Genomic DNA, 72,089 nt, shown 5'->3' with positions numbered 1-72,089 from the left:
ATTGAGGGAATTCAGTTTCCCTCAGATTAAAATTAAAAATCAAATTGTTACCAGAACATCCCACTGTTGTATTGAAAACCATGTCCTCTGGTACACAGGGTATAATATTTATGTGTATTTACTGTAAGAATTAGGAGTAATAGGCTTGAAAAATCTCAGATATTAAATTCCATAAAATGGTTAAATCAAAGTGTTACCAGACCACTCCACTTGCAGTCTTGAAGAGCATGTTCTCAGATACTCAGGGTATAATTTCCATACATTTTTACTGTAAGAATTTGGAGTAATATCATTTCAAACTCAACAATATGATGTTTAATATGAAGAACGTGTTCTAGAGTACCAGAGTAGAGTAGATGGCAAAATATGAACACAACTTCCATACCGTGGAAAAACTACACGTTTAGCTTTCTTCCGTGGATCTTCCGGATGTGTGCTCTGAATTTTTTGTAACTCGTATTTTGGTATGTGAATTTCGTCTACTGAATTTGAGCAACTTAGAAATATATTGTTTGAATTTTTTTCAGCTTGAATTTTTTTTATCTGAATATATTAACAATGAATAATGACAATTGAATAAGAACAATGAAAATGTGTTCTTGAAAATTCATGAGTTCTATTCAAGAGCAATTATATTCAGATGCATAATTCTAGTGCAAAAAAATCAGTTGCATAATTTCAGTGCAAAAAAAAAAAAAAATCAGTGCTACAAATTCAAAGGTAATATTTCAGTCTGATGAGACAGATTTGCTTCCATTCAGGACAAAATCCGCATTGTTCCTCCAAAATCCTAGGTTCGACTATCGGATGGGTTCACCTTTCCAGCACCTTGGCATAGACGTTCTTAGGGAGGCTGAGAAGTGTGATGCCATGATAATTGGCACACTTTCTTCCGTCCACTTTTTGCAAAATGGGAACCACCATCCCCGTTTGCCAATCCAAAGGCACAGTTCCTGAAGTCCACTGCAAGGCCACTGCAAAGCTTTTTCACCACCTAAGTGACTTCAGCTTAGGAAATGAAAATGACACTCCAGACACTTCTGGCCGTACCCCCTGTCTAGGAGGCATGTCTCTTGGGTTTTGAAGTTCCTCAAAGTGCTATGTCCAACACCCAACAATACGCTCAGTCGAGTTCAGAGTTTCACCTTCCTTACTGAGCACAGCTTGGACAGTGTCCCTGCTCCTTCTTCTGAAGTGTTGGAGTGTTTTCCAGAACCTCTTTGTGGCTGCCTGGAAGTCATTTTCATGGCCTCTCCAAACTCTTCCCATGCTCTGGATTTTGCTTCTGCAACTGCCACAGCTGTAGCCTTTTTCGCCTGCCAGTATCCATTTGTTGAATCGGCAGTTCCCTGAGCCAGCCAAGCTTGACGAGCTTCCATCTTCTGCTTGACAGCTTCCCTCACCCCTGGTGTCCGCCAACAGGTTCTTGGGTTGCCACCATAAAAGGCACTGTCACGTTTTTGACCACAGCTACATGCAGCCACTTCTACAATGGAAGTCTGGAACAGGGTCCTCCGGAACATGTGAGAAGTTCTCTCTGAGGTGAGAGTTAAATTGCATCTGGACAGAGACCTCTGCCAGCTTTTTCCAGCACACCCTCACTATACATTTGGGCCTACCAGGTCTGTCTTGCAGCTTTCCCCGCCATCGGACCCAACTCACCACCAGATGGTGATCAGTTGACAGCTCAGCCCGTCTTTACCCAAGTGTCCAAAACATATGGCCTCAGATCAAAGGAAACGACCACAAGGTCGATCATTGACCTTTGGTCCATGGTGCTCTGGTACCAAGTACACTTATGAGACACCTTGTGTTCAAACGTGATGTTCTTTATGGACAAACCATGGCTAGAACAGAAGTCCAATATCACCACACCACTCTGGTTCAGATCAGGCAGGCCGTTCCTCCCAATCACTCTTCTCAAGGTTTCCCGGTCATTGCCAAAGTGAGTATTGAAGTCCCCCATAAAACAATAGAGTCAGTGCATGGAATCCCCTCTAGAACTCCCCTGACTACCTCCAAGAAGGCTGAATATTCTGCACAGCCAGCCAAGGACTTGTAAGTATTCCGACACACGCACGGTGCCTCTCACCATGTACAACTCCTGAGTAGGAGAGAGACCAACCCCTATTGACTAGTTTGGTTCTGGAGCCCAAACTGTGTGTAGAGGTGAGCCCAGCTATATTTAGCTGGTATCTCTCAACCTCCCCAATCAGCTCTGGCTCCTTCCCCACCAATGAGGTTAGGTTCCATATGCCAAAAAACAGATTTTGCTGCCAAGCTCTATGACGCCAGGGGCCCCTTTGCCCAATGGGCATTGCACCACACCCCTACTTTGGATCTTGTGGATGGTGAGCCCACATGATCCTCCAATGTTGCCTATACAGGCTGAGCCCGGCCAAGTCACATGGGCTACCCAGCCACTAGGTGGTTGCTGTCTGACACCACCCCCAGGCTTGGCTCCAGGTTTAGGTCCTGGTATACCTTTCATGGGCAGGGTATGTTACGTTTTAAATGTTCTACTTATAGGTATGCGATTTGGATTTGTCAAGATTGTCATCCAGACCCTACTGGGATCTAACAGCTCCTGAAGACATAGCCCTGGAAGTCATTAGACCACACAAGCCCTTCGGCCATGACAAGGCCCTGATTCAGGAAAGGAATTTATGGAATTGTGTTGTTAATTTTATGAAGTTTGTGAAGCTTTTACACTGCATTCTTACAGTACTCTGTACTGACGTTATCGATTGGTCACCACTTAATTAACTTATTAAGATGGAATTTGGATGTCCATTGACATTTAAAATATGTCCTTGACGGACAGACTACTTTTAGACCTATTTTGAACGTCCAGGGACGTTCCTTGTTTACTGGGTTTGATTTAACCATGTTATGGAATTTAATATCTGAGTTTTTTCAGATATTACTATTACTCCTAATTCTTACAATAACATCTTACAGTTACAATACACATAAATATTATACCCTGTGTACCTGAGGACATGTTTTTCAATACAACAGTGGGATTTTATGGTAACTATTTGATTTTTAATTTTAATATCAGGGAAAATGAATTTCCTCAATTTTATGGAACTTTCTGGACTTTTTAAGGGTTGCAAACTGTTCTTTTAGCCAATTAGGTCTGTTTTTAATATTAACTGTAGTGAATTATGTGGAATTATGTTTTAAATTCCATTTCTTATGAATTTTCAATATCTGCATGTCCCCCCTCTCGCTCCCACACGTTCTACCGTAAATGTAGACGTGCACAGAAAATCCTAGTGCAGATGGCGTGACCACGATCAATCCCGGTACAGAATAAATGTTTTTTATTGTATTTGTATTTAAAATAAAGCACTATTCTATATTGTTTAAACATTCCTAAAACGTATTCATGTATTTATCATGTTTTTTTGGAGCAAGTATTCAGATCTTGTAGATTTTTGTCCCAGAGCAATTTCCCAAATAATGATGATAGTATCAGAATATGGTTGTGGGCTATTTGTCATTTGGTGAGTTTGTGTGTTTGATGTTTCACGCTGCAAATATCACATGAGCCAGCAGAATTGGTCTTTGTTCAGTTAATTAAAACCACCATCTTGCATAGATTAGAAATCAGGCTGTTTGGACATTCATTTACATTTGATTGTGCTGAATTGATACAGGGGGAAAAAGAAGATAATTTACATTTGCAAAGCCTTACTACAGGTGCTAAAAAGTGCTATTACAAACACTCGATACAACAGGAACAAAAGAATATGCTTATTTTTTATTATTGCATTGTTGCACATAGTTTAATAGTTGGCTGAACCACAGCTTTGACCGTTTTGGTGAATCAAGAAATTATATTTCTGTCAACTGAAAGTAAATAATCTATGGGTGTTACACTCTGAGAAAAAAAAGTTGACGGTAGGGGTACATAACTGGTCACTAAAGGTACAAACAGTGTAAATGTATATTTATAGGTACCACTAAATCCAGTGCTGTTCCTTAAGGGTACATTACATTCTCTTCTCCATAAGGAGAGGTGAACATTTGTAATATTTCATTATAGGAGGGTGTAAAGTTAAATAACATAATATAAGTCCTGGTGATAAAACTGAACATATCAACACAATTTTAAAATCTGCAATTATAATAGAATAGAGAATAAAGAACACTTTTTCTGACAGCATCCAGTGCTGATTTTAGGTGTTTTATAGAAAAAGCTGATATACAGGTTAGTTTTAGGCTAGTCAACATGGTTCTGGTATATTTAGAACAGTTTAAGTGATCTGTGATGCTTTTATTACGTAACTGTTACTGCCCCAGACAGAGTCAATAGAGATCAGTACTTACTCTGACAAATACAAGTTCATTAGTGACAAATGCCCCTTCAGTAATGCTGAAACACTACACTGCTTTTGGAAATTTAAATTTTAAGTCTGACTGTACATAATTGTATTTTAACAAAGAAGCATAAAAATATTCAAAATATATCATAAAATTATATATTAAATAAAAAAAATGTAATGGTGTGCAAATTATTTAAATCTTACATCTAATTAAAAACAGTACACATATGTTATTTCATATGTTGAGTGGGGAAGTTTTATAATTTTTAGTTTGTTTCTGTTTTTTTTTTTTTTTTTTTTTTTTGCATTACAATACCCAGCTACAATGTTAGCATATCATTTAATTAAAAACTTCACATCATAATGGTATTTGTAATAATTTCATATGATTACTTTGTATATAATAGGTTTTAGAGGCATTAAACTTTGTAAGGTGTTGTTACTAAACCTATAATTTGTTAAAGTTTTTCCAGAAACATTTTTGGCAATTCTGGCTTGAAAGAAATCATCAGCTGCTCAACAATCTATGGTTGCTGTTGTCTTTTTCATATCCTTCTCCAAAAGTTACATAGTGCAGTTTCTGCAGTTCTGAACTCAGAGTACCAAAAACAGAACTAATATCTCTATTATAAGTCATTTGCGCATCACAACAGGTAAAATACTACCTAGTCTTCCTTTAAAAACTAATTTAACAGAACCTCGTATAAAAAATCAGAGTAATATAAAGCAGAATATATATATGTTCTAGCCAAAACCTTTACTGTAGGTCGCAATGCAAAAGGCCACTTGACATATATATATAGAGAGAGTGACTTATGTATGAAGACCTACAATTCATCATCTGTGTGCATTTATGAAAACATAATTTTCTGTGCAGTGTGGAAATCAGGCCTGAACACATGCAGAGAGCTGCTTTAGTGCATTCATATTGTTCCCAGCCTTTTGAGGCTCTCAAGCCCGTGAGAGACACACATCTCTTATGTGTGTGTGTGTGTGTGTGTGTGTGTGTGTGTGTGTGTGTGTGTGTGTGTGCATGCCCTGTGAGATTAACCTGGTGCACTGGTGATGTGGTGAGCACATGCAGAATGAGTTCACTCACAGAGATGCTGCATAGAAGCTGAATATTTTCTCACTTTCAGGTAAGAATATTGCAGTTATTTATATACTGTAAATACATTTTCTTTCTTTTACTGCATTACCCAGGACATTACAGTTTTCTTTCAGCCATGTTCCACTTTTTTTCATTATTGCATAAATGTAGTTGGAAATTCAATCTAAATATCCCAACTGAAGTACATTCTGTAATATTGTAATATATAATATTCTTTACTGATATAGCTGTGTAGATAATATTCTATTTAAATATCTCATTCCCATTTCATTTTTTTCCTTCATAATTTTAAAACACCAGTACAATATTTGAAATGTAGGTGAAATTAAATGTTCCATTTTGACCAAAAATATTTTACACATCCACATGTTGTGAAGTTTTTCACAGTAATAATATGCTACTGCTTTTTAAAGTAAATAATTTTCAATGGCCAGTTTGGTCATGATGGTAGCCTAATACGAACATGTACATGTCTAATGTCTAATACCAACTGTAAGCAACAATGGGTAAGGAATTATTTTTGAAACTGCACGTAGCTCGTTATTAAGCAGTGTTATATATGCCTTAAAACTGATGTAGCTGAAATGAGGTTAAGGCCCTCAGCTCATATGGACTGTAGTGCACTGATATTGTTCAGGTTTATTGTGTGTTAAAGTGTCTTCCTTTAAAAATGGATAACTTGTCACACTGAAAATGCCTGACTATTGAGGTTTCAATGTGCATTTGGCTGTTTGTGATTATGCACATACAATGCAGTGCTCTACTACAAAGCAACATGCTCATATTACCATTTACAATTAGCCCAATGCTATAAATAGGACCCTATTAAGGGTTTCCATGAATATGATAAGTCTGTCACTATGAAATATTAACCTACAGCAGAGTTGTATTAATGGGGCTACAGCTAGTAGTAATTATATTCAGAATCAAATTACTTTATGTTACTGATCATTTTTGAAAACAAGCTAACAGAGCTAACAATTTAAATTTTACTTTAATAGCAGGGAATTCAATGAAGCATTTTCAGTGCCAATCTAGAAAGAAAGAAATATTTTGATACATAAAGGTATGCTTCCATCTCATTCTCAGTCTCATTCAATTGTGTACAAAGATAATACTGATCTTTCAAGATTGCATGCAGTAGAAATCTTTTTAAAGTAGCTGCATGACTATTAAGCAAAATGCACTGTACAAAATGTCACTGGTATTTTTCTGTGGTTGATATTGTTTGCAATAATTAGAAGTTTTTTGCATTTCTGCAACATCTATCAGGACTTGGTTAAGGTGCTGTTTTAGCTCTAGTTGTCAGACTAGCAAACTTGTAAACAGTGAAATGGTGAACACTTAAAAACCAAATCCCTGTAGTGACGTTAACATTGAAATTAAAACATCCGGGAACTGTCAGTTCACTGAGTACACCATGAGGTATTGCCCAAATAGTGCTGCTTTCTAGGTATTTTGACACATTTGCGTAAAATCCATCATTAAAAATCTACACTTTAGATTATACTAATGTCAAAGGTCAGTGTTTGCAAGGAACACACTTCACCCTCCAAATTATTATAAATGTAGACTGGTCTACAAATTTGCCCCTTTAAAGTGTATCATGTTTGAATATATTGCTATAAAAACCCCATAAACAGGAATATGTATAAGCACCAGTCAATCCTGATTCTTGAATTCAGGGCAATGTTAAATTTGAACCTTGCAAATGTTACATAATGGTAAATACTGATTATACTTGGACTGTCATTGCAGTGATAAAGGACATTTTATTGTTTATTTTCCTAGATACCTCTGCTGTCACTGTAACAAGAATACAAACATCATTGAAGCCATGCATCATATCTTACTATGACTTTGTGTGACTAAGTGTGTGAGAAACAGTGCCCCTTTTGGTGCAATTCATTCATTCAACTGTGAGTGTGTAAGTGCATATATAAAATGTGTGCCATAAGCGACAGAGGGCAAATTCCTATTCATAAAATATTTAGCTGTGGATGCTGAAGGTTATTAAAAATCTTCACCAGTTGTAATATTCACAAGTGGCCTAAACATTGATTTTAAACCCTGTCAAAATGCTCAAAGCCTAGACAATAGCCCTAATGCTGACACAACCAAAATGGCTCATCTTCTCAGGAGGGTTACATTGTTTCCTAGAGAGAGAAATTAATTAATACCATCATGAATTGACAACAGCTTAGTCATTTAATGGGGTGTTGTGAAACCAAAGCAAACACACACCCCCGGCTCCTGGCATTAAGTCCCGTTAGCTCACCCACCCGCTGTCCCTGCCTCATGCCAGATGAGTCATGGCACTGAAGTACTCATTCATCGCTGTGCTGTCAACCATCATCGAGATTAGCACTCACCTGAGAGTGACTGATCAACTGCTAGAAATTCAGTACATTAAAGCTACAGTCTATGATTTTTAAATAACAAAGTGGAGAATAATGGCATTCACTTAGTACTTTTACACATCAGAGTATAACAATTCATTGTGAGTGAAGTCCATGGAAAATCAAATAATCAGGGCTCAGTTTCCCAAAATCCTTTGGGTGTGAATATCATCTTTACAGAGAGAGAGTGTTCAGTGTGATGCTCACACTACACTTAAGAATCTTCTTTGTGTAATGATGCTTTTGGGAAACTCAGCCAAGTTAAGTAGGTCATACACATAAAATATAAGAAAAATCAACATATCTGGCCTCCAAAATAGGTTCTGTGCATTGGTTGAATTCCTGATGATACTCTAGCCAAGACATAAGATTTTAATTGCCATTTTTCTGTCTGGGTGTATAAAGTGGCCCCCTGCAAACACTTGCTAAATCATCACCCTCATCTTCTATATTACCAACATCTTCAGAGATTAGCATATGTTGAAAACAATCTTTTCATTCTTTTGTGATTTATATATTTACATATATCTGTCACTTCAGAATACCAAGGTTCACAATGAAATTATAACGAATAGGTAGAGCTAGATGATAGAGCCAAAATTTATATCAAAACATTTTTACATAATTTCAGTCAATATGGTAATTACAATAGAGATATGAGCAATAAAAAAAAAGCCACAGAAAATCTGCCAAGAACTAAATACATCATGACATCACCATCAAACAACAACCTCTTGGCTTTGTCAATATTAACATTTTTAAACTGACTTTAAAATTGAGTGGAATGAACTGATGGCAGCGCCCTGTGATTAACATTTATTAGTGACAGATGCTGTAAATAATATATACTGAAATATTGAAAATGGGTATAAAAATCATATAATTGTTGTATAAATGAAATATTGTACATTCCGATATATATTGATATTGAATTACAGGTGCTGGACATAAAATTAGAATATCATGAAAAAGTATATCTATTTCAGTAATTCTGTTCAAAAAGTGAAACTTGTATATTACACTCATTCATTACACACACACTGATATATTTCAAGTGTTTATTTCTTTTTTAAATTTGATGATTATAATTACAAACAAATGATAACCCAAAATTCAGTATCTCAGAAAATTTGAATATTAATTAAGACCAATACAAAAAAATTGCGTTGACCTTGGACCTCAGAAAACACAGCAGACCAACACCAGCAGATGACATAGCACCCCAAACCATGACTGACTGTGGAAACTTTACACTGAACCTCAAGCAACATGGATTCTGTGCCTCTCCTCTCTTCCTTCAGACTCTGAGACCTTGATTTCCAAAGGAAATGCAAAATTTACTTTCATCAGAGAACATAACATTGGACCACTCAACAGCAGTACAGTTCTTTTCGTTTTTAGCCCAGGCTACCACATTTAAACCACATTTAAACGTATTAATTTTCAAGTATTGCTTTTAAATAAGTTATCATCATAATCATCCTCATCTTCATCTTCTTTGCCGTTAATCCATTTCAGGGTCACGATTAAAATAAGTTACTTGTTGTTTATTTACTGAAGGTAGTGATTCACATTGAATGTTACTTTGCTTCACATTTCACAGACTATTAATGGTAAAAAAAAAAAATACATAAAGCTATGATTGTTAACTAACTGACTTAAACACATCCTCAAAATTCATGTCCTTGCCAAAAAAAAAAAAGACACTGACTTACGCTGTCTCTTGTTCAAGAGAGGCTTGACACAAGGAATGCGACAGCTGAAACCCATGTCTGTAATATGTCTGTGCATGGTGGTTCTCGAAGCACTGACTCCAGCTGCAGTCCAGTCTTTGTGAATCTCCCCCACATTTTTGAATGGGTTTTGTTTCACAACCCTGTTGCTTGCATGCTTTTTTTTTTTTTTTTTTACCACAACTTTCACTTCCCTTCGCCTCTCTATTAATGTGCTTGGACACAGAGCTCTGTGAACAGCCAGCCTCTTTAGCAATTACCTTTTGTGTCTTTCCCTGATTGTGTAAGGTGTCAGTGGTCGTCTTTTGGACAACTGTCAAGTCAGCAGTCTTCCCCATGATTGTGTAGCCTACAGAACTAGACTGAGAGACAATTTAAAGGCCTTTGCGGGTGTTTTGAGTTAATTAGCAGATTAGAGTGTGGCACCAGGTGTCTTCAATATTGAACCATTTCAAAATATTCTAATTTTCTGAGATACTGGATTTGGGTTTTTCATTAGTTGTCAGTTATAATCATCAATTTAAAAGAAATAAACTGTCTGCGTGTAATGAATGAGGATAATATACAAGTTTCATTTTTTGAATAGAATTACTGAAATAAATCAACATTTTCATGATATTCTCATTTTATGACCAGCACCTGTATTGTCCAGCCCTAGGAGTAGGGATTTCAGGTGTTCACAAAAATCTTCAGTTATTCATTTTAATGCAATGAGTCAAGTCACAGTAAACTTGATTTTATGTTTGTACATCTAAGATAATGCTCTGCTTAATTGTCATATTACATTGCCTTTGAAACTTTGAGGGGAAGATCTTGTCACACTATAGTAGAAAATACATGCTAATGATTCAAAACCTGAAAACTGCAAAAACATCAAAGTATCACTTCTGTCATTTCTGTAATCGTGGCACAATTGTTCTTCTGGTAATAAATCAATTCAGTTTATATATTGTACCATGTTTTGTTCAGGTAATTACTCCTTTTGTCTAATCAGCATTTAAATTAATTTTGTTTGGCTTACATTCACACTTAACACATTTTGGATTAAATATGGTTAAATTCCCTTGTAACTATGAAGGAAGCTTAGAGGCTGCTTTTTGAAACTGAGAACTGAGAAACTGAGAAAATCATTGTATGGCACTTATTCTCAGATTTTACTTCTAGAATCACATGGCTCTTGTGAGGAGTGTTTCATCCTGAAATCTAAGGACACAGAAACAAAACCAGAATATTGTCATTGTTAAAATTAATTTGGATTGATTTTCTTACATAAAACCAGACAAATATTTTTAATTTCCTTGTGCTTAATCTTGTTGATTGAATCTGGGATGGATGACTATGTTGCTTTTTAATCCTCATTGTATATTTATTTTATTCACAGGAGGTCACAAGAAGGACTGCAAAGCATATTAGATATTAATGATAAGCAACAAGGCTTCTCTCATATTTGGTCACTTATTTCAGTAGAGACCTCTTGTACAGTCCAGCACTGGTCAAATTAGGTGTGCATTAAGTGTGTGACCACCTTACATGGACACAGAGCTATGAAAGCTTGTATGATCAGACAGCAAGCGTTTCTTAACAGGCTCGCTAACTGATCCTCTGGGTACAAAGCAGTCCTGTTCTTTTCATGTCACAATCAGCAAGTGGAGGGTGTGCTGCTGAGCGGCATAAAGTGGCCAGTCCATTGAAGCGACTAAAGAGGCTTGTAGTGTACAAAGCATGGGTTGTGATAATGGTGCCAGTAAAACACAACCAAAATAGGGATATGGAGCAAGGCAGAAAAGGAAAGATGAACTGCATATAATGGTTCCCTCTTTTTTTTTTTGGCAAGGACATGTATTTTGAGGATGTGTTTAAGTCAGTTAGTTAACAATCATAGCTTTATGTTTATTTTTGTTGTTTTTTTTTAGCTTTAATAGTCTGTGAAATGTGAAGCAAAGTAACATTCAATGTGACACACTACCTTCAGTAAATAAACAACAAGTAACTTATATTAATCGTGACCCTGAAATGGATTAACTGCAAAGAAGATGAAGATGAGGATGATTATGATGATAACTTACTTAAAAGCAATTCTTGAAAAATAATACATTTAAATGTGGTTTAAATTTTCAGACATTGGAAGGGTTAACACTTTATTTGAGCATACTTCATATAGACGTGGAATGCAATAGGAACTTTGGAGAAATTAATATTTAAAACATTTAAAAACAATATTATGTCTTAACATTCATTGTCTGTAAGTGCTTATCAAGTTTAGTGTCGTAGTGGGTCCGGAGCCTACCTGAAATCATTGGGCGCAAGGTAGGAACACACCCTGGAGGGGGCACCAGTCCTTCACAGGGCGATACACACACACACACACACACTCATGAGTTGCCAATTCACCTACCAATGTGAGTTTTTGGACCATGGGAGGAAACCAGAGCACCTGGAGGAAACCCACATGAACACAGGGAGAACACACCAAACTCCTCACAGACAGTCACCCGGAGTGGGACTTGAACCCACAACCTCCAGGTTCCTGGAGCTGTTTGACTGTGACACTACCTGCTGCACCACCGTGCTGCCAATTTATTAACATATTCTGTCAATATATTTTATTAAAATAAAGGACCAGCTATTCATTGCACTAATAACACTGTTAGGAAGGTTAATCTTGAAATAATAGTTATGAATAATGAATTTTACTTGGCAGAGGCCTAATTTCATCTTGCAAATAAAAATCCATAAATAAACAGGTATTTATTTGTATTATTCAATGTTTATATTTTATATGAAGCGTTTTGCATGTAGCATTCTAATGTTAGACATAAAAATACAGTACTTACTTGATCTAAATACATACATCATGTGAACATAATTTCCATGCCTTACTGTTTACTTAGTTAAAAAAATATTTCAGTTTAAATTATAATGCTTCTTAGTCAATATAGTGCATCATTTTTCATTGTATTACGCTTACCAATAAACCATGCTAATGTGATTGTTCTTTCAGGGATCAAATGTTGCTGGCCAGATGAGGAGCCATGCTATGGACCAGTGTATTCATGTGAAAGGCAGACACGAAGAGGGCTAGCATGGTGTCTCCTTGCTGGATTTCTGCCCAGATGCCCTGTCCAGTCTGGCTGCTCATTTTCTCCTATTCTATCAGGATTACATCCTCTCAATCTGAACTAGGTGTGTTTGATAGAATGAAAAAAAAATGCAGTTTACAAAATAGATGTACCACAGGCCAGCGTTGTTACCTGTTTATTTGTTGACAAAATCTAGAGGTATAATTATGTTTGTGACATTAGCAATATTCTAGTAATACCTCCATCTTATTGCAGATTCTACATAGTTTAATTCTGAAGTTTTCTCACATTATACATAGAAGCAAAGCAGCTTCTTATCTAAAGAACTTCGTCTGTACTGAGTGATAAATGAATGTGCCATATGCTAATGCCCCATTCACTTGCATAATTTGACAGGGGGCTTGCCAAAACATTGTGCTGCTCCACCTGTAACCTAGCAACAGTGGACTTCAAACTCCCTGTTTCCTCAAAGTGTGATGTCTGCCAAAACCCTCAGATTTCACTTTGAGGAAAAAATACAAACTAGAAAATTTTTAGATTTCTAACAGAAACTGTTGCAATTTAATTAATTTACATATTTTTTTTTTCTTATTTATACATGTATATAAATCTTTATGTCATGCAGAAAGTGTTGTTTTGTATGTTCCAACTGGCTGTGTTGTTTATTACTAAAATGTGAATTTATAATCATTTTTACCTAAAACTAAAAATGTACAAATAATTCAGCAGATTTAAATATGTAAAACATTTTATTGTACTATTATATAATGTGGGTGGCACGGTGGCGCAGCAGGTAGTGTCGCAGTCATACAGCTCCAGGGACACAGATCCAGTGGGTTTGATTCCTGCTCCGGGTGACTGTCTGTGAGGAGTGGGTGTGTTGTCCGCGTGGGTTTCCGCCGGGTGCTCCGGTTTCCACCCACAGTCCAAAAACACACGTTGGTAGGTGGATTGGTGACTCAAAAGTGTCCGTAGGTGTGAGTGAATGTGTGTGTGTGTGAGTGAATGTGTGTGTGTCTGTGTTGCCCCCTCCAGGGTGTATTCCTGCCTTGCGCCCAATGATTCCAGGTAGGCTCTGGACCCACCGCGACCCTGAACTACTTACATCTTACAGATAATGAATGAATGAATTATATAATGTAATCCTGTTAAATGATAAATATTACACATATACCACACTTCCCCTTCATTCTAAAATCAGACAATCATAAAAAAAAGGATTTTTGTACCTATTAGCATCATGCTAATAGTTTGCCTCAACTCTAGGTATACACGCAATTGTTTTGGAATAATATGAATATAATTATTTCCTCATGTATTTTCATTTCCCCTAGTGTTCTCTACTCTGCCCAAGGATGGTGTTGGTGTTCTGCAAAGTCCGCTGATGTTGCACTGTGCAGTTTATGACTCAAGCCCTCAGAAAGTCCTGCCAGTGAAGTGGGAGAAAGACAGTGGTAACCTGGGTGCTGGAGTTCATCAAATGGCCAATGGCACACTGTTCTTTCCCAAGCTGCAGGAGGAAGACCTCGGGGAATATGTTTGCAGTGCTAAGAAAGGAAGCAAACAGATCAGAACCATTGTTACTGTCAGCAAAGCATGTACATAACTTTTCATATGCATTGCATTCAAGTTTGTGATACTACAATTTAAAAAAGAAAGAAACTAAAATTTAGTTGTTTGAGGCTTGCATGAGAGGAAATCTCAGCTGTGATACATGATGGGATTTATTAACCTGACTTCAGCATTATGATCTCACTCTCTTTACTTACTGGACCTGAATTATTACTCTGTTCTTTTCCTTCCTGAGTAATGGCCACAAATTTATTTCCTTGTGCATTATTATTTATATACTATGAGTTAATTACCAAGGTTTTAATAAGCTGTGGCACATTATTCCTTTATAAAGAATATGTGTCCACTAGGGCTCCACTCAATGTTTTTTTTTTTTCCAGTTTCTTTGAAATTCACTTTCTCCAGTCATATTTCAGCATGTAAAGCAAGCTTTAAATTACAAACCATTGCCTGAACATGATGCACATTGAATGTTTTAGCAAATACAGCATTTAAGGGTGTTTTCTCTGTGTATTTGTGCAGATTTGGAGAATATCTTTTTTAGTCCTCAGTCTCAGAGTGTAAATGAGGGTCAGGATGTGTTTTTCCAGTGTGTGTCTGGGGATAGCTCTCCACCAGCACACATCTCATGGCTGAGGAATGGCAGAGCTTTCACCAAAGGAACTCAGATTCAGGTACAGTTTAGAATTTTTAGACACATACTAAATACATAAGTGTGACCGGAGCAGATATTTTTGTACATGTATTTATGTTTAAATACATAGCTTCACCATATGATTTTTGGAAAAAAAAAAAAAAAAAAAAAAAAAAAAAGAGCGCATGCGTTATTCTAACCCAATGTAGTAGATTCTAATATTTCAACACATTTTATTTGTGTGGGACTATTATTTAAGAATTTGTGTCCAAACTTGCAACATATTTGGTATCCACTAGATGTCACTCTTTGCCCTCTTTAAAATTAATTCCTGGCTTTTCGAATAGATGCATTATATCCATAAAAAAATCCAAACCTCTAGTACCCATTTTAGTCTTTAAACTAGTTATCTAGGATCGACCTTCTATGTTAGAAATGGGATGTTTGATAGGGAAGTAGACTCTCTGGCAGGAAATGAGCACAAGAAAAAATGTGTGTGTGTGAGTGTGTGTGTAAGAGAGAGAGTAAACTGAGGTACCCTGTTGAGAAAAAAGGTTTGTTCTGTTCTTTGTTATTTCCGCTACAGCTAAACTGAGGCACCAGTTTGTTTTTTTTAACAAAAGACAGAAGTACTGTAAAATTTTGTTTGTGTGTTTTTTTTGGCCAGGGTCAGTATGGAGGAGGCAGCCAAAAAAAGACCTCAGGCACTTTGCACCTGGCCAGCAGTACCAAAGCTGACCAAGGCCTTTATGTCTGTGTTACTCACAATCCTTTACTGAACGCAAGCAAAGTGAGCGGGGCGGCCAGGCTAACTGTCCGCGGTATGTAGATCAAGTCTGTAGTATGTAAATTCTAAGTGAAGACACCAAACTATTGCTTCTCCTTTTTTGATGGTTGAGGTTTCTCACTGAACGTTTCTGTTGAATTGCAGGCTTCCTTGAAGGTTTAGAAATCATTCAGAGCCCTCAGAACCTCACAGTTCCTGCAGAAACACATGCCACTTTGCACTGCATTGTACAAGGCTTCCCCCCTCCTGCTGTGCAGTGGTTCAAAGACGAACAAATCTTATCCAACAATTCTCGATGGGATCTACAAGACGATGGACAACTGCTTGTTTTTGGGTGAGAAAGTCAATGTTCAGAGTTAGGAGAGTAACTGTCTTTTTACAGGCTCTTCGGGCAATGTATGAAGACTATGCTTAAAAAGATCAATGCCCAGACTGAAATCACTGAAATTAAACAAATTTTTAACCACAAACATTTTTAAAACACTAAGGACCAACATGTGACTTTACTATCCAGGAATATATACTGTGTTAAACAGGACAAGGCCAACACAGGAGGAAGCATAACAAAAAGGGATGGGAAACACTGTGATGGTGACACCCCAAAACACAAATGCCAGAGTCCATATTTTCAAATGACTCAACAAACATCAATACACAACACTGAATAAAAAAAAAAAAAAAAAAAACAGCAGCATGTCTCTCACTGGGGGGCAATGGCATGCAGGAGCTGTCATTTAACCCAGATCCCTGTGCTCTCCACCTTCATGTAGCAGGTAGTGTTTCAGTCACACAGCTCCAGGGACCTGGAGGTTGTGGGTTCGATTCCCGCTCCGGGTGACTGTCTGTGAGGAGTTGGTGTGTTCTCCCTGTGTCCGCATGGGTTTCCTCCGGGTGCTCCGGTTTCCTCCCACAGTCCAAAAACACACGTTGGTATGTGGATTGGCGACTTAAAAGTGTCCGTAGGTGTGAGTGAGTGTGTGTTGCCCTGTGAAGGACTGGCGCCCCCTCCAGTGTGTATTCCCGCCCTGCGCCCAAAAGTCTAGCTTTTTATACAACTTTTAGTCCTTCATTTAATGTTCCAGCATGTACCTGGTACACCATTAAAATTTTATTTAAAAAAAAAGGCATCCTTAGCTTTGTGTTACATGCACTGTACTGAAAGCTTACTAACATTTAACGTTCCATGGTTTCTGAGTTTGCCGTTCCACCATAAATAAATGTGAATTTGTTGTCATTTATCTACACATATTCTTTATTGACTGCTAAAACGGTGCGGTTCTGTTCAACAGCTCTTAATGTAACATTCAGAACTGAGCTAGCACAAATATCAGTGTCTGATTCTAATAAGCCATGCAAAAGCTAAGTTAACCATCTAAACCTATTAAAATGATATAATTAAAAAACTATATTTATGATGATCACCTATGTCCCAAATGCTCTTTAGGAGAGTTTTGCCAGAAGATGAGGGTTTCTATCACTGTGAGGCAAGCAATGAAAAAGAGAGTCTGAGATCACAGTCAGCATACCTCCTTCCTGCAGGTACATTTGTGTACATTTTCCGAAATTAAAAACAAAAACAATTAAATGTGAATCAGTATTATTAGCAACATATTTTTATATGTTATAGTTTTGTCTGTCTCTTACTCATAGTGATGGACTGGACGTTTGCTCTCCAGCCTGTCAACAAGACTTTAAGGAAAGGGGAATCAATGATCTTGTCCTGCAGACCCCCACACAGTAGACCCCCTGCCCAGGTGTCTTGGTTTAAAAACAATCGACTACTCCGGCCCAAGCTTGACATCAGCATGAAGTCCAATGGAGATCTACTCTTCCACAGGTGTGTAAACATTTAATCTTGTTTTAAATTTTCCTTTCTTAGAGAACATTTTACACAGTAGACCTTATCTTTTGCAGTGTACAAGAGACAGACAGAGGATTTTATTTTTGCCGAGCATCTAATTCTTATCTACAAAGGGCTGTGACGTCTAGAAAAATATTCCTGGAAGTTCTAGGTACGTTATCTTTACATCAAATTATGGTTCAATAGTAGAGCTCTATAAAGTACATTGACATATTTGCTGACAGTTATTTGGTGAATCATGTACTGTGTATTTTGGACTTATTATTTAACCAGTCATCTTAAAATTTAAATAACTTTACAAAATTAGTACTCAAAGTAAAGCTGTACCATGATATCACTTTTGGCTCATTGTATCTGGTTCTGGTTTCTTGGATCTGACAGCTCCCCCATCTGTGACTATCTGGCCCGTGGAAGTGATGTCAACTGTGGGAGCAGAAGTGGTGATCCAGTGTCAGGTGTCAGGACACCCTGTTCCCTCCATAGAGTGGACAAAACAGGGTCGCTCACTCAGAACAGGAGGCAAAGTTTCCATAGGGTAATCATCCTATAGCTATAATATAAATCAGATGTAAACATATGGAGTAGGGATTGACAGCATGCCAATTTGAAATATTACTGTGGTTTTCATTTGCATTCAGGATATGCAAATGGCCCTTTACAGTATGCAAATGAGACCTCTTACAAAATAGTTGTTTATGACATGAACTGAGCATCCATGTCAGATGTTCCAGATGAACATCTGAGGTTGGTTGAATGAGTTATGGCTTTTATGTCATTCAAAAAAATCCATTACTTTGAATCCAAATAATGCAGACCCATCTTTAGCCACGTCAAGAATTTTACAAATTGCAAGGAATATCATGATTGCAATATAATTGCAATATATTGTTCCGGCTGCACATCCTTATACATGATGGTAACTCCTCTGTTCACAGGGTACAAAATGCAACTCTTTACATCTCCTCAGTAAGAACATATGATGAAGGATTTTATACATGTGCAGCCTCCAATTCTGTGGGACAGGACAAGAAAACCACTAGCCTGCGTATAGCTGGTAAAAGACTAGATACAGTGTCATGTAAATTTGGCATTTGTTTCAGGAAAAATTAGCAGAATTACTGAGTCTTTCTTTCTGACTACAGCAAAGCCAGTCATCGTATCATTTGTGGGGTCAGTGAATGTGTCAGAGGGAGCCACTGTCATACTGCCTTGCCGAGCTGTGGGAACCCCACCGTTGAAGACCACCTGGAGCAGAACTGCTTTTCATTCTCCTCTCACACTTACATCACGATTGTATATTGACGGTGAGTCTAAAATTAGACAAGGACCAAATGAGGATCGAATAAATGCCTGAAAAGGAGTCTTCAACCAAATATATTAATATCCTGATATTTGATATCACTCTGCTAAATTTCAGAATGCTTTTCATCTGTGAATCTGTTAGAACTGGCAGAAGTCAAGATTATTTGTAAAATTTCCTCACATAGGTAATGGAACACTACACATCTTCAATTCCCATCAGTCAGATGCAGGAGATTATTACTGCACTGCTGAAAATAACATGGGCCAAGTTAGCAGTAAAGCTTTCATAACAGTGCAGTCTGGTAAGTGAAATTTGTTATGGAACATCTTTTTGTTTGCTAAATCTAGATAGACAATCTACTGACCTTAATTTGTTGTAGTGAAATTTAATTTGAATTCATTATTTGAATCCTTTAACCTGAAGCTGATCCTGGAGAGGAAGCATTATCTGCAGTGAGTAGCACATGAATGTCAGTGTTGTACACCAGTCATAGTCGGTCATTGCTGCTTTTAAATTATTTCAGCTGCTGTTCTTCTTTGTAAACAATGTGCATATATCATCATGCATACTTAACATTTTTCAGATCAGCTTTCACTGGTTCTGTGTCATTGAGATAGTATTTAGTTTTTCATACAGTGCATAATGACCTGTTTTTTATTAATTAATTAATTGATTTATTTATTTATATTCACATATCTTCTAGGTCTCAGGAATAAAGCCAGAAGGACCTACAAGTTCTACCATGTACAATAATTCAGTGCTTTCTGAAGAGAAAGAGAATCCCATTCATCATTGGTCAAGCATTTCAGGTGCATATCCAGCATCTTCATGAAAACATTGAGTTACATGTGAAAACATAATACTGTCATACTATTGGGTTAATTCTTTCTATTCTTTTCTCTCTCACAGCTGTAAATATTTATGGGAAGGATTCACAAACACCTTCCATCAGTTCTCCTACTCCAAATATTGCATTTGCAGTTGTCACTGATCATGTTTTGAAAACAGAAAAAGAGAACCCCAAATATAGTCCGTACAAACCTATAAGGCCTTACTCCAAGCTCCTAGAAACAAATACACAACACAAACAGTTACGTAATACTCCTAATTATCCAGTGACACAGCATCCAGATCAGCCAATCTTGGAATCAAGCCTAAAAGCACAGCCACAGTCTGCCTACACCCATATTTCTGAGGCAATAAGTCAACTTCTAGAAGAACAACCTAATTCAAATCAGGGTAATTTATCTCTCAGCTCAGTGGCTCAGGCATTTAATGGTCTTATCCACACTCCTAAATTCCCAGGTCAAGATATAAAGAATATAACTAAAACAGTTTCTATGGGGGTACAGCAGAACTGGAGTTCAGCCACTGAACAATTCAGTGCCACTAAGGCATCTCAGACAAATAACACTGAATTAGTTGAAACATTTAAGAAAAATACATCTAAGGCTCCAATGAGGACCACTGACAACAATTCAAGGTAGTGTATTATGCATCATTATTTTTTCTTTTAATGTTTATTCATACTATGAATTGCAGTATTGTGAGTTTCTTAACACATGCCATTATGGAACGGTTTAGGAAGTTATAATAATAATTAGTAATGGTCCCCGTGACTTGCCTTTTATCTTGATGCTTAAAATTCTTAAAATTTTCAGGGAAAAGGAGAAATCGCAAAGTTGGTTGCCTGTGCTTGAAAAACATGATATCCCCATTGTGGTGGGAGTGGGAGTATCCTTGGCATTTATTTTCATTACAATGGCTTTCTATTCTTTGTTTCGGAAAAATGATCCAGGTGCCAAACCTACTGGGCGAGCAGGTGAGACTGATAAAATTCAAGAACTTGAACTTGTGTGTATTTTCTTCTGTGTGAGGAATTGCAGTTGTTGCTGCAAGATGTTGATAAACTCTGTTTTACAGCTCTAAGGAGCCTTGGTGGACCATGCAGGCATGGTGAACGTCTTGTAATTGACAGAACATATGACAACAAGTGGGTTCTGATGATGCTACATACAACATATAGAAACGTAATCCTTCGTAAATAGAATTATAAAGAATAACATTATATTCTAACATTGTTCATATCTTAAGGGCTTTTGAAGATGACAATATGGTTGCAGTAATTGAGCAAAGTCCAAACACCTCTGAGACAAGAGCCCATCCTCCAGCTTCCAGTCTATCGACCTTGTTAATGGAACCATCTTATGATGACGTTCAAGAGGACTTGCAGCCTATCCAGGACTTGCCAGTTATAGTGGAGACACACCCCGAGCCTTCTGAAGAGGAGCAGGTGAGAGAAGTTGTTTCATTTTCATTTGTTGTGTTATGTTTTGTTGTAACTGAATAGTTAATTGACAACTGGAAATGCTTCTAAATTATTTGGAACCTTTTTTTGATGTGCAGAGTTTATTTCCCTGTAGATTATATATAAAATCAACAAAACATGTCATTTGACCAGGAGTGTACTTTTTATACAGTCTTTATGCAGAGAAGTATACCAGTACTTGAATTTCAGATCTCCAGCATTCATTTATTTATTTCACTTTTATTGCATATTCACTCTAAGTTTTTATTGGAACAAATGCCATCATTTTGCCAAAGCTTCAAAAGTGTAATCTGTGCTTTTACCTCACTGTCTCAGTTGGAGACTTCATTTGAGGAATGCAAGGTCACCCCTTCCCCCCAGTCTGACATTCAGCTCCAATGCATGGAGGACTGGAAAAGCCGAGAGTTTGGACAATGCCAGGATGCCCCTTCTCCGCCCACACCTAACCCCCCAGCCCCTCAGGACGAGGGGCTTCGCTCTTCACTGACCCTGCAGACAAGTGAGCCCTCTGCAACACCAGTCCATCACAGCATCAGCATCTCCCATGCCTCCTCCCCTCTCCTTCTGTCCCACTGTGTGTCCCTGGGCATGACCTCTGTGGCTGTGGATGTCCACTTCTACCCCTCAGCATCCACCTCTGGGGGTCCCACCATCAGCTCTGTTTTTGGGCCTCCTGGGCCTCACACCAGTTCCAGGATTGAACATGACCAAATGGTTTCTTCTGCTCACCATGGGAAATGAAAGAAATTTTTGGGAGGCACGTTGATGGTGCATTAGAATGCTGTTTTAAAAGAAAATAGTTCATTTTTTAAATGTTTCAAAACATGCTAGCTCTGTGGAGTAGAGTTTTACAGCCTGAGAGGATGTGCTAAAATAAAGTCGTTTTTTAACCCACTGAAGCCATCTACGGACATTTTATGACTAATTCACCTGCAGAAATGGTCCAAATGATAAAATCTGGTAACAGTTGAAGTAATGTTTTTGGAAACATTTTACTAGTTTATAAGGCACATATATAAGCCCTGCTGAAACATGCCTTTATAGATGCCTACACTGTAAAAAAAAAAATCAGTATAATTTACAGTAAAATACTGGAAGCTGTGGTTACCAGAATTTCACTGTAAAATATATGGTAACATTTTTGGCAATCATACATTTTACAGTTAAGGACTGTTTTGTTTAAAGTACTTTTCTGTTAAAAAACAGATATAATTTATATATACAGATATACAGTTTTCCACCGTAAAATTCACAGACATTTTTTACAGTGTATATATGACTTTGTCAATTGTTGTGAAAGGCATATGTAGGTGTAATATAACCTTATAAATGATCACCTGTAGTAAAGTGTTACCATCCTCTCGTCTAATCAACAATTGTAAATGCTAAGTTTTGTTTGACAAAATCAGTACTTATTACTAGATAATTCGATTGGGATGGCTTGTGCTAATATTTTGTTTTCCTCCTAAGAACTGGTGCTGTGGCCCCATTAGAGTAACTAAAATATTTCCAGAAAATACAAAAATTTTAAGTGCTTCCCAAGTAGGGGGTTCAGAGGCATGTTTCAGCACTGCTAGAATTTGTGTCGGAGAGGAGGCTCAAAAAATATTCTTAGCTACAAAAGGGAACACTACAGAAATGTTTGGGAACCACTGTTTTATATATACTAGTCTATAATAATGTTCTCACTAACAATAACATGACTGTTATATTTACATTTACCAAAGGTTGTGCTATGTCACTGTTTTGAATCCTCTGATATCTTTTTTATCAACATTACACATCATTATATTTATACACTGTAATAAATGTCAGCACCAGACAGCTATTGTGTTTATCTGAAATACAGAAAAACAGGTAATAAATGTCGTGCTGACATTTTATTTATTTTTTTACTTCATTCCTGGAAGCATTTAATTTTAACCAGATATCACAAAATGATAGCGAATATTTTGCCTAGAAAATAGGCTGCACTGAAGCCTGAGGGTTATTTAAATGTGTTAACCTGTATTAAACAGACTGAAAAATATAGAGAATGTTTAAAAAAACTTTCTTTATTTTCTTCATGTTGATACATCTTTTTTGTTTAATAACTGTCCACAAAATTATTTCCTCTCGAATTACTGGAACTACTTAAGTATTTGAACTGGTAACTGTCAAGAAGATATTAATGTGAAGAAATAGCAACAGAAATATACTCAAATGTGCAAACAAATAAAAAAGAAATAAAACAGTCATCAAAAGATGATACAATCTAGAAATTTAATGTATAGAATCTATGTTCTCAGCTTAAATCCAGTTATCAAAAGTAGCACTTTGGCTTTGACAGGCAGTTGCAGACTACTTGTAAAGTAACATGAATTGTTCAGTGCATCATCTAAACATAGTGGCAGCTATCACATACTAAAAATCTACATTTAATATAACACATATTAATACTTTTAGATTCACTGAAGAGCAATGCTTAACTGGAAGGAATACTGTGACAACTAATAAAAATATTGCAATGGCAACTGCATCATAGTAGAAAACTACATGATTAAAAATGGACGTGGCTCCAAAAGCCTAACCTCATTAATAGATGTTTAACATTATCAGACATGGAAATGGCATCACTTTAAAAAAACAAGGAGTGCTTTCAATTTTTTCTTCCCTACATACCCTTTAAAACATTTTAAAGGGTAAAATATATGGACTAGTTTTGCAAAAGCTTTGAAGATTTGACCATAGCTGATACAGAAAACAAAGGACAGGCCCAGGCCAGATCTTAACATGACTTAATGAGTTTGGATTCTGATCTTTCTTGGATTGTGAGATGCAGAAAATGCATTCAACTTCTATGAACAGATTCAGGGGATGGAATAATTGCCCTTGAGAGTTCTTAGAAAAAAATAAGAAACGGAAAGAGGAACACTAAATACTGAAATTTGTAATTACATATACAGTCATGGCCAAAGGTTTGAGATACAAATTGTGGTTTTATGCTTGGTCTGTGTGGTTTGCTGCTTCTGTTTTTAAAATGGCGATTTGCATTAACTATTTTGTGAACAGTGATCACATGAACTCTTAATTAATTGCAAAGCTATTCCTTTCCTTGAAAATGTACAAAACCCAATTTCCACAGCATTTCAGCCCTGCCATATAATGACCTAGTAACATAGTTTCAGTGATCTATTTGTTAGCTCAGGAGAAAGTGTTTACCTTCACAGAATTCATGTTAGGTATCATATTGTTTCTCATGAAAATGGCTTCAGAGTCAAGGACATTGCTTCTCGTGAGGTTGCATCTAAATCAACTATTTACTGGATCATCAAGAACTTCAAGGAGAGAGGTTCCATTGATGTGAAGAAGGCTTCGGCACACAAAGGCAAACCAGTGCCAGGACCGACTACAAAAGAGATTCTGATATAGGATTGGGTCACCACCAGTGCAGCTTGCTCAGAATGGCAGCAGGCAGATGCAAATGCATCTGCAAGCCCAGTAAGGCAAAAGCATTAGGAGGATGGCCTGGTGCCTAGGACAGCAAAGAAGCCAATTCTCTCCAAGAAAAACATTAAGGACAGACTGACATGCAGGATGTACAGGGATTGGACTGCAGACGACTCGGGTAGTTATTTTCTCTGTAGTCTGAGCCACAGATGCTCTGCCCACAAGCTGATGGCGAGTCTGATTCTTTCAGTGAGTTAAGTTGGCATCACTGTAAGGGTTCTGCCAGTTTCATTCTGATTGGCTATCTGCCTCTTTCTACACGTCATGCCAAAATAGCATACTTGTGGTTGGTTTTTTTGAGTGTCAGTCAAATTTCTTTTGCTGAGGTAGTTGGCGGTTCTTGGCCACGTTAAGTGACGAAAAGTACTCTCTCTGTAGAGTCTCCCTAGAGAGTCTGGCAGTGCAAAACTATTTGATGAAGCTCCTTTTAGAATGTTTGGGACATCTGGAAAAAATTATTGTCTGGAAAAGAAAAGGTGAGCACTACCATGATTCCTGTGTCTTGCTAATAGTACAGCATCCTGAGACCCTTAATATTTGGGGAATCTTCACATCCAGAGGAGTGGGCTTACTCACAGTTTTAACTAACACTACCATGAATAAAGAATAGTATCAAAACATCCTCCAAGAGCAACTTTTTCCAACAATCCAGAAGCAATTTGGTGACACACAATGCTTTTTCCAGCATGATGGAGCAACATGTCATAAGGCAAAAGTGATAACTAAGTGGATCACTGAACAAAACACAGAAATTGTGGGTCCATGGCCAGGACACTCCCCAGATCTCAATCCCATTGAGAGCCTGTGGCTAATCCTCAATGGGTTGGTTAACAAAAACACAGAAATTGTGATAAATGGGTTGTCATCAGTCAGTATTTGGCCTAGAAGCTGAAATCTAGCATACTACAGTGAATTGCAGAAGTCTTGAAAAAGCAGGGTCAACACTATAAATATTGAGTCTTTGCATACACTTTATGTATTTTTTAATAAAACTTAAAATACTTATTCATTCCTATAGTTGTACTGCAGTATGCCATAAAAACATCTCACAAAAATATCTAAAAAAAAAAAAAAAAAGCAGCAAAAAGAAAACCAAAATTTGTCTTAGTCTCAAAACTTTTGGCCATTACTCTATATAGTTGTTGAGGTTTTGTAAATATATGTAAATGTTTTTTCTTTTCTGTTTTCCTGAGGCTGAATAATGACTACATTTTACTTGGTAACTGATGGTATTAAGTAAATAAAGGAATGTGGGTCTTTGACTCTTGAAATGTAATGGAAATAGGTATCAACATTAACTCTTATGTTCTTTGATGGCACTGCTATTTAAAGTTTCTTCCAATTAAGGCAATCACACTGCTATAGTGCATAGGGGACACTGGTCCCAAGACTGGCCAATTTTATTTACTCATTACATTCATCACTGTTTAATTTACACTCATTTACTACTTACTGGATATATCAGTAAACTTGCAGAATATGACTAAATTATTGCATCAGTGAATTCGGTCTGCAGACTGTGTAAACATTTGGTATTTGTCTCTACAGAGCATTTCCGACGGCATTTTTCTAACAACTCACAGTTCTTTTAATGAATCTTTCTTTTGGCTACAATTCAGAACGAGATTCAATTGTTTTCCCTTGTTGGTGAGAGTCTGACGGAGGAAGATAGAAGGCCACATAGGGACACCATTTAGTATTGAGGCAAACCAGTTTCTCCAGTGTAGCAGAGTTGACAATATCAAAGCCAATTTGACCCCCGAATGTACTGGGCTTCCAGTACTCCGGTGAACATATAGGATTTCCCAGAAGGCCTTTCAGAGAAAATGGTGCCCCCATTTCCACCATGCTCTCTCCAAATATGTTACCAGGTCGGGTTTTCTCCAGCAACAGCGCTGGATAGAACTCCAGAGCATCAATATCCCCATAGAGCTCCTCCAACTCACGTGCGATTTTTTTCTCACCTAAAAAAAAGAAAAGGGTAGAAGTATGTGTAGGAGCAAAATATGACAACAATTATTTTGTATTCTGGATACTTTCTGAAATATTCTGAAAGCATAGATCTGAATGTTTGGGAACTTTAAGACCACTGTAGTGGAAAAATTCAACTATAAACTTGTGAAATCATCTGAACTCTTTAAGGTTAACTGTTCTTCATTCCCGTTTATGGACCTTTTTTTAAGTTCTAGAAACCATAATATTATGAGACCTGTAGAGATCTGTAAAACTTATTAGATCTGTAAACCCTATTCTTACATTTGAATTAATGGTTATGGCTCTCTCACTCAGAGTGCTGCCATGCAGGAAGGGATCAGATTAGCACACGCTTTCTCTAATAAGTGTGAACTTAGCCAGCATATCTTTTCTAACTGAAAAACTGTCAGTAGAGAGAGGGTGAGGTCAGTTGTACCACTTTGGCTCCCGTACATGGAATGCTATGATATCAAACTCATAATCAGATGGAAAGACCAATTCTTACATGGAAGCCACTACTATTTTTTATTTTTATCTTTTACATTTTTTTATGTTTTTAATATAATATTTCATTTTAAACAAAAACTGTGATGTAATGCAGATTTTTTCTTTGTGAGATTAGTTCCACTAAGATAATTGTTTGTATCCAGTACCGTCCATTTGTATTAATTACTGTTATTCCTGCTGTTTGCAATCCTACATGTAATAACAAATGTACGTGTATATGAGTCATTCAGAAGCACTACTGTATATAAATATGGATTATCATGATATTTACCAGGCTTTCAGTAATAAAATAATTCTGTTTTTCATACTCTAGAACATTATTAATTATCAACTAATATAAGATACTATAGAACTATAGTGAAATCATATGACAACAGCTACAGCTTTATGAGGTAGTTACATTAGCTTATCATGTACAAGTCTTGACCATCTAATCTGATATATGATTATTTATGTAAATAAATACCTGTAAATTCAGAGAACGATGTATATGGTTTTAAGTTGAATCTCTTGCGATACTCATTGAATGGCCTTAGGCGAAGTTCTCTGGATTCTTTAATAACTCCTTCTGCTACTCTGGTCACTACCTGATGCATATTATGACCTCCTCCAACCTGTGAGGAAAAGAAAACAAAAACAGTATTATTTTGATGAACCAGTAACCAGGGGGAAGTGTGTGTGTGTGTGTGTGTGTGTGTGTGTGTGTGTGTGTGTGTGTATGTGTGTTTGCAGATGCAAACAAACTTGGAAATTAAGAATCACAAAAGGCAAAGACAGAATTTGGATCATTTTTACAGAAAACCTTTTTTTTCAGTGGCAGTGGGCATCAGGAGCTTAGTGTTGGTGCACTAAAAGAATGTTCTAAGCATGGGTGGACATTTTTTAAATTGCTGTTGAGTTCTTGGTGTAAATTGCCAGAGGAGTTTAGTATAAGCTGGCTTTGAGGTGGTTTTGCTTAGGTTTAGATTTAATCATATTCTTACTAACAGTCGTCAACGTACATTACCACAAACGCTACTCCTCTAATGAGAACTGCACTGCAGAGGTTAAATATTTCTCAGAGCACTACTCCACATTTCCAAACATGATACACAGTAAATTCACCACTATTAGTGTTAAATTAACACTGTTAGTGTAATAACCTAACACTCTCAGTGAACTCTCAGTGAACTTACTGTGTACAAGTTCCTGAGAAATTAATATCATACCTCTCCCACTGGAACCCACCTTAGGTCTCTGGTAAAGTCATTAGAATGTTTAAACAGTTTTAAGCGACCACTCCAATAATAGGAAAAGTTAATAATATTGGACACTGAGATAAAATTATTGATTCTTTAAGTTCAACATAAAACCATACTGACTTGTAACCACACTGAAACACTCAAGGGTTCTACAAAGAAATATTTTAAAATGTATATGATTCTTTGAGATTTTATTGCTCTATACAGTATAGAAATATCTTTACTAAAACCTATGAAGATTGTAAAAGATGTAAAAGGACCTCTACCTGTCCTGCTGCTTGGGTTGAGAAAGCTTGGACCAGTTTCTCTATACCATAGTGTGTAAGGAGGGATGTGTTGTATATGAACTGCGAATAAGGAATTTCATCTCCGTCAATAAAGAAGCTGTCAGGCATCAGAGGGTGCCAGTGGTACAGTTGGTTAAACTCCACAGCGATGCGATTCTGGTACTGAAACTGTGAGCGGAAGAGCAGGGTCGGGTCAAATTTCAACTTCAGATAGTAGCCACTCAGGTGCTGAACATATTCCTCTATCACAATCCGAATAGTTTCACCTGCAAAATATTCCAAATTAAGATTCAGAACATTAGAATATAAACCCACTGAAATTTCATATAACCTGTGTCATATAATAACTTTTTTAGCACATTTCTCTAGCACAACTTACATAAGTTCTTTGTCATCTGCTCAAAGAATGCATCCTAACCAGTACAAATAGGTGACTCCAAACACCATTGAAACAAATGCAGTCAGCTTCTAGGTAGTACTACAAGGTTAGGCTCCTAATAGCATTGAACTAAATGCAGCTCGCTACAGGGGTCTTTCATATTTATTTTTGAAAACAGTGAAAGACATAAATGTTTCTGTATAAGTTGTCCACCATGGCTCACAGTTTCAATGCTGGTGCACCCTTATCTTCCAACATTTTTATGTTTTCAAATAATTTACATAATTTTATACATTAGATAAACTACAACCAAGAAGGTACAAGCTACAAATGCTAAACAAGATACAAGTTATAGAGTGTATGGCTATATCCTATTACCTATAATAATCAGTCTGGTCGTCTGAAACAGCTGCTCATCTCCCCAGGTAGGATGCTCTTTTTTCAGAATATCACAAACACGGTTGTGTTCACGCAGCCACAAGGTGGCATACATGCTTAAGCCAGGCAGCAGGCCAAACACTTCCTGACCTATGGCCATCTGCCCTTCTGGAGGGACTGATTTAGGGTAACTCATGTTCACATTTGTCTCTGTCACTGTAGGTGGGTACATCTCTCCCTTTATGATCTGTGTAAGTAGAGAAAGGGTTAAGATAAAGTAGTGAAATCCACAAAGCAGATTCCCTTATCAGAAAAATGTTAAGAATTCTTACAAAAAAAAATTCATCCCATACCAGAAAGTGATTCAAGGAAATTACAGAAAAATCATGATGTCATTTTACAACACCTTCACAGGCTCTAGCTACACCTACATTATAGTTGATATGCATCATAAATATAAATACATATGCCCAGGCTTTTTTTATGGGAAATAAATTACTGTAGTCAAAAATGTAAAGAAAGAATTAATTTCATGTTGTGCACCAACAGTATGTATTAGTGCTGAGGTCATCTATACAAATTCTGAGGCATGATAAGCTTTACACTGTTGATGATTTTTAGAGCATATCAGGCATTTCACACTAGTTACCATACCTGATACTTCAGCTTCCCATCTCTGTGAAGTCTAAGATCCAGCTGTCGGTCTAAATTATCTCCATAGACATGACCAGCATCCACCTGTGCATTAAATCCATAAAACATCGGAATGTGTTAAAATGTATTAAACGTCTACTGCATGTGCCTCATTTCAATGAGTGTGGATATAAAATGTTCTCTATCAATGTCTCATTATTATACAGAGTCCACTCCCTGTGCAAACTAATCACAGAGCATGTAAAATACGATAGCTACACACATCCAGAAAAACCACAAAGTTAAGTGTTAAGTAAAATATTAAATGGCCTTGTTTTACTATCCGTATTACAATGGGATTACAATCCTTTCCCCATTAATATCTGGGCCAAGACACAAGTACAACACAAGTTCTAATGATCACATCTCTGATCTATTTCAAAGGTCTCCCCTGCTGTTTTCCAAACGTCTTATGAAGGAGCTTACCCCATGGCCCAGGGCTTTAGTGAAGCCCAGCCCCACCCGATTGTGTGTCTTGAAGAACTGGTGGGTGAAATGCTGAGCAAAAAATGCAAACATCAGATTTGTTCCCTGAGGATCCGGCCTGAATTTCCGCCTCAGCATGAACTTCTCCACCAGCAGCTTGGGGTCTGGAAGCTGTATTTTCCCTGCAGAGAAATGGAATCCAGTTAACAACAGCTGACCTGGCAATAAGACTGAGGCAGCTGAGACAGGATATTTTCATACCAAAAAATATTGCAAAGAAATTACAAAGAGCCTACCTTTGGTCCCCATAGGTGTCGGGCAGTCCAGTGGCACTGGGGGCAGAAGTCGGGTGTAGTAGGTGATATTAGAATAGGACTCCCAGTTTATATAGTCATACTTAGAGTTGTAGGTAGGGGGGCTTGGGATTAGGTTGGATCTCACTGTAATAGAACAGAGGTTTATAAACAAGGAATCACAATAATGTTTAGACATGACATTCACAGAAAAAAAATATTTGATGTTTTATGTAAATGTAAAGAATACCATTACAAAATAATTATGCAGAAGTTAAAAACCTACCCCATTAATTAATTACATTCTATATACCTCATGTCTACAGCCTGACCAATAAAATCGTAAGATAGGACAATGTTAAGGTCCAATGGATTTATAAGTCACAAAAGCACATCTACTGTGTCTGTAGTCTGGCTTGTAAGTCTTCTTAGTTTCCTTCTCATTTTTCCAGACAAACAAACACAGTATCTGCCCAATCCCTGGGTACACACTAATCCAGACGAGCAGGACACGGAGGTAAGCACTTATTCCCAAGGGCACATTAAAATGTAATACAATACTATTAGTTATGTGATTCCTTAAAATCTAGCCACTCAGTCACATGAATAAAAACAAATACACATACAATAGCAACAATATAATACACAAGAAAGATTTCATAATACATAACAACTACAGCTTTACATTTTTAGAGATCAAATACGATTTTCTATAACCTACTAGACAGTAACAACTGATATTTATCATATCATATGCATTTGCGTAAATCCAAAGGACTAACTTTGCTCTGTCTAATATTTTGACACGAATGGGTGCGGTAGCCTTGTGCTCAACGCATGTCCTGTGAAAGGGGTCTACCCTTGCTAAACAAATATATCACCTAAAAGCTCATTTCCTTTTGTCAGTCTAATAATTTACTGCTATAACATACAGAAGCACTGAATTTTCTCTGTCTATGTTAACCCTTTGGGCTTTCATTTCTGTACACAAGGATTTTTTGATTTTTCTTATTTCTTGGCCTCACTGAGTTGTAGGTCTTTTGTAAGGAGATAGTTTGTCAAATATTGCATATACAAAAATTGAGCAGGGCACTTACTATATGACTTCAGCAGCAAATTACACATTACAAAATGGCTAATATGTACAGCTTCTAAATGGGCTATTATGTCACTGTGCTAAGTTTACATCTTGTGCACGGTTCTGCAGGGTTAACCAGTGAGATAGCAGAAAGCCCTCCAGCACCACAAATCAATGGCAGCAGTAAAGAGATGTGAGGAATTTGAAGGCTTGCTGCAGAGTAAACGAAAACCCATTCCAAGGAGGGGCCCAACTGACACAAGAGAGAACGTAGCCCCATAAAAAAATAAAAAATATGACAAAGCAACTCATCCTTGATATGAAGACCAGTGGTGGACAAAGTAAACAGATCATGTACATCAGTAAAAGTACAAATACTCAAGGTAAAATATTACTCCAGTAAAAATAAATGTCCTCGGTTTAGATTCTCAAAATACAAAACTATTCATTTTATAAGAAGGCTCTTGATTAATCAACTAATTTTAGGTAAAAATACTTCAGAGTCATTCTTGTTTCACCAATATTTCAATACTCAAAATTAATGCTCATTAATTATTCTGACACTGATATCCATTAAAAGTATTATAAAGCATAAAACACTGAAGGCAAATTCTGTCCATTAGGTAGAACCCAGCTGCTGTGAAATTACATTTTGGTTTAAGAATTAGGGGCATCTTAGTTTCAAGTTTCGTGCTTAATAATAAAATAAAACTTCAGCATTTTAGGCTTTGGGGTGCCAGAGCTGCTGTAACAGGTTGAGGTTTTCCTCCATTCTTTTGGCATACAAACTTCTGCTGGCACTCAACGCTACTGCACTGACACTGGAGCTCTGTCCAGGCCAACCCACTTTAACAAATTACACGCTGTAACTTGATAAGTGAGATTACACACTTTTTCTTTTTTAAATTACATTTTTAAATGCAAGTATTTTCTCATAATGTAGTGGAGTAATACGTAAGATATTTGACTTTGTGTCAAATTAGTGAAGTTAAAGTAAAATCCTGCCCAAAATAAAAATAATCCTGTAAATTACAGATACAGAAAAAAACTTCTTAGGTACATTAACAAATTACATTTACTTTGTTACTATCCACTGTTGAACACAAACTAGGTCATAGTATGTGGGGCATTAATAATATGGAGAACTCTTACAAAAGGATTAAAGAGGAGGAAAGAGAACTCTTTTTCACAGAATTATGGGAGGAAGTGATAAAGTAATAAATCAACACTCACTCTGGGCCACAACCCAAGACAGAGTCTGGGTAAATATGGGCAGGATGTTTTGTTAGTGGAGGGTCTTACCGCCATTACAGGGTACAAGTAAACACTAATATCTATCTTAGTGGTAATGGCACACAGAACATAGGATAACTACTAACATAAAAGAGTCGATACTAGCTTCTTCATCTACGCTCTCAGACATATGTGCTGGTACCTTAAAGGGTACATGTTCTTTCACATTAGTTAGGGAACGTAATTGTACCATATTATATATAAAGTAAAGTTTTTAGGTTGATTTGATTTCATAGACTCAATTTCACCTCCAGGACATTTATTTTATTATTTTATTTTGCACAGTTCTCTAATAAAAGCTTACAAATATTCACCTCTCCCTCTAGGGAAAAAATGTAATGTACCTTTAGGAAACTAAACTGGATTTTAAAACCACTCTTGTACTTTTAAAGATACATATGCACTGTTTTCTATATTTAGTCAACAATAACATACCTTTCTCTGACATTGTATATTATGCCTGGGTCTAGAGGCACATTAGGTAAATGCTATGCTGTTTGGAATTAAAGTAAACCAAGAGAATGTTACAGATAATTAAAAGATATTTGTTTTTACTGCTATCAAATGACCTCCATAAATACAGATCAGTTCCAAACTGATAAGCAGCTTTCATTTCTTCAGTGCACATGTGGTTTTCTGTTTTGAATAAGATGATACATCCTCAGCAGGGACTGTTTAGATGAAGTTAAGATTAAGTTAGCTCTGAAAGTTAATAGTTAAAAGTTAAAGTTAACAGCCCTTTAATTAATAGTATTACAGATACTGTTATTTGGCAGCTTGGTAACATTAACATCAGGGCACGAGACACAAGCATGTCTTTCTCATAGCTTTATGGATCCCCTACGGCTTTAGAATTTCAGATTGTGTTAGATTGTGTACACAGAGCCATCTACAGCTGCATTTGAAAATGAGCCAACACACTACACTCGCATTAGATCACCATGTCTTCTGCCTCCACTTCTTTTCAAAGGAAACCACTGCTGATATGATTAGCTGTTAAACATTTCTATGTGTGTTTTTCAGTTCAAGCTAACTAAGCTAACTATCACTGTTGCAAAAGTCTGACCGAGCCCTAGAATGAGCTTTAAATTTAGTAACATGAGAAACATTATAGGGTTACCATCAAGCAGTTTAGCCCTGTAGCTAACCGTGTAACCATGGACCACAAAGCAAATTATACATGTCAGGCTGTCCAATATATTTTGAATTCATTAAAATAGCGAGTTGTTTACCTACTCTTGTCATGTCCAAAAAAAAAACATGCTCTATAAACATGCCACACTTCCCACTTGTGTACAACATTAACATATATATTTACATTAGATAATCTATTTATATCACAATAATTATATGTCTTGCCGACATGCCTCTGGCCAGATAAGTGTAAGATACACATATGGCAGTGTACACAACTGCAATTGCCTTCAAATGCAGAGTGAATAAGCAGGGGCTTAAGTTTAGTCAGGTCTGGAATTTAGATAATAAACAGTTTATTTTACTTATCAAACGACTTTTGTTATTACAACATTCTGATAAGCTTAAAAATGTGGTAAACCTCAAAGGCTTCAAAGAGTTCATAACTAGTGCGATGCAATGCTTCTTGACTCAGCTTTTATATCTCTTTCATCCACATCCTGGATATAGACCCCATCTAAATACATGGAGCATATCTTTTTGATTTACACAAAGTGTTTCAGTGAAGCAAGAGATGATGACTAAATCCCAAACCAATGTGCACTTTGCAAATATTTATCTTGGAATCTGTGCTGAAACCTAGACTGATGTCTATCAGCTGTTAGAGGTCCATTTGCAGGTTGTTAATGTGAAGTTTGATGATGTATATTGCCTACAGTTTATTTCACAGGATAAGCTACTACACTGAGGGCAAGATGTATGTAAGAAAGTGTGAGACTTAGCATTCAGTTTGGCTAAGGCTGTGGCTTATAACACTTACTAAGGCTGTAACCACCTACAGAGTAAATTCACAGGTGTTAAATTAACACTGTTTGTGTAATAATTTAACACTCTCAGTGTTAAGTTAACTCTTATATTGTTGATTTAACACTGGTGAATTTACTGTGTACTAACTGTGCTATGCTTGGGTGTAAATAGTGCAGTGAGACAGAGCTTAAATGATGTTATTCCCCATAGAACTTTGTATAAAACAAAATTACAGCCCTCTGTTCCCTGCACTGTTTCTGTCCCTCTTTTGTATTGTGTCTTTGGTTGTTAACCTGCATTTATTTTTGCCATTCTCCTATGTCTCAGTCTAGTCACCTATAATCCATATCTCTCTTTTCTATTAGTTCTTAAGTTACTCTTGCTCTGTTCTCTATGTTGGTCCTTAGTCCTATTTATTAATTTTTTTGGCCTTATTTTTAGCCCAGTGCCTTTAGGTTTTCTCCCTCTGTTTGTTCATATTTTAATGTGTCTGTCATTTTCTGTTTATTATTTGTCACTTGTAGATATTGTCTAGTTTTTGTCAGTACAGTTTCTGTTCATTAAAGTACATCATATATCTCCCTTCTTCATTTCCGTACACCATACCATGCAAATGTATTGTTATCATGATATTCGGATGAAGAAAAAAAAAAAAAAAAAAATAAAAAAAAAAATATATATATATATATATATATAAAGGAAATTGGTGTTTGGTAGATAGTCTCTTAGTTTTAACAATGCTTCTTGGTCCAACAATACTGTTGGAAAGCCTGTCAATTCCCCTTTTAACTGGTGTCCGTTTTTTAAGGAACATGCATGTGTGGGATGAGCAGTAGAGCTGAGTATGTGGGTTGAACCATACACAGCCACAACAGCCTGGCACTTCTTCCTCATTCTGGTCAACAGCCTGGTCACACACTGCTGTGGGATGGCATCCCATTCCTCAACCAGCATTTGTCGCAAGTCAGTCAACGTGGTTGTTTTGGTCAATGTGACATTAACAGCACGCCCAAGCTGATCCCACAAGTGTTCTATGGGGTTCAGGTCAGAACCATTCCATCCTCTCCACTCCCAAATTCTGGAGGTAGTCTCTGATAAACCCTGCTCTGTGTGGGTGAGCGCTGTCATCTTGAGGGATAGAGTTCTGTCCCAGACTGTGGAGATTTGGGATTGCCACTGGTTGCAAAATTTCATCTTGAAATTTCTCTGCATTGAAATTGCCTCCAATGATGACAAGCCTTGTTCTTCCAGTGAGGGAGACGCCACCTCACAACATCACGCACTGCCTCCACCAAAAGATGTTAACCTATCGGTGCAGCAATCAGCATAGCATTCTCCACATCTTCTCTACACATTGACCCTACGATCCAACTGCCATAGGCAGAATCTGGACTCAGGTTCCAGTGCATGTGCAACCTTGACTGCAAATCTATAGAACACGGTACGTGAGTGCTGACAGGGTTCTTGGGACACCAGCTTCTTGGGACACCAGCTTCTTGGGATCTTCTTGGGACACCAGCTTCGCAGCCTGTCTCTGACATTCCCTGTTTATGGATCTTGGACTACAATTTGGAAATGGAACTAGGGCTCACTCCAAATAATGCAAGAAATTGTTTTTGTGGAACACCAGCTTAAAGTTGCCCTATCGCAAGGGCCCTAACCAGATCAGTCAAACATGGCTTGCCGATACTTGGAGCAGACACTTACTGACCACTGTAGCAGGGCCCATGCTCAAAGGTGATTGGCAACACCTGGGGGTACCAGAAGCTCAAAACAAATGCCAATAGCAACAGCAGAGAAGATTTGCCAAATTTTCATAGGTGCAATCCACATACTCAGCTCTACTGCTCATCCCACAAATGCATGTTCCCTCCAAATGTGGCACCATTTTAAAAGGGAAATTAACAGGCTTCCCAACAGTAAAAGATTCATTTCCAAGAAGCATTGTTACAACAAAGAAATAATCTACCAAACACATATTTCCTAACTTTTTGTGGTAAATTTATATAATCATTAGATAATAAATGGCATGCAAATATGAATAAATTTACAGATAGTTAACTTTAAACATACTTTAAACAATACAATTACAACATTCCTCCTGCTCCTGGTAATGCATTCATCCATGTCTTCAAGTCTCTACAGTTTATTCCACTGGTTCAAAATGCCTTTGCCATCCTTAAACATGTCAAAAGCCAAGATAATGTGGTTTAGTCAGAAAAATTATTTGACTTCCCCCTCTTTAAATTCACCACAAATAAGGGAGCTATGCTGGAACAAGTCACATCATATAAATATGAAGGTATCTGGTTAGACAGTGTTCTATACTTCTCTAGCCATAACTGATAAACTACAATCAAAGTTTAAGGCCAAGCTTGGGTTTTATGTAGAAATGCTTATTCTTCCACCCACGCTGCCAGAATCCCTCTGGTTCAAATCACTGTTTGTCCTCTACTTAATCGTGGTTATAAAGTTTACAGACTGACGTAAACATGCACTTCAGAAACTAGATGCTCTTTATCAATCTGCTTTCCATTTTCTTACAAATGCCCCATTTAGGACATTTCACTGTTCTCTTTGCTTTCTGGTAAATTGTTCTTTACACAGCTTTTGCAATATACAGTGGTTTATGTTCATTTATAAGGCCCTTCTAGGACAGAAACTACAAAGTCCAATACAGCCAGTACCTGCTAACTATATAGGTCCTCCCTTTACATCACACTTAAAGTCCCTAAAACAGTGTAGTGTAGTGTAGTGTAGTGTAGACGTTTTTCCTCTCAGCTTTTTATATTTCCCTTTCCTTGGCATCTACTGCTTGCTAGGCTACCACTGAAAATAAGAATTTGTCCTTAACGACTTACCTGAATGAATGAACGAATGAACGAATGAATGAATGAACGAACAAACAAAAAAACTTGCAAACAAATAAAACAAGGGCCCTTAGGTGAAAATGACTACATTGCCATTACTGTTTAACTGGTGTTGATAATGGTGTACAACATATTAATATGTAAGCTGCTGCAGCAAACTTTTCCTGTAACTCATGTCAACGCAAGGAAAATTAGAAAAGAAACATCAAATGACGTGTTTTCTACAAAACAGTTGCATGGACCACTGACCTGTAAGAACCATACGCATAAGAAAATCTCTCAGGAAGGTTTTATTGATGAGGTCCCATAGCCAGCGGAAGTGAGTAAGAATATAATGGACGGAGTTAGGGCTCGGCCTCAGGAACTCAAAGACTCCAGACCAAAACTCAGCTATGAACAAGAGAAGAGGAAAAAAAAAAGTGATTCTCATGAAACTACTGTTTTACAGTTAGTATTTTTCTGTATTTTAAGGGTCTAAATATAACATTAAACAATACAATACAATTCTATTTACAACTAAGTCAATGAAAAAGGTTAAACATTCACTGTGACCTTGTTTGGTGAGTTAGTGTAAACTTAAATTTCATTTCACAATGAGTTCTGCAATATCTTGTACAACACTCAGATGTATAAAGAAAGTGAAAGAGTTTTGTCAGTTTAAACATTTCAAGCTTAAATTTCAATAATTCCATCAATTTTGGCATGCTCCACCAAAGCTATTCACTATGTGCCCTAATTCATGAAGGCTGAAACACTGCCTGGAATTTAGTCATTGCATTGTAATGCCATGTAATGCTATTTGGAAAAAAAGTGAAATGAAGTAGCCAAGACTAAATGGTCCAAAAAGCAAATGTGGGCTGTTTCCTGAAAACATAGGCTTCCTGACCTAGGAGTACTATACCCCTTGTTTTATAAGCAACATGCTAGAATAGCACATCCCACAGACACGTGCAATTAGGTTTTGTAGAAGTAAAAATGCCCTGATCAATTAAAATAAGCTTTAACAACCTCTCCTTAGCAACAGGAATTTGGAACCTATGTTTGAAAACACAAGATCTGACTGAGAAACAGTTCTCCAGGAAAAAAACTGAGTAAACAGAAGCTGATGTTGAATTGCAAGACTCAATTATAGGATTGCATACTTCTGGAAGTATGGTAGTTTTGAAATCCATACATGCTGTGCATAGAGAAATAATATCCTAGGTCAAAGAATTGGTAATATCTTTTAGGAATGCATTCTTTTCATAACATATGAGTGATACTAAAGTTGTATGTCAGAGCAGCTTCCAAGCTCACATTATATGTGTTTGAATAAGTAAAAAATATAGAACATAAAAAACTCAACCCACTATTAGCAGGCTTTATCCTCAGTATGGGATGGGTGATATGGCATAAATATATTATCATGATACTTCAAGCGTTTACAAACAGTGAATGAAAGAATGAATGGATGATTATAATTGTTGTATATATCCTGAAGAAACTAAAGAAGTAAACAAAAGTAAAGCACAATATTTGTACAACAACTATACTTAATCATTTGAAAGATTTTTATCACTTCCATCATGAAGGTGTTCAGCATTTTTAGCTTATTATTTTTACTAGGGGCAGAGTCACTGTGGTACCCAGAGAGGTCTGCCAGGTATGTGCAATCTTTTGTAATGCCAAAAAATGTGTGCAAATGCTCCCTCCTGGCTTATTAACATTATATTTTTGCTGAGTCTGAGACATTGTTACAGACATCTGCTGTCTAAATACTATTTTTATAAATGTATACATTAAGCATACATTCACCAGTTTACATTTGGTATTAAACAATCAGTTACTTTACTTTCATTAATATAGGAAATAATGAGAAAGAGGTGACTTTTGTAATGCCTGTCAAAATTGAGTTTTAAAACATTTAAGCAAATTATATTAATAGCCAAGCTCCATAAAACACTGGTGGGCTCTAGATTTATTCTCTGAAAAGAGCATGCTTCAACATGGTACTCATATTTCTTACTTGATGTATCATGCACTGAAATTCTTAAAGAATATTTCTGCTAAAATGTTCTTGCTGTTAAACATTTTGGCAACAATCCAAATAAACAGAAAAACAATGTTTATCAGTTAACAGTGTTCATAATAGAACAAGAGAAAAGGTAAGCAAACTTTAACTTACGAATAGTGCAATTTTCTCCATAGTATCCAGTTCTAGTGCAGTCACATTCATATCTATCCAACCCAAATCTAACACAAACACCCCAGTGCTGACAAGGGTAATAGCAACAAGGATTCACTAGAAACAAGACATAAAAGAAATTATCATTTTAACAATAAAGCATATACTTCAAAAGGCATTCTGATTCATGCTTCAGTACATATGATTTATTTATAGCATAATGAACTCTAAAATCAACCTTCAATAACTGACAAGTGAGTCTCAAACTTTGTTGGTATTAGAAGTGTTAAAAAAAGTGTTAACAAAAACTATAGCCTAGTGCATGGCAGTCTGTTACGTGACAGATATGTCTGCCTTTCAGTGTTTCATGGCTTCCTCTTTTGGGGCATCACCCTAAAATAGTACAACTTCTAAATAAAATGTGTCTGGCTGCATTACTTTGGAGATAACCAGACTCTCCAACTATTCTTCAATAATAGTTCCTGTTAAAACTCGTTCTATATCAGAAGGGCATAAGAAACCCAGAAAAAAGCAACAAGGAATGTGAAGTATATCTTACTCCACTAGCAACAAGTAAAACATGTGTTAATCACACATGAGCCATGTTCCCTGGCTTTAGGGTTAAATCGTAACTGTGCCTTTAGCTACGTGCAGTTGAAAGAAAAACATCCAGTACACTGTAGACCTACAATATCACATCTCTTTAGAATATTTATGAATGTATTGGAAAGTTTTCTGCAAAAATAAGATAGAGGATGAGATTTTACAAACTATTACAAATATTTCAAATATGTATTGCACTCCAGAAGAGCGTAATAAAAATTATTTATATCCACTTTATCTGTAACCCTGCAGCTATGAATTATATTCTTCTATGCAATGTTTATTTAGGTTAAATTAGATATAATTTCACATTTCATAAATGTTGATTCAGTATATTTATTGACAGATATGTGAACAAATATATATATGTTATCCTTGTCTCACAGTAACAATATCAATGCATCCCCAGTTCCAAACACAGTATAAACATAAATGTGTATGAAATATATTTTGTATTAAGTGCAACATTTTAAGATAAATATAACTCTATCTACAAACTGGAATTAAACTTTGAATTAAAAAAATTAATGAATGAAAAAATGAATGCAGCTAATGTACCAAGTGCATTGCTAGTATTTTATTATTAAGTTTTAATGTACAAGAAAACTTTGTGCACATGCATTGCCAATGTTACTTCTTTAAACTTAATGCAAAACATTAAGGTTTACACCTTTGTCATTTATCTGGCATGAATGCAGGTGGCCCATACTTAGAAAAGACATAGATCCTGATAACGTAGACCCTATTCCGTCATGTCTAGACATGCTCTTCACTCCTCACACATACCTTCTGGGCTAGACTAACTGGGATGAGAATGATATCCTTATTGCATCTTTTCTTTGGAATGGAAAGTTGTAAGGTACATTTGACTTCAATTTAGCCATTAAGACCACAGATAAAGCAAAGTATTCCTGTCTCCTGCAAATGTGAAAACTGCAAAAGGCCTCTACCACAATGGAGACTTGTGGAGCAAATATTTCAGCATTAACTACAGAGAATCTAGGCCCTGGCTGCCAAAAATAAAACGTTGAAATAAACGTGCATACTGATTGACTATTTACCATTATCACCAGGTTCTGAGTTGTCCTCTTCACTAAGGGTTAATGGGCATTCCTGCAGGAGGATGCATGCCCAAATGAGAAGAACAGAGTTCACTGCGGGGGGAAAGAAATGCCGAGGTTATGCAAAGTTGTGATATAGTTATATAAAAGACACCTGGTTAAAAGAAATATCATATTAATTAGAGGCACATTTCCAGTGTTTACCTTTCATTGTCAGATAAGAAATTTGAAACTCCAGAAATCAGTAGAATCTGTAGATTTAAGCGCAGATGCAGACGAACTTACTCGAAACGAATCCGTATAGAACAAAGCAAGAAACCACCCACCGCATAAGTCCAGGTCAGATCTATTTGTCTTGGGGAGTCAGAGGATTCCGACATCTGCACTTCGCGAAAACGCAGTCACGGCATTTATACTTAGACCCTCTTATGTGAGTCTACATCGTGGTTTACGGTAGAACAAGTTCGAGCGTCCGGGGGCGGCGTCAGGGGGCGTCTTTCGCAGAAACGCGCAGAATGAAAAACCAAAAGAAATTGATTTAAAACATTATTCCAAGGGTTTAGGTATAGGTTTATTAACAAAAACAAATCTGACTGCCTAAAAGAACGTCTTATATTCAACAGGCCAAAAAAAATCCATAAAATGGAGGAAATTCACAGGATGCCTAGTCATTAAGATTTAAAATCAACATTTGAAACAATTCGGAGTAATAACATATACAGGAGGTCCTCGGGTTACGTCAGTACTGAGTTACGATGTTTCGTGGTTACGACACATCTCCCATTTTCTTTATAAAGCCTTGTTTCGACTTAAGTGGTTTTGCGTCGTAACGCGAACTTCGTGTTTGATGTGCGCGGCGGAAGAATACGCGGCACGGGACGGAGGTGTTTTTTATAATTACTGTGTTAGGATAGGATAAGTGCTTACAGTATGTTATTTACGTACAGTATGTACGTATGTTCCGACTTACACCGAAAATCCGTTTACGACGCGACGTAGAAACGAATCAACATCGTAAGTCGAATACCCGCTGTATTTAAAAAGACCGTGCATGGCCTCAGGTACAAATGTTATAGTTTTCATGTGTATAAATGAGGAATGAGGAAGAAAAAAATAATTTTGATGTCTAAAAACGTACAAGTTATACTAGAAATGTTTTTTCAATATATGGTTGTGTGTATAACAGCATTTATACATTCATTTTCATCATGCCCTTCATTCTGCCATATGCAATTAGAACCTGACATTTATTACATTTAGTATAGCTATTAATTCCTACAGAATTAATACAGAAATTATAATATTTGTACCCGGTTCTGGTAACCTTTTGATTGGTTAACCTCTTTTCTTATTAAACCTAGTGATTCATGTTTTAGAATCAATTTCTTACAGTTAAACCGTAAACCGCAGTCTAGACGCGCAATGGAAATCTCCGCGGAGTGAGTGCAGATGGCGAGACCTAAGTAAATTCGACGAAAAAAAGAACTGTAATTGCTTAACTCCCTTCTTCGGGGGATATGAATGAATCCTCCGCCCGTGACCTGAGTGCACGGGAGTTTTACTACTGCATCTTTTTACTAGTTTTACTACTACTTTTACCGCCGGCTCCGATTGCAAGGGAGGTCTGAGTCAGAATTGATACAAGACCAAAAGATCCCACCTTCACCACGTAGCGCCACAATGCTCTTGATATATGTCCCTGTACTCCCTGTGTTCACAATGTCTCTGCAATCAGTTGCATTAAACATTGTTAACACTGCACTTTTTAAAACACCGACCCCTGCTCTTCTCTATATTTTGTAACCCATAGTACAGAAATGTCCCAATAAGAAGGACAGCTGAGATATGAGATCCTGAAGCACCCCCTGCTGGATATTTCTACAAGTGCAATATCCAAAGTTTCTAACTGTACAAAATATAACATGATTTACTAATAAGTGGTTGATGGCTGAAGTGCAGTCCTCGCCCTGCAGTTACTTTGGAAATCAAAAAAGGCTTTAATAAGAATGAATGGGGCTATTGTTCGAAATTTGGAGTCTGTACCAAATTCAAAATGGGCAAATATTTTTTAAAAGAAAAACTTTCTAAATGTCAACAATGAAAATGTTGTCGTTGTGCTATTATAAATTAAATACAGGGTTAACATTATTTTCAGATTGAAACATTTTAGGAAATGGGTTGTTAACAGTTCATATACATCCAATACATCCTTTAAACATCTTAAATAATTAAGACCTTTAATAAAAGCAATCACAGACCTCTACATACGTTTTGCAGTTTTCAGCTACATATGTTTGGCAAGATGTAAGTTTCCTTGGATGGCCTCAGTCCCTTTTGATGGACAGCTGAAATTGACACCCTCACTCCATCCTCACCGGACCACTTTGAGTCATTACTAATTGCAGGGAGCAGGGAGGGTTTTTTTAGTTTGGATGATGTAAGATAATTATTTTCAAGGGTTCAAGAGTTAATCGATTCCAGTCCAGTCATAATTAGGGCCTGCTGCTGTAGCTGTGCAGTTTTCTCATTGTTAGAAGTCTATAAAACAGGACAGGCATAAGGTGAGGCCATAGAGCACCTAGCTGCTGCAGTGGCCATTCCCCTCAGAAATGGTGAGTTTAAACTGAACAACTATCTGTCTTGTTATTTTAAAATCAGGTCCACATAAATGTAAGCATTTAAAAAAAAATAAATGTATTTAGGGATTTAAAGATGATAGAACAAAAATGGTTACAAAACTTTAATAATTTAAACAAACATACGAGATCAATGACTGAATGGGTGTTATAGTTTATGTCATCTGTAAATAAATGAAATGTAACTCATGGAAAAACATTTTATCTCTATATTTTATGTTTAGCCCTTGTTGAATGGAACAGATGAAAGTCTGAAGAGTGAGCCATCACTAGTATCTTCACTTAATGCACATTCTCAGACCTGTGCTCGATGCACACAAGAAATTCATGATAGATACTTATTAAAGGTGATTATGAATGTCTAATAATAATAATAATAATAATTGTTGTTGTTGTTGTTGTTGTGAGGTATAATATGAGGTAAGACATACTGTTAATTTCATTTGTTGTGCTGCTGTTTCTGCAGATTCATTAATAGTGAGGTTGGTTATATTACAGTCTGGTGTGATCTTATCATTGATTAAATACAATAAATTGTTTTTGCAACAGAAGACACATTAAAACATTTTTTCTTCAGGTGAATGATTTACATTGGCATCTAAAATGTCTGGAGTGTTCCGTGTGCAGAACATCTTTGCATCAACACAGCAGCTGCTACATCAGGAATCAGGAGATTTTCTGTAAACTGGATTATAACAGGTTAGCATTTTCTGAGATTCTGATTAAAAAGGTTTCTGTTTTTCTGAAACAAATGCATTGATTAAAAAGCATCTCTTAGAAAACTGCTTGTTTCCTGAAAAGCACTGAGGTGTTTCACGACGTATCAGCCCTGAAAATTAAGGTTTTTTTTAGACCTCAGGGGTGAACCAACAAGGACATCCTTATATAATATTTAAGATTAAAGAGATGGCTTAAAGTAATGAATGTGTTTCTGTTTGTTTGAGTTAAAATAATGTGTTTTTTTAATATAAAATATAATCATGTACTTCACAGAATACACAGCTGAGTTTTATTTTTTCTTCTAGTACCTTTGGTATAAAATGTGCTTGGTGTGGTCACCAAGTCAACGCTACTGACTGGGTCCGCAGAGCTAAAAACTACATTTATCACCTTGCCTGCTTTGCCTGCTTCTCCTGCAAAAGACAACTCTCCACAGGAGAGGAGTTTGGCTTGGTGGACAGTAGGGTTCTGTGTCGTGTTCACTATGACACAGTGGTGGAAAGAATGGTGGCACAGCATGGTCAGTATAACATTTAAAACATTGGGGGAATAATCTATCATTTTAATTGAATGTGTTTTAACTGTACAACATTATATAACTTTATTACATAACATAATGAAAATGTATTATGTACGGAACCATATCAAATTTATTTTATTTTCTTGTGAAGGGTTAGGTCTAGAAGGAGCTTTGCCGTCAGGCTGTCTTTCCAAACCTTCCAAGAGAGCTCGCACCTCCTTCACTTCCAAGCAGCTACAGGTATCACAGCTGTTCCACATTCAAGAGAAAAAGATTATGCTTCACAACAAGTTTAAAACCTGCAACCTGTATGGTCATGCTTCTGATTTTACTCAGGTCATGCAGAAACAGTTCAGCCTGGATAACAACCCTGATGTCCAGACACTGCAGAAACTGGCAGACATGACTGGACTGAGCCGAAGAGTTATACAGGTAAACCAACACCATGCTTTGCTGTGGAAAACATTAGTGCATGTTGTGGCTTGGCCGTTGTAGGGAAAATATTTAATACTTTGTTCACTTTACTTCCTTTTTCCATTATTGTATTGAAATCTATCATTTTTTTTCTAGAATGGTCCACGTCACACTCCGTCCTGAATAACTTATTACATTGTTTAAAGTGTACAAAATGTTTAAATATGGGTGGAATTCCCCTGTAACATTAAAAATGACTGAGTCTGAATACTGCTCTCTGAACACACTGATAAATCGACTCTGTGTTGTCATAAGCCAGGCTCAGCCTTAAAGTATTATAAATGAAAATATGGTCAGAGTGAAAGGAATTAAAATGTGACATTTTCACAGGTTTGGTTTCAAAACTGCCGCGCAAGGCACAAGAAGAGCCATGGAATGAAGTTGGATGAACTGCACTACCCACCTTTTAACAAGCTTGAAGCGGCACAGATGGTACCCCTACATCAGTACATCAGTGGTGAGGTCATTAATATACATTAGATTCACTATGTGGTTTATACAGCATCACATTGTTCAGTTACATTTAATGCCAGCATCCTACAGACAAATTATTCAAAATGACAAAGTAAGTCATGTTTCATTAACGTTCATTATATAAGAGCAAATGTTCCTCTTAAAATGATGTATCTTTTTATATGTTACAGAAATATTTTTGCTGCACTTTTTAGATTTCTATTTAACATTAGTCTTTTTTTCTTTCATAGATGAGTCAGTCTCTTTGACAGCCACTCAGACATTTGCCATGATATTATCTCAGTCCACCTTCAGTTACCAGCAAGATAGCTGGTGTGTTGGAGCAACAGTACAAAGGAAGCAACAGGATTATTAACATGATGTTAATATTTGGTATTGTGCTTTATATGTAGCTGAGATACAAATATCTTGTGGTAAATGTTTATAATCAGAAAAAATTGTACATGTAGAGAACAATAAATGAATATGTACTGTACCTTTAAATAGTCAGAGAATACACTTCAATTCTGTTATATCCAGCAAAAATAAACATTACAATTTATTTAACATAAAATTAAAGAGGTTTTCACTTTTTGCCCCAGTGTTATGACTGCTCTTTAGAGATTTACTCTTACATTAACTCTTTTCTTTAGAAAGTAAATTTCTTAAAACTGTCCCTTGTGCAAGTTTCTTCTAAATAATTCCTAATAAATAATTTAAATGGTTTGTATGTGATATTGCACACTATTGTATGTTTAAGCTGATGTATTTAATAAGGTCCTGTTCTGAGTTTACAATTCGTGTCTGAACAACCCCAGATTTCAATATGCTTAACCCTTTAACGTCCTTATACAATTTTAAATAAGATATAACTAAAGTGTGCAGAGCAGAAAGTTCGGGGGTGGGTTAAAGGCCTATGCTTATGAGGCAAAATGCATGCATACATATGAAAGTATGTTATAAAATAATGAAGGTTGGACATAGATGCTCATACAACACTGCTCAATATGCCCCAGATCATTCCCAAGTCACTGCAATATTCTTTGGAATGTAATGATTGTGCTCTAGGTTGAAGGTCTTTAATTTCAGCTTTGTGTGTTTAATAGATACCACAGTTCACCCAATGGGCAATCTAGCCATGACCATTATACAATTCACTCATTGAGCAATTTAATGGCGACCATAACAGGCACTGAACTCAGTCTGTCTTATTGATTACTTACCGATCTGACCATTCTTAAGGCCATTTTATGAAAAATTCTCAAATTGTTCTATTGATTAGACTGCACTTAGACCTGCTGAGAAATTGCCGCTTTGTAAAAAGAAAAGGCTATTCAGAAATGACCAGAAAATTATACAGAAATTATCACATTATACAACGTTTGTGAACCCTGTTTCTGCCACAAGGACGAACACACAATGCTGAACAGAATAACTAACAGTATGAAATATAAAGGGTTGTGAATATCACATGCAGTATGAAGATCTTGAGGAAAGTTATTTTGTCATTCAAAGTACATTTATATTTAATACATTTATTATTATACATTTGCATCAACTCAAATCTGAAATTTCTCCCCCCTTCACAGACTACACCATTGTCAATTATTTGCTGTAAAGAGCACTTTTTATTCTATTCTACCTTTTATCCTATTTCTATTTACATCTACAGTCTTCATCAAAATACAGTACAACAGCACAAACACACAAGGGTGGTATTGTTGAAGTATCACTTAAAATGAAAAGTGATAGGGGATACATGACCCGTACAAGACATAAATGTGTACACGTATAGTTATCTGAGTGTAAAACAAACAACACTGGAAATAGAGATGTTAATTCTGTACTTGCATGTTTCTTCCAGATGATGGCGCATATAGTTCTAGCTGCAAATGAAGCTTGTGTGACGGATTTAGACTGATTTATCTAGTTTAGATTGATTCAGAGTGAAATAATCAGAGGATTTAGCTTCACGTGGACCAGTTATATATTTCATCATCATTACTGTGATATAAATATGCTTTTCCACAAAAAATCCCATCAGATTAAAGATAGAAATTCTTTAAGAAACTCATTTCAGTTCTCTCTCAGCACCCTGCATTTATCTTTATGCCAAATTTTAAACCAAAATATTTTCACCATACTTATACAACAATCAGCATTAGGGAATTTAATCATAATAATTTTCTTATATATATATATATATATATAAACTTATGGATGGGTTAAATGTAAAAGTAAAATTTCATTAAGTAAAATATTGTTGACTTTTCTCTGGAGATCATACAAACTCCATATATAACATTGGACACTTCAATGGGAGTGTCTCTAAACTTCAGATATTACAAAACAACATGTTTGTTTATTTAGGAACAGTATATTAATAAATCGTGATGGTATTCTTTTTGTTAAATATCGCCCCCTGTAAGTAAACAGCAGATTACTGTAACTCCCTGAAGTGCCACAGACAGACACTGGGGACAATAGAGGCTGGGATTAAGGACCATGACCTGATATGGGTGAGTCAGGTGATCAGCCCTTCACCCACATTGCACCAGTTTCTCAGGGGTTTTGCCTTTCTACACTTTTTGACTGTCCATTGTTTACACTTCCTCCTGGCTAGTGTGGTCTGTGAGGGCTTGTCCCAATGTGGAGCACAGTTCTCTGGTTTCAGGATAATGCAGACTGTGTGTGGGACAGGCCAGTTCCTCTAGAACCAAATCGAAACTCCCTGAGTGTTAAACAGGTTCTGCAAGACTCAGAAAATATGGCTCCTCTAATTATAAGACACCCAAAACATAACTGACCACACATGTTTATGGTTTATAGTCTATGCCATGATGAGTTACTGAACTTTATGATGTAAATATGTTTTATACTTTGAGCTGATCACTTCTGATATAAGGGTGAGGGGAGTATATTATGGAGTTTATTTTACATTTCAAATATTTACTATATATAAAATGTGCTACTTTACATTTTACTATAAGTAAATATATACTTTATAGGGGTAGTTTCAACCAGTTTATATCCAGGGAGTGAAAAGGTGAATTAATATTTGTACAACAAATGAATGCTTATCAAAAAATTATTAAACATATGTGGAACAAAGAGAAATATGCTTAAAATAACCATTTAATGGGGGGTTTGCACATTTGAAATAGCTGAGAAGAATGAAATATATTAAATATGAACCTCATAAAACTAAGTGGTGTTTTGGTTTACCAAATAATGTAATATGGTTTGAGTTCCAGAGCTAAGAAAGCTGGCTATTTTTTATCTGGTGTTTTTGGTGATGGTGAATGTGTTCTAGGAATTCTAGGAAACTGGAAAAGAAAAATGCATGCAGGCTATCCTTACTGGCTGGAATAATCTGATTGGCCACTCATGAACAGTTACAACCAATCAAATTCAGGAGTGGCCTCAAACCAGCCTAGGTGTATAAATGACACCGGAGTTAAGTTAATCTGAGCCAAACCCAGACAGTGACCATTTGGAAAGCATCAGTGTAAGTACTTCATATAAAATCCTTTCCCGATCTTCCCCTTAACACCCCCCCCCCTTTGTTTATTGTGCATATAATAGTATTTGTATCTCAGCTGTGTGCTTTAAGTTGATTAGATTCAATGTTTTGAAGTAGTGTTTTGTTATTTTCTGTGTATTATTTTATTATGTATCTATTATTCGTGTATACGTATTTTTAAAACTGTTTTCATAACATAGAACCTGATGGCCAAATCATAGAAATGGAACAAACCGAGAGATATCAGACCATTCGAAATTCTTATCCATAAAATACTTTCATGATAAGTTTTCAAAAACATAGATAAACAGCTATGCATCTTAAACTGTATAGTACTGCATTATTATCAAGCAAAAAGTAATCATTGCTGCTTTATCAAGAAAATAAATGGCATATTTGGGGATGTAGATAAGTGTATACACTTTTCAGTTAGTGTCTTTCTAATATAAATATTTAACCAAAAAAGTCAGTTGTGGCCTTTTTAATTGCTTCATCTAACTGAGTTTTATTATGACATCTGTAGTCTGTGTTTGACATCTGTAGTCTGTGTCGTCATCTGATTTTGTGAGAGAGAGGCTGTATGATGTTCGGACACCCACTAATTGCATTCTCTTTACTTCTTTCCACAGTCAGCCCTCATACACTGTGGTAATTCTTTTTCGTAACACCGCCAACATGAACTCCAGCCTGTCCATGCGTACGTATTCATTGGGTCGCCAGCCTTCTTTCTCAAGCGTGTCTCTGCGAGATGGGGGCAGTCGTGGCCGCTCTAAAGCCCCAGTGTCTCTATCGTCTGCCAGCACGCTGTCTTTGTCACGTTCTGTCTCTGTGGGTAATGGCCTTAACATACTGAGTAACCTCTCTCTGAACGGCCTGGCTGCGGGAGCCAGTGAGAAGGAGACCATGCAGGGGTTAAATGACCGACTGGCCAGTTATCTCAACAAGGTGCGGTCACTTGAGAAGTCCAACACTGACCTGGAGATGAAGATCAAGCAGCTGATGCTGGAGAGAGCTCCCAAAGGTCATGACATTGAGAGTATGATTGCTCAGGCTCATGCTATTGGGCAGGAGGTTTGTACATGGATCTTACTTTCTTACATCTCCTGAAATTTAAGAAATTATTTTGGTCAAATTGTTGGAAATATGGGATTTGTGATAATATTGGAATTCTTTTGGCTTAAATATTATTGGCACCAGACTTATTTTTTAGACTGGAGTAATACATTTTAAACCAACGTATTTATCACAATCTGAAAGAACAGGATGACATGATGAAGCTGTAAACTTTGCTTCAATTTTTAAATCATTTAGTTGCACTGATAAACCTCTATAAGTAATAAAACATCAATAAGCTTATTTCTTTAATGCTGATCCAGGTAACTCTACATAGTTCAAGTTTAAACTATGTACAAGTATACTGTAAGCATAAGCAGAAGTATACATGAAAATAATGATGATATTAATGCAAAAATTAAATTAGATCATGGCAGTATGTATAATAGCAAGAGTGTGATTTATTTTTTGTATTTGTTTTATTTTATTTTATTTTATATATTTTTGTAAAATGTAAGGGTTTAAGATGTATAAATACAATTAAATTGTTCAATCTCATCTTTACAACTTATAATATATACTAAATAATGAGATGGTGCTCAGTTGGTTTAACTGAATTTGGTAAAAGGAAGTCACTGATAACTGTGCTCTTTAGGTCAGGAAAAAGACCCTGGAGAATGCCCGCATTATGCTGGAAATCGACAATGCAAAGCTTGCTGCTGATGACTTCAGGATTAAGTGAGTCTCTTCCAGGGAAAGTGTGACTAATGTTTTTGTTTAGGTTTACATGATGTATCTGTACTGTTTTTTGTTTATAGGTGGGAGGCAGAAGCTGCTCTTTGTCAGTCTGTGGAGAGAGACTGCGTTGCTTTACGCAGAGCCAAATCAGACCATGATCAAATTATCACTACTCTCAGAGGAGACCTGGACAGTCTGAAAGAGGAACTATATTTCCTAAAGAAGAACCACGATGAGGTAATGTTTATGAACAAAAATGTCTATCAGGATATTATATTAAAGCAGGGTTTCCTGGACTACACAGTATTCAAAAATATTCTTCACTGATTAATCCAAGAATAAGCTTAGCCCCTGTCTAAGAATACCATATGCTTTATTTGATTATGCTAAAAATTAATGTAACTACAGTATAATAAACCTAGTACAATGTGCTCTAAAAAATATTTTCTTAGACCCATATGTCAAAGCAGAGAACATCTATCAACAGGCTTTATCAGTATGTGAAGGGGATGCTCAATTTATATGACAGCTGACAGCTGCAAAGCTAATAATATGTATTGTAAATGGAAACACCCAGTCCATCTCTTTCCCACAGTTAGTACATACACACACACACACAAATGTAGGGGACAAAAGTCAGAACCTAAAGGATGGGTGTGTTTAGACAGCCAGGTGTGGTTCTCATATTATGTACACATGACAGCAATCCTCACAGAGCACTGGGAATATTAGAATACTATACAAAAAGCCTGCCAGGATGTTTGCTAGTTTTATTATTGTATGTAAAATGTATGACATGTAATTGCTATCTATTAGGAATTGGTGTGGGGTATATGTAAGATCTACAGAGAAAGAGAGAGAGAGAGAGAAAGAGAGAGAGAGAGAGAGAAACAGAGAGAGTACAGAAACAACGCTTCTCTGCTGTACATTAACATTACAACCTCTACTGTGCTCAGTGTGTTAAAATGCTTGTGAAAATGTAAACCAACTGGTCAAACTGACGTAAAAAAAAAGTGAATTAGAAACAAACAGCCACTTGTGATGCTCAACTTTATACATGACTCCATTAAAAAAGTGTTTAATCGACAGTTACCAAGTTTTCTGGTTTATCATAAAAATTTGCTTTAACTGCAGCGCCATTTAAGGTTGGGAGGAAACGGTGACAGAAACGGGACAATTAAATTATTTTCCAATTTTCTGTTCCACTTTAAACTGTGCTGCTGTAACGTGGGTGCACTGGCACCAAAACATAAAGCTATGCACTAAGGTAGAACCAGAAATAACAGAAAGAAGATAAGTCTTCAGCCACCCAGTGTTTAATTAAAGCCTTGTCCAATGAGTGTGCCACTGGCCCCTGATTGACAGGTGAGGAAGCCATGGAAATGTAAGTTATGTAATTGCAAAGCAGAGAAGCCATGTTTCCCCTTTAACATTTGAATTTTACCCTCTTTTTTGTGTGGTGGTGAGTTTGAACAGTATATTTCAAACTCATTGTTACTGTGGGCAAATACATATTATATATAATGCATAGGTAAAGAATATTTTATCATTTTGACATTGTTATTGCATCATGTTGATTTAAATTGAAAAACACTTTTAAATTTAAATAAAGATATTCATAGCATTTAAATCAATGTAAAATGAAATACTAATAGATGTCTACCAAATTGTACATGTAAATTGAATCTGAAAATGAATTTTGAGGTCAAACTTGCATGTATGAGCGGAGCATTTACATTCAAACTTAGGAATGCATTGCCATTTTGTGTACAACATTGTCAATACTAATATGCTTCTATATTGTTGAGTTAAACTGGAAATATTGATTTGTACAGGGTTAGAGTTAACCATATTTTATATCATACAGTACATACTTGTATATAACTGAAACTAAAATATAAATCTGAAACCAAAATATACAGTGGACATCTGAAAAATAAAACTAAGCTTATGATACTCTGCAGGAAATTAAAACACTGAAAACCCGTTTGGCCAATGAACAAGTGAATGTGGAAGTAGATGCAGCCCAGGGGCCAGACCTTGGAGCTATCATGGCTGAACTGAGAGCTCAGTACGAGGGAATAGCTCGCAAAAACAAAGAGGAAGCTGAGATGTGGTACCTGAAGAAGGTCAGTAGGTGAAAAAAACAGCTCTTATTTTAACCCATCATTGGCTATACAGATAAACTGTTTCGTTTTTTATTTCATTATTGAAATTCTTACACATTGGAAACGGAATCTGCATGGCTTTATACTGCTATATTTTTGCTATATTTTATTATATAAATTAGTGTTGGCTAATTTTTTTTTACCTTATCTGTATCTGACACGTCTTTACTCAATGATTTATTAACACATACAATTTTGTGTTTATCTGTACTTAACAAAACATGTTGTATTTAAAACTGTATGTTACATGATTACAGTTTAAATGATAGTCTTTTTGCAGTTGGAGGCAGTGCAGTCAGAGGTGAAGGAGAGTAATGAAGCTTTACGGTGTGCTCAGAGTGAGCTCAGTGAGAGACGTCGTTTTCTACAGAGTCTTGAAGTGGAGCTGGACAGTCTCCGGAAACAGGTAAACCTAAGTACTTCTGTCCTTTGATTAAGAAAGAGATTCAAAAACAGTTGCATCACTGTTGAATAGCCATTTTCCTTTCAAGTTTCCAAATGTTTAATTTCCATGAACCCAATTTTCTAACAAATGTAGTCCTAGCACTCACTTTCTCTACCATTTACCCAATGCTATAATATTACCAATCTATAAAGATAAAGGCCAAGATTTGCTTCCTCCAACACTTGTAAATTCTGCTACTGCATCTATTCACATTGCTGTTAACACAGTGCCAAAAGTGCCAACACACTCAGAGGAGAACATTAATTTTAAAATACTGTTATGTCACAGAACAGATGCCCGTGTTACCTAGCAATGTGAATAGTGATTATAAACACACTTTAATTTAGTATATTTGCCTCAGCTTGATGGATACTATCATTTATAATATGAATTGGGGCAGCCGTGGCCTAATGGTTAGAAAAGAGGACTTAGGACTGAAAGGTCGTTGATTTGATTCTAATGACCGGCAGGAAAATCGGGGGCAGTGGGAGTGAAAGAACAGCACTTTCCTCCTCCCTCAATCCACAGCTGAGGTGCCCTTGAGCAAGGTACTGAACCCACAACTGCTCCCCAGGGATGACTGCTAGCCACTCTGTGTGTATGTGCACAGCCAGTGCACTAGTGTGTGTGAGTGTATGTGTTTTCACTGCCAGAGCTGGGTTAAATGCAGACGACACATTTTGTTGTATGTTGTACAATGACAAAGGAATGCACTTTTTAATAAAATGGGACACTGACACAATATTAATGTTTTCCCAGTAAACAAGGGACGTCCCTGGACGTTCAAAATAGGTCTAAAAGTAGTCTGTCGGTCAAGGACAAGGACATATTTTAATAGTCAATGGACGTCCAAATTCCATCTTAATAAGTTAGTTAAGTGGTGACCAATCGATAACGTCAGTGGACGTCCAAAATGCGTTTTATACAAGTAATTTATTTCGGGACCAATTAATAACGTCAATGGACGTCCAAAATACGTCTAATAGTCGTCTTTTCATTGTCTGTGTTTAGACATATATTCAACTTTCATTTTCAACCTTAAGAGAATGTTGACTAGACGGCAGTCATTACGTTATTTCAACGTTGAATCAACGGCTAAATGTTTACTGGGTTAGAAGGGATACAGATTTCTAAACCATTATACTCTTCTGTGTAATATATATTGTATGTGTCCTAGCTTTAAGAAGATTGTCCTTAGAAATAGCAGAACTTACTAGTAAAATTGTAGTCTATTATTTGTCAACATCAGCAATATACTTGATAATAACAATATGGTAAACATTTGCTAGAGCACATATTACCTTATTGTTGGATAGTGCTGTTAAAAGCTAACAGGTTAATTCTTGAATATTTGTAGATATTTGCTATTTTATAAGTATAAAGAGATTATTTTTAATACATGTAATTATATTTTTTTGTGTGTGTATATATACATATATATTATTACACATAGATAGGTGGGATACTTCACTGCTATTTATTCACATTGTTCTAATCTATCCAGGTTGGTGTTCTAGAGGGGAACCTTGGGGAAACTAACCATAAATATGCCATGGAAATGGAGAACATGCAGGGCACACTGACACAGCTTGAGGATGAACTCTCACAGCTACGTCTGGACATGCAGCGCAACAAAACTGACTACGAACAGCTACTTCGAGTCAAACAAAACCTAGAGCTGGAGATCGCCACCTACAGGAGGCTACTGGAGGGAGAGGAGGTGTAAGTACTGAACACATTGAACGAAAGTAAATCATTTTGTTTGAAGTGTGCAGCTGAGAAAACATTTGTTATTAATATTATAATAATTATTATTATTTATTTATTTGTTTGTTTGTTTGTTTGTTTGTTTGTTTTGTTTTTTAGGGTTAAGGAAATTGCAGTTCCTAAAAGTAAGTTGTTGATCTGGAGAATTGTTAAAAACATAAAGAGCCCAAAATCTATAGATTCATCATAAACTAGAACCTATATAATTTGCTTTTGCAACTTTTTTGAGACTTTAACAGTTTTTAGAGTACAGTAAACATATTTATCATATGGGCCCTTAATTTACACAGATCCATAAATTCCTGTCTTCCAATATATACATTTTTTAAATTCATTCATTTATTTTATAAATATTATGTTTTACATGTTATGTTCTGCTCATTTGTAGAAGAGCCTGAGGTAAGAACACGGAAGATTGTTAAGGTTGTCACCCAGACTATGGTCAATGGCAAAGTGGTGGACGAATCCAGTGAGGTGGAACAGATTGAGGAGCGCAAGAAGTGAGTTCTGCGCTCCATCATTACTTCAGCCATCATGTCTGTCACCCAGTCACATCTAAATGGAAAAACATATCATAATAGGCATCAGCCATCTTGATATTTCAAGGCATTCAACACAGATCTTTCCCAGAATCAGCTCAAATCATGACCAATAACAATACTAACAAATTACTAGCCCGTTGTTACCTGTGGAATTTATTTACTGTTTGAATGTGAAAGAAATAAAAGTAACTGTTTGAGATTGCTGTGTCAGATGTCTCATTGTCCTGTACAGATACGTTTTAATCAGAGGAGAAAGACTTTAAGAAATGATTAATTTTTACTAATATGGAAACAGGTAACTACTTCAAGGTTCTAGTGTATATTTCTTTTCTTTTTCAGGTTTGATCCATCACTGAATTTAATACTAGAGAGAGTCATATGAAAGCAGAAAGCCACAATATACAGGAGAGAAACACAAACTGTCCTGTACCATGTGGTATTATATTGCTTTACCATGTAGTAGTGTTAGAATGTAAAGAACCAGTCTGGTCAGAGCCTACAGTGTAGTGATGGTAGAACCTGAGCAGAGATACAAAACCCCAGCAACTCTGTGAGAAAAGAGAGAGTAAACCAGCCTTGGCACGTAATCACAGTGGTTTCAAATGTCTGTCCTTTTGTGATGTCTGTGAATGAAAGGCTTTCCCGTGCCATTCCCCCTCATATGTTGTTGCACTGAAGCTTTTTCCTTTGTAGATACAGTAGTAATTTTACTGATTAGCAGAGTTCTAACAGTAGGTCTAATTCTTACTTTTCACCCAGAAGGGCAGTGTAATAGAACAAATCTCAAACATTCCTGTGTAAATTTCAGGGTGAAATTATTATTCGGGTAAGTTCAAGTACCACATACTCGTAGTAGGTTATAAAGCATGGTGTGATCTGAGGAGAAGTTACAAGATAATCCATTAGATAACAGGAACAATAGAACAATTGTTTCCAGAATTAGAGTTCAGAATGTTATTAAATGTTATGGGAACTCAAAACAATCATGCAAGTAGATACCATAATCAAGTTTTTAAAATCTTTCATCTTTTTTTGTTGTTATTACTGGGAAATGAAATGGAGAAATTTATACAAAGGGCTGCACGATGGTGCTGCAGGTAGAGTCGCTGTCACACAGCTCCAGGGTCCTGGGCTTGTGGGTGTGAGCTCAGCTCTGGGAGACAGTCTGTGAGGAGTTCTCCCTGTGACTGTGTGGATTTCCTCTGGGTGCTCTGGTTTCCTCCCATGGTGAAAATACACACGTTGGTACCAGGTCTGGTTCTGTAGTGATTCTGAGTTGGCACCGGACCCACTGCAGTTACAGACAATGAATGAATGAATAAATGAAAAATTATATAAAGTTTGAAATTTACTCAAAGAATTTGCTGCGGTTTGCTGCATGGTGTTTTTTGAAACATGAACGGTGTGCACGAGAGGCCAGATCTCAAAATTAATCAGTAACAATCACTGAATGTTTGGGATTCACTTAAAATCACTCATGACTTCATATTTGTTTGTTCTTTTTTTCTCTTTCTATGTTTTTCCCTTTTCCCTACTTCTTTCTTCTTCTGTGCTCTGTTATGTTCTATCTTTTTCATTTTCTTTCTTTCTTTCTTTCTTTCTTTCTTTCTTTCTTTCATTGTTCCATTCTTTATTTCTTATTCATTCTTCCAGATGTGTGAAAACAGTTTATTGTTATTTTGTTTGGAAATTAAGTGATGCATGGTCAGTTTTTGCACAGTAAAAGAAACAAGAGAAGAAATATATTTTGAAAACATTTCTTTGAATTTCATGAGAATTTACAGTTATGAGCTGACACATGAAATTCATACAAATAACCACAGTGAACAGCTTGGAGTAATCTGAGCTTGTCATGAGGGAGAATAACCTACTTATGGGAGATTCATGTTTTGATATGTTGTCTGACACTATTTATTATCTTCTATAGATGATATGATGATATGGTTATGATAAACTGGGGTGTGTATTTAAAAAGATCGGAATGATACAGACCTCCCTGAGGTAATAGTTGTATAGAGCTGAGGTAAATTCAATACCTTCTTTCACCCTGTCAAAGAATAGCTCACAACTAACAGCTTTTACACTATCAGTCAATCTATAAAAAATGTATATGTAATTAATATTAGGGATATAATATTGTTGTACCGCTTTTCTCTCTAAATAGAAGTGTGTGGACACATGTTCATCCAACCTGTCTATTTACTTGAAGAATATAAAATGGTGTTGATGATAAACTCCAGAATACACATGCACATATCCAGAATATAAAAATCCTTCCCAAAATTTTATTTCAACACCCTTGACAGATCTACATCTGATTTAAGATTAGCATAGATGCCAAACACCTGGAATAAATCCTAGACTATTTTAAGTTTTTTCCACCATTTGTAATATGACGTTTGTACCCCATTTGCTTTAAGATCTACTGCAAAGGATTAAAACTACATGTTAGTACAATTCTGAAGTGATTTGATCGCATTCAGCCAGGTTGAGGGACTCTTTGGATGACTGCCCCCTGGTGGAGGCCAGGATTATAACTGTCAATAATTACATTAAAGATATTTTGCATAAATATTTGCATACATTTGCCATAAATAAATAAATCGAATTAAAAATATTATTTTGTTTGTTTGTTTTTAGTTTGAGCTGTATCTCTTATGATGCAGAACATTGCACTGCATAGGTCACAAACAGAGTAGAACATGGTGAGGCTTTTAATTTGTATTGGGCCAAGTATACATTCATTCATTATCTGTATCTGTATTCATTCACTTATCCAAGTCAGGGTCGCGGTGGGTCCAGAGCCTACCTGGAATCATTGGGCGTAAGGCGGGAATACACCCTGGAGGGGGCGCCAGTCCTTCACAGGGCAACACAGACACACACACATTCACACCTACGGACACTTTGGAGTCGCCAATCCCAAGTATACATCCTCTTTTAAAATATCCATCCAACATCAATATTACACATAAACATTTCAAGTATATTGGCATGTGCAGCGAGATGGATTTTGAAACACAGCCATACTGCCAACAAACAAACTACCATTACCAAATGTGCCATAACTAAAAGCAAATAAACACAGTAGTATTTGGGCATGGGTCTGGAAGAACTTAATTCACTGCCAGACAAATCTCCCTGACAGTGAATAGTACTCTGCACATATAAGTTCTCATGCACCTAAAACAAACACACATACATACCTAAATATATATAAAAGCCCTCCCTGTTATTAACACTGAACAACGACCTTCATTGACTGTAACCACTTATCCCATTCAGTGTTGTGGTGGGTCTGGAGCCTACTCGGATTCGATGAATGCAAGTAAGAACACCCAAAAATAACCCCAAAATGTTGAACAGGGGAAGCTGTTGGTGGTGGGACCTCCCCATGATTCGTAGCCCTGCCCAGTGTCTTGAAGCCAATACACAGCGTCCCAAAGGACAAAAAGCACCCACAGAAGTCTTATCAATCATTTTACAGTTCCACAGGCAACTCAGAGCATGCATTTCACATCCTGGTTGTCCCAGGAACATAATCTCTTCCCCTCTAGGCACTCATAGTAAAGAAGGTACACAGTAGCATAGGGTGGTAGAACAGGGTGTTGCTCTGCAAGCATCTGGAGCAGTGTTAAATCTTGGAATACTTCCTCAGCACTGTACTCCACCTCAGGCCCCTTGTGCTGCAAAAACCATGAGAGCAAAGCATGGTCGCTATCATAAAAGGGACACCAATAGAGATGAAATTTGAATAGCCCTGCCATCACACCTCAATTTATGAGGAAGTATCTATGCTCCAGTCTGTGATCATTCACTGAGCTTCTCTCTGTCTGCTAGCAATCACAGCTCTGGCCTTGATCCTTAATGTCCTCAGCACTATAGGGCCATTGTAAGCATTAGCCCAGTTGTTAACTCCAGGTATCTTGCTAGCATTAAGAGCAGATAGAAGAGACAGAGGCACAGTGTCATTTATTTTCTGCAGCCACTGCACATGCTTTTTGCCTGTGTGACTCTCTGCCTGTGTGACTTATATCTCTAGGGAATGCTCTGGCCCCATGTGCTGGAGCTCTGCTCTCCTAATCCAACATTGGGTGCCGTGAAAATATTAACACATTTCTTCCCGGAATTACCATTTGTTTATTTATGTTTATTTAACAGTGCCTCAGTCGCTTCCAAGAAATCCTCACCAATAATGCATTCATCCTGTTCAGGAGTTAACCAAAACTGTTGCACACACTCAAAACTTTATACAGCAACTGATTTTATTCCATTCAGGTCAATGTGGACTTTGGTAACGGACATAAGCTGGAACACTGCTGACTCCCAGTCATCTGTGTGCCACTATTAGTGTTGGGATGTACTCTAGTTTCCGCAGCAAAACCAAACCACCGTATCAATGAGCATGTTGATCCATTTTCCACTTATGCAGCACCCGAGCCACATTCCTTGCAGAAGCAGCATTAACAATGAAGGTAATTCTTGTCTCCCCACTAGTCTTGGCATACAGAACCAACAAGCCCTCACTTTTTGCATTGCCAGCAAATAATCCCTTTTCTGGTATATATTGATAGGCTTTTCTGCATGGCATAGCACCTCACACTGTACTGGTCACTGCAGGATGAATTCTGCTTGCTCAACCTCATCAATGGCTGCACTTAGGCTGGAGCACCACTAACAAATTGTGCTGCCTTAAGTCCTCTGATGTTAATGTGTTGAGAAATTTTTCAAGAGCCAGTTTGCAGAAAGTCGCCACCTCCATTGCACTGCTCTCCCAGCAGGCCCTGGAGTTTTGCAGCTGTATCCACTGCTGGGCAACATCATCACCATTCAATTGAATGCTTTCATCCTGCTCACAGAGTTGGTAACCTTTGGTCTTCTGACATCACTGTATGCTTCAAACGCTGTTGCTTCCAATGTGTCAGCTGTTTCTCCCCTGTAGTCCTCTGTTGTTGCTTTTCCAGGTGCTATTGACTACCTAACACTGCTGCAGCTGTTAATTGTACTGTCTTATGTAATTATTGGAAATGGTAACATATTACTGCACAGGTGCATTTTATGTTGTATTTTGTAGTTTGTTGTTCTATGAAAGCACAATCATCCTGGAGGAACGTTTCCCTGTGTAGTGTGCACCACTGTATATGGTTGAAATGACAATAAAAACCACTTGACTCAACTTGACTTGAAACAAATATAAATAATCGTAACAATTAAACTCTATTTGGAAAACAAATACGTGATATATATATATATAATGTAAGGATCTGTGCTCCTTCACTTTTACAGCAGGGGTTACTGTCCTCCAAAAGTTACACAGTTCAGATGCTGCAGTTCTAAGCCTAGAATAAAAATGACAACCTCTGTTGGTTATTTTAAAGTAACAAAAAAAACTCTTTATTTTGAATCTACATGGATGGTGAATTAACGAGTGTACTAGACTATTAGCACAGTAACAAGGATGAACACTGCTATTATATTGAGGGAGATTACTGCATCAAGGCACAGGACAGTATTCTCGTAGGGAATATAGTGGTATTTGAGACAGGGCCGTGCTTATTCCGGTGTTGGCTCCGCCCCTTCCTCCGTTGGGAGCTGGTGATGAAAGAAGATTCTGCCTGTTTCTCGAATACACGGTAAGTCTTTAACTTATTTTTATAATGGGGAAAACGGTTTTGGAGTTTGCTGTTTCTCTATGGGTTGGGCATTACGACAGGACCACATCTGGCTTTTATTTATCTAGGAGAATATTCGCAATGGCTTGCTTTCCAGCTAACTGGCTAAAGGCCAACTTCATGTACTGTAAGACGGACTTTCTTGTGTGTTTTCTGAATCGTGTATGATGGGTATGTGTTTGAGTATTTATGTATGTGCACATGCGTGTATTTATATGTGTATGTAAATAGGAGATCAGCAAAATGAGCTTCTTCTTTGCTACCCTCTTTGTGCAATTTATGAACTCCACTTAACAGTTATCTACCGTGTATCTGCATCTTGTAACTACCACTACATACCTGCATATTTGATCCACCTTTTAGATGCAGAAACAAAAACAATTCCTCGTCTGTCTAGGCAAACTTTGTTATTTAGTTTTATTTGGGATGTGATACAGCAACCTTATCCTACATAAATAATTGTAAAAGAGTTCTTGGAAGACTATGGGAAAAATATGATCAAAATGTAAACAGTAATTTACATATCGTCGTTATTTACATTTGAACACAGCAGCTCTCCTTCACACTGTGAACATTTCGTGATGAATTGACTTATAGTGACATCCACTGAAAGTTAGAGTCAGTTATTCCTTCTCCTGTAAAGTTTCTTTTTTGACAAATACATGTTTTTAATTGGACAGCAACGATATATTATTATATATTCATTACATTATTAGTACAAGCACTAATTACTTAACTACTTAGATGAAACATAAGTCTGCAGTCTTGCAATATCCCAAACTGACATTAAAAAGACTTACAGGGTCGTTCTAGACTAAATGTAAAATGTAATTCTTGCATACTGTATGTACAAGAGGGACATATTTACAATTTAAAGACTACAAGAACCCCTCCTCATGATACGTTGGTACACATAGCCATTTAACCATTAAAAGGCAAAATTTCACATCGGTATCTATTAACTTAGGATAAATGATCAATAAGTGCATTCTTTATTCCTCGGGGAAAATCCTAGTGGTTGTTTTTCAGAGGTGGCTAAATTAAAAATTTGTTTAATTTAATTACCTGGCAGCTTTAATCAGCTCAGAACAGCATTTGAGGTGTCAGGGCATTTAAAACAACATTTTTGGAAGGGCTTTAATCTTGTGGACCTGAATTTGCCACCTGTTTTATGACACACAGTCGTTAGAAAGCACTGATGAACATAAAACACAATGCAAAAATTAACTTTAAATAATTACTTCAAACCAATGAAATTAAGGAGATAGCTGCACTAAATGATAATATGTGAAAAACAAAAAACAGCTTCCTAAGATTAAATTGAAAGATTACAAGGCAATATAACTTCACAAAATAGAAATGCTCTTTAATGTAGTGTGTATATATTTATATATATATATAAAAATGTCACTATGTAAAATTTGCTTGTAATAATTACTATATAGTTTTTTTTTAAATTCTGAAATATTATACAGTACAAAGTAATTATACTTGGACTTTTCAACACCGTAAAAATGATAAAAGCCTAATTTCAAAATAAAATGCAGAACACATTCTAATCATATAAAAGTAAATATATAAATGTGTCTTTTATAATTTAACTGATTAATGGCTCTGCTAATTTTCAGGTAAACCATGGCTCAGGATGGTGTTATTCTGCAGTTCAGCTTTGCTACATTTGGGGACTCCATGTTACAGAAGATGGATGTACTCAGAAGAGACAGACGCTTCTGTGATGTAATTGTCCGCATCAATGACTTGGAGATTCCTGGGCACAAAGTCGTGTTTGCTGCTGGCTCTCCATTTCTCAGAGACCAGTTTTTTCTACAGGACTCACATGAGGTGGAGATATCCACACTGCAGGATGCAGAGGTTGGGCGGAGACTGCTTCTTTCCTGCTATACAGGGACACTTGAGTTCCCTGAGCTGGAACTGGTACATTATCTGACGGTTGCCAGTTTCCTACAGATGGGTCATATTGTGGAGCAATGCACACAAGCCCTGAATAAGTTTATTAAGCCTCATAAAGTCGATGGTAGCCATCACTGTCATCAGCCTTCCAATGTTAACACACAGCAGAGGGACCCACCGCTTATTGAGACAGTATATGATGATGAAGATGTGGACAATGTTATTGAAGATGACAATGACGATGATGTGATTATTGAACCAAGGTCTCCTCCTTTGTTTAGCAATACCCAAACTAAGGGCCAAGGAGAAGAAAGCACCATCAATATTATTAAAGTAGAATCTGTTGAAGATCGAATGCAGGAGATGTCTGAAAGCTACCAAAGTCGTCCCCCTCGCTCCCCCACATTACGATCTCCAGAGCCCCAGCATTCCCTCATTAACTCAACTGTAGAGACACGTCCAACTGAGATGGCAACAAATCCTGGGCTTGAATATCCACTTTCATCTCCTGGTCCCAGTGGCTCAGGGAAAGAAAATGTATGGAGCGGTTCAAGAAATTCCGAAAAAAGCCTTCAGTGGTACCACCAGTGTCCGAAATGTGCTCGTGTCTTTCGTCAGCTAGAGAATTACGCAAATCACCTGAAGATGCATAAGCTTTTTATGTGCCTGCTCTGTGGTAAGACTTTTACACAGAAAGGAAACCTGCACCGCCACATGCGAGTCCATGCCGGCATCAAGCCATTTCAGTGCAAGATTTGTGGAAAGACTTTCACACAGAAGTGCTCACTGCTGGACCACCTGAACCTGCACAGTGGAGATAAACCACATCGCTGTAATTATTGTGACATGGTCTTTGCACATAAACCTGTTCTTCGCAAACATCTGAAGCAAATCCATGGAAAGAATAGTTTTGACAATGCCAATGAAGGTAACATGCTTGAAGGGTTTTAAATCTGCAATGGCTTTGCATGTCCTAAAGAGATCTGTAAAGACTTTCATGGGCAAAAGACTTGGAAACCATCTTGTACAAATATCATAGGCCAGTGGTTTTCAATCCTGGTCCTGCAAGTAACATTATTCTTCACGTTTTGGAGTTTCTGCTACTTGCAAAAATTCTGTTGTGTCGGTGAAAACATGCTAGGCAGTGGTACTCCAGGACCAGGGCTAAGAACCACTTTCATAGGCCATGTATGCACACTAACAGTTAATATGTTCTGTAATATTAATTACACTAGGCTGTGTAGATGTCCTTTTGATAAATGTAATTTATTCAAATGCAAATGTGTTTTTATAGACATTCAAGAGTAAGGGTTTCCCGTTTGGGCAGGTTAAGTCCTTATATGGTGGAGTGTTAAAATGAAATAATGGATCTTTGTGATTCTAGTCTTGTCCAAACAATGTCAGCATCATTTCATGGACTGTAAAGACTTAAACCTGTTTTAGGCAGCTGTACACTCTATTTAAGCTGTAAACTGTAGGAACAAACCCACTGACACATTGGTAAATATATTAAATCCTATGGGAATTTTTGCGCTTTTCTTTTCTTATGTCAGTAGCATGTACTTGAACCATGATTAGTACTGGCTTAAAGTGTATGTTGCCAATTATTTAAAATTCTAATAGAAAGAAATGCCCTCTACAAGTTGATGCCTATGTTTTAATACTAGTATCAATGACCCCTTACGTTCACTAAAGAAAATTTATTGATATCTTTTTCGTCTACAAAATATTGATGTAATGTTTCTACTTGGAAAACAGCAGGAAAGGCTACAGATTATGCATGGATTGGTGACAATGGTAAAATGGAAATCCCATCTTTATAAGCTTCTATAAGTTACTCAGAGAGTACTTTTATCCTGTGAATCGGTCTTTAGCATGTCGTAACATTGCTTTAGATAATGGAACCATGTCTGGATTGTACTAAAACAGAGATTTCAGCTGACTTTGTATCCTTATCAGATTTTTTTGTCCAAAAAAAAAAAAAACGCACGAAATCTGAATCATCACTAGTGTACAATTGTCTTTGTCATCAGGTGTGACTGTAAATTCAAGCATTATTGTTTTATTTCAACAGTAAGGAAGCTTAAGTTGTCATTCATTGATAAACTTACATTTGAATTAATAAATGGATTTTATAAACACTTAAATATGTTTATATATGTTTTATAAACCGTTTGCCAGATATCAGGAAATGGAAGCCTGCATAATATTAAATACTGTATAGATTGTGTTTGTGGGACACAGAAAAGAAAAACAAGTTATAGTAGTCTTTTGGTAGATGAATATGTGAATCTAAGAAACTAAAAATCCTTGGATAAAAACTGAAAAATGTAGTCATTATCATTCACTTGGAACAATTTGTTTATTCATTCATTGCCATTTATGACTGTATTTGGGGTGACTGTGTGCTAGCGCGGGCACATAGCATGACGGCCTCCATCTACTGGGAGATTCACTGCTGTAATGAAGGTTGCAGCGTCTGATGCCAGAAACGCAATAGCATGAGCAACTTCCTCCACTTCACCTGGTCGGCCAAGGGCATGAGTGACCTTGCACTTCTCAAGAAACTTGTGCAAAAAAGTCACAAAGAGAAAACAAAAACAAAACAGAAAATAATGATTAATTAACATTGTTAAGGAAAAAAGGACTGTACTGTGCTTTAAAAACAAATAATCTGATATGAGTTCTCATCTTTTGTATTTATTGATCTAAAGAAGCTGAATATTTGTAGATATTTTTTGTTGTTGTTTATATCACAAACAAATTTTGAAAAGGGAAACCGAACTGCACTTAAAAGAGGGCAATGTTCAATATTTTAGAGTGGGTTTGCATTAAAAAAAAAAAAAAAGCAGTGATATGCAAATCATTAAATGCTACATTTTATGTTCAGTAATGCGTCTTTAAATGGAGGAGAAAAACACATTGCCAAAGTTTCTAGGTCTTAAGATGAAGGGGTCTTAGCATGAAATACAAAAATCACCAAAGAGAAAAGCTAGAATAAAAATGTGTATCAGTTCTTACTTGTTTGTACTGTTCTTCATCCAGACCTGCACGTTTATGGACCTCTGTGACAATAACACCAGGGCTGTAACAGAAAGACCATGTTACATCATTAACTTTCCAGTTTCCAGTCACATCTTGTCATGTCTGACTGACATCGCCACTTTGAATGACAGCTCACCACCTGAAGCTTAATCCTAAAAAGACTGAACCGCTTTTCATCCCTGGAACGGCCAGTCTTCACCAAGGTCTTGCTATCTCATTTGAGAACTCCTCCGTTGTTCCATCTGGAGATGCAAGGAGCCGTGGTGTGATTCTGGATGGCCAGCTTTCATTCGCAACCCATACTGCAAACCTGACTCAGTCATGCAGATTTCTACTGTACAACAACCGGGGAATCCGTCCCTTTCTTTCTCAGGAAGCTGCTCAGATACTAGTCCAGTCTCTAGTCATTTCAAGGCTTGACTACTGCAAGTCACTCTTGGCTGGTCTTCCACTGTGTGTCATTTGGCCTCTTCAGCTGATCCAGAATGCAGCTGCACAGCTTGTCTTGAATTTTGAAGTTCACACACGTCACTCCACAGCTGCGCTCTCTTCACTGGCTTCCTGTAGCTTCCCGCATCAGGTTTAAAACTCTCATGTTTGCCTATAGAGCCAAGAACGAACCAGCCCCTCCCTACCTTATGGCAATGGTCAAGAGTCAGACTGAACCTTGAGCCCTTCGAGGTTCAAGTACAGCTCGACTTGACCTGCCACCCTTAAAGTCCTTAAAAGGAGGACTAGTGTCAAGACTCTTCTCTGTCCTGAAGCCAAGAGGGAGGAACGAACTTCCACTGGCTGTCTGAACAGCAGACTCTCTTACGGTCTTCAAATGCAAACTGAAGACCCATCTCTTTGTGACCCACTTAGGTGAGCACTAATCTAAGTGCCAGCCATAACAGACTGTTATTGCATTTATACTGCACTTAACTCCTTTCCTTCTGTGTATGAGCACTGACTAGTTTTTCCTTCTATGTTGGCGCACTGACAAGATTTTATTGTGCATTGCACATACTACATTTTGTTCCCTGGATAAGAGCTTCTGATAAATGCTGTAAATGAAAATGTCACTCATGTAGCTTTAATAAATATAAAAAGCTATTTGAACTTACCCAACAGAGTTGACCCGCACCTGCTTGGATGCCAGCTCTGAAAGATACAGTGAAAGAACAAAAAAATGGTCTAACAGAACTACAAATTCTATACAATCTTGCAGAATGTATTTAGTTAATGTATCTAGTCGTATGTAGTTGATGTTTTTCTTACCAAGCGCCACACATCGTGTAAACTGGTCAATGGCAGACTTGGACATGCAGTAAGCAAGTACTCCAGGAAACTTTAGTATAGAAAGAGGAAAATGTTAGAAGGACTGCATAACGTTGCTTCTAATTAAAATAATTTTATATCCAGTGTAGGAAATTAACTCACTGATCTTTGTCCATTTACACTGGACACATTTACAATAGCGCCCTTTGTTTTAATGAGATGTGGCACACATAAGTGAGTCAGGTGATAAACAGACCTAAAATCCATAAACAAATGTAGGGTTTAGTCAGGATGTAACCCCTTTGGTATAAAAGGTCCAAGGTAAAACAAATGAAATGCAAATGTTAAATGCTTACCTCACATTGACATTCATCACCTTATCATACTGTTCCATGTCTGTTGTCTCTATGGAGCCCATGGCCAGGATTCCTGCACTGTTGATGAGTACATCGAGTCTTCCAAAGTGAGCAATGGTTTGTTCAACAGTCTTCTTTACTGTGTCCTCATCTGTCAAGTCTCCTGGCACCAAGAGTGGCTGCCAATATATTAAGTGTGCATTAACCTACTGAAACTCATCTGTTTTGGATGAAATATCGAGCTTGGGGTAATTCACTTACAAGGTTTAATTACAAATAATGTCTTTTGAGTTTAAAGCAGCACTGCCTAGCAATTTTACTATGAAATTACAAAATAAAACAAGTTTAACAGGGAGAAGTGGGGATTATAGCTAAATAGAAATTGTTTTATAATTGTATATAAACTATGTTAGTGCAAAATCTGTTGCACTACTGTATGACAACTGTGCACAACATTGGGTTTAGGTAGACATTTGAGCTTCAGCCAGAGAGAGTGACTGAGCAAAAGACTGGACATGAGTAAATATTTGACTGGCTTTTACTTCTTGTCATGAGTTTAAAAAGAGAAATGAATGCAAGACATGTTGAGCTGGCCTTTTTCTTGTTGGACTTGATTTTGTGCTTTGTCTAATTTAGTGAACATGAGTGAAGTCAGTTTTTTTTTAGGCTCATTGAGTTTATCAAAACATTGTTTTTGCAACAAATCTCATATTGAACATTTTGATCAGTCTTTGTCAATGCCACTGAATATGCCATGATTAATGTTGTGATTATTTGCCTCTGTAAACATCTTCTTACATCTGCAGTTAAAATTCTTGGAAAATCCCTGCGCTGCATAATTTATAAATCTATAAATCATGTGAGAGAACCAAGAGACAATAGCAGTGGCGAATGGCGAAACATATTGTAGGTGGGGCTGTTTTTGTCACATTGTCCATTTCAACAACTGTCCCAATTCAACTAGTGCATTGTATTCTATAGGCAGCTGCCTGAGTATGCATTTTACTGGCATATGTGCGCTCCTGAGAAAAGCACTGTCCCATTCGGAAGGCAGCATAACGTGCCTTACAAGGCAGGATCCTTATTTTGGCTGAATTCTGGATTTCCAGTGTATTAATTATTATTATTTTTTATTATTATTTTAAGTGGTAAAGTAAGAAAAAAGCTATTACTTCGAGATCCATTATGTCTCTGAGGTAAATCACTGGTACAAACTGAGGTAATCAAAGTGGTTTGCTTGAATGACAGTAAACAGAAAACAAAGGAAATAGGACTGTGTGTGTGTTGCATTAAATTTTACATTTACTTTCCAAAAATTAGTTAATGATTATAGAATTTTATAAAGTAAAAAATATCTCTTTCCATCATAAAACATGGCACTCTGGCGTCCTCTATTGACCAGCCGACAAAACAACTCCTAATAAACCACAATCCTGAAATCCACAGTGCAAATCTCATTTGTACAAAATAAAAGTCACAGGCTGAATACATAAACATGTTAAGGCCTTACATCTGAAAACATACAAACGGCAGCTTTAGTACTGTTTTCTGTTAAATAGGCAATGAATATAGATTTTAAGTAAGTGTAAATAAAGAACAAAACAGAGATGTCAGTTTATTCTGAAGCAGGAGTAACAACAAATATTGGTAGGTCTACCTTGGAAGTACCAAATTCCTCGCACTCTTTGGCAACTTGGTTGAGGTTCTCCAAATTGCGACCATTCAGTGCCAACTGAGCACCAAGTTTAGCAAAGAGCACTGCTGTGCCAGCTCCAATCCCAGAACTTGCACCAGTAATTAATGTGACTTTATCCTTCAGAGAGTTTACCTAAACATTTAAAACATACAAAGTTAATGGTTATCCAGCACGCAGATTATCACTACATAAACAAGCCACACTGACTGCGCCAGCTGATATATAAACTGTCTCAAAAAAAGTCATTCTCGCACTTGAAACAGCCAAATACACATCTTTTTCCTTTTTATTTAATGCTTTAACACCAAACATGGGAGCTTATAGGTCTGTTACTAAATGGAGTCAAGCTGTTACATGTAAGCCAAATTTGAAGCAGTATGGGAATTTTCATAATTCTAAATATTAATTCTGACTAACAACTTTTTTAGTATTTGCTCAAAACTAATCACCAATCATTATTTTAGAAAGAATTCACGAGGTATTCAGTGTGCTTTTCTTCCATCAATACTTCGAGCAACAGCTCTATATTATTACGCTGTAGTTTATTTTAATTTTATTGTACTCGAGAAGGACTAACTCAGCACTAACGTTAGGTTCCCTTCCTCGGCCCCGACCACAGGACTCCAGCTTCTTTCCACTCCAACTGAACTTACTTTAAAGGATTCCGCCGCTGCCATTTGAAACTGAGTGGTTTACAAAGGAAACGATGGCCTGAAGGCAACGTATAGACTATATAACTAATATTTTATTGATGTCAATGTTTAGGTCCACACACTGATAAATAAATATAAAAAAACGCATGGTGAGGCATTCCAGGTATGTCAAAATAAAAGTCTGGGAAGTAGTGAAGTTGTGCTGGATCGAGGCTTAAAAAAATATCTGTCTATAACTTTGACGACAAATTGAAGTCACTTTTCTATGGAGAGCTTTGATAATGTATATGGTTTTGTACGGCTGTTTCAAATGACTTATAAATTGTATAAAATCTCCATACCCACAAAATACTGCTCAATGACTGACACAGCTTTAATTAACCATCCATTTCTTTTTTGTGTTGAATTTGTGTTGTACATTAAGATTTATTAGTAGCATTAACTAGAGTGACCAGACGTCCTCTTTTATCCGGACACGTCCTCTTTTTTTAGACTTAAAAATTTGTCCAGGCGGAATTTCACAAACGTCCGGGATTTTGTTTTTCTAGAGCTTACATAGAACTTCGAGAAGCGTTTCTTTCACGAACTAGTCCCGCCCTCCCCTACTCCGATTGGTTCGCTTGAGTGAGAAAGGGGC

The 72,089-nt window shown here is 36.8% G+C and overlaps 5 protein-coding genes across 7 annotated transcripts; 3 read left to right on the top strand and 2 right to left on the bottom strand.

Annotated features, from left to right (window-relative positions):
- Positions 1-23,213: 23,213 nt before the first annotated feature.
- On the bottom strand, positions 23,214-42,160 carry LOC136676321 (prostaglandin G/H synthase 1-like). Its single transcript, XM_066653218.1, has 11 exons — positions 42,025-42,160; positions 41,821-41,913; positions 40,157-40,273; positions 38,242-38,382; positions 30,814-30,957; positions 30,518-30,699; positions 30,053-30,136; positions 29,399-29,645; positions 28,621-28,907; positions 27,580-27,727; positions 23,214-26,596 (listed from the first exon to the last, which is right to left on the bottom strand). The coding sequence occupies exons 1-11, from the start codon at positions 42,029-42,031 to the stop codon at positions 26,241-26,243; spliced, it is 1,806 nt and encodes a 601-aa protein (XP_066509315.1). The 5' UTR covers positions 42,032-42,160; the 3' UTR covers positions 23,214-26,240.
- A 1,666-nt stretch (positions 42,161-43,826) lies between these two features.
- LOC136676602 (LIM/homeobox protein Lhx6-like) lies at positions 43,827-46,999 on the top strand. Its single transcript, XM_066653707.1, has 8 exons — positions 43,827-43,859; positions 44,681-44,803; positions 45,034-45,155; positions 45,482-45,696; positions 45,848-45,936; positions 46,033-46,128; positions 46,501-46,627; positions 46,875-46,999. The coding sequence occupies exons 1-8, from the start codon at positions 43,827-43,829 to the stop codon at positions 46,997-46,999; spliced, it is 930 nt and encodes a 309-aa protein (XP_066509804.1).
- A 3,114-nt stretch (positions 47,000-50,113) lies between these two features.
- Positions 50,114-57,031, top strand: LOC136676713 (keratin, type I cytoskeletal 18-like). Its single transcript, XM_066653898.1, has 9 exons — positions 50,114-50,131; positions 50,776-51,217; positions 51,855-51,937; positions 52,018-52,174; positions 53,902-54,066; positions 54,386-54,511; positions 56,055-56,272; positions 56,417-56,442; positions 56,706-57,031. The coding sequence occupies exons 2-9, from the start codon at positions 50,822-50,824 to the stop codon at positions 56,819-56,821; spliced, it is 1,287 nt and encodes a 428-aa protein (XP_066509995.1). The 5' UTR covers positions 50,114-50,131; positions 50,776-50,821; the 3' UTR covers positions 56,822-57,031.
- A 5,406-nt stretch (positions 57,032-62,437) lies between these two features.
- On the top strand, positions 62,438-66,594 carry LOC136677505 (zinc finger and BTB domain-containing protein 26-like). Of its 3 annotated transcripts, none has more exons than XM_066655067.1 (2): positions 62,438-62,492; positions 64,160-66,594. In XM_066655067.1, exon 2 carries the CDS (start codon positions 64,167-64,169, stop codon positions 65,391-65,393), a length of 1,227 nt encoding a protein of 408 aa, XP_066511164.1. In that variant the 5' UTR covers positions 62,438-62,492; positions 64,160-64,166; the 3' UTR covers positions 65,394-66,594. The 3 variants fall into 3 exon arrangements, with proteins under 3 accessions (XP_066511164.1, XP_066511165.1, XP_066511167.1); XM_066655068.1 differs by lacking the exon at positions 62,438-62,492 and adding an exon at positions 62,527-62,658 and having other exon boundaries at positions 64,160-66,427; XM_066655070.1 differs by lacking the exon at positions 62,438-62,492 and adding an exon at positions 62,610-62,702 and having other exon boundaries at positions 64,160-66,427.
- Positions 66,595-66,714: 120 nt separating this feature from the next.
- On the bottom strand, positions 66,715-71,598 carry LOC136677506 (3-oxoacyl-[acyl-carrier-protein] reductase FabG-like). The gene is made up of 8 exons (XM_066655071.1): positions 71,453-71,598; positions 70,761-70,931; positions 69,104-69,282; positions 68,910-69,003; positions 68,748-68,817; positions 68,594-68,630; positions 67,464-67,527; positions 66,715-67,009 (listed from the first exon to the last, which is right to left on the bottom strand). Exons 1-8 carry the CDS (start codon positions 71,474-71,476, stop codon positions 66,851-66,853), a joined length of 798 nt encoding a protein of 265 aa, XP_066511168.1. The 5' UTR covers positions 71,477-71,598; the 3' UTR covers positions 66,715-66,850.
- Positions 71,599-72,089: the final 491 nt, after the last annotated feature.

This window comes from Hoplias malabaricus, chromosome X2 (assembly GCF_029633855.1).
Source record: "Hoplias malabaricus isolate fHopMal1 chromosome X2, fHopMal1.hap1, whole genome shotgun sequence".
NCBI lineage: Eukaryota > Metazoa > Chordata > Actinopteri > Characiformes > Erythrinidae > Hoplias > Hoplias malabaricus.
The sequence above is the reverse complement of the archived record's forward strand: the minus strand, read 5'-3'. Positions and strand labels throughout refer to the sequence as shown.

What these genes read in the sequence shown, in the direction of transcription:
- LOC136676321 (XM_066653218.1), bottom strand. An exon ending in GACACCTATGGGGACCAAAG is followed by an intron (nt 30,700 to 30,813) that starts GTAGGCTCTTTG and finishes ATTTCTCTGCAG; the next exon opens with GGAAAATACAGCTTCCAGAC. An exon ending in ATCGTTCTCTGAATTTACAG is followed by an intron (nt 26,597 to 27,579) that starts GTATTTATTTAC and finishes TCTTTTTTTTAG; the next exon opens with GTGAGAAAAAAATCGCACGT.
- LOC136677505 (XM_066655067.1), top strand. Translation starts at nt 64,167, where the DNA reads ATGGCTCAGGATGGTGTTATTCTGCAGTTCAGCTTTGCTACATTTGGG.
- LOC136676602 (XM_066653707.1), top strand. Translation starts at nt 43,827, where the DNA reads ATGAATGGGGCTATTGTTCGAAATTTGGAGTCT. An exon ending in TGTAAACTGGATTATAACAG is followed by an intron (nt 45,156 to 45,481) that starts GTTAGCATTTTC and finishes TTTTTCTTCTAG; the next exon opens with TACCTTTGGTATAAAATGTG. An exon ending in TCACTTCCAAGCAGCTACAG is followed by an intron (nt 45,937 to 46,032) that starts GTATCACAGCTG and finishes GATTTTACTCAG; the next exon opens with GTCATGCAGAAACAGTTCAG.
- LOC136677506 (XM_066655071.1), bottom strand. Translation starts at nt 71,476, where the DNA reads ATGGCAGCGGCGGAATCCTTTAAA. An exon ending in GTGATGAATGTCAATGTGAG is followed by an intron (nt 69,004 to 69,103) that starts GTAAGCATTTAA and finishes TATGGATTTTAG; the next exon opens with GTCTGTTTATCACCTGACTC. An exon ending in ATGAAGAACAGTACAAACAA is followed by an intron (nt 67,010 to 67,463) that starts GTAAGAACTGAT and finishes TTTTTGCACAAG; the next exon opens with TTTCTTGAGAAGTGCAAGGT.
- LOC136676713 (XM_066653898.1), top strand. Translation starts at nt 50,822, where the DNA reads ATGAACTCCAGCCTGTCCATGCGTACGTATTCATTGGGTCGCCAGCCT. An exon ending in TAAAGAAGAACCACGATGAG is followed by an intron (nt 52,175 to 53,901) that starts GTAATGTTTATG and finishes GATACTCTGCAG; the next exon opens with GAAATTAAAACACTGAAAAC. An exon ending in TGGACAGTCTCCGGAAACAG is followed by an intron (nt 54,512 to 56,054) that starts GTAAACCTAAGT and finishes TAATCTATCCAG; the next exon opens with GTTGGTGTTCTAGAGGGGAA.